This window comes from Cupressus sempervirens, chromosome 1 (genome assembly GCF_028749045.1).
Source record: "Cupressus sempervirens isolate cs-2001-9-10 chromosome 1, ASM2874904v1, whole genome shotgun sequence".
NCBI classification, from domain to species: domain Eukaryota; kingdom Viridiplantae; phylum Streptophyta; class Pinopsida; order Cupressales; family Cupressaceae; genus Cupressus; species Cupressus sempervirens.
This window is the reverse complement of record NC_143118.1, coordinates 679,259,494-679,331,582: the sequence shown is the minus strand read 5'-3', so window position 1 is coordinate 679,331,582 and position 72,089 is coordinate 679,259,494. Positions and strand designations below refer to the sequence as shown.

At 34.5% G+C, this 72,089-nt stretch overlaps 1 protein-coding gene across 1 annotated transcript; it reads right to left on the bottom strand.

Annotated features, from left to right (window-relative positions):
* Positions 1 to 39,913: 39,913 nt before the first annotated feature.
* On the bottom strand, positions 39,914 to 42,602 carry LOC149579722 (uncharacterized). The gene is made up of 4 exons (XM_089802463.1): positions 42,419 to 42,602; positions 40,512 to 40,731; positions 40,255 to 40,382; positions 39,914 to 40,164 (listed from the first exon to the last, which is right to left on the bottom strand). The coding sequence occupies exons 1-4, from the start codon at positions 42,600 to 42,602 to the stop codon at positions 39,914 to 39,916; spliced, it is 783 nt and encodes a 260-aa protein (XP_089658589.1).
* Between the last annotated feature and the right edge of the window lie 29,487 nt (positions 42,603 to 72,089).

Sequence of the window (72,089 nt, the reverse complement as noted above, 5' to 3'; positions counted from 1 at the left end):
GTATGTATGTATAGTTGAATAGTATTTTTGACATAAAATTCTAAAATAATACAATGCAATAATTGCACTTGTTACATGCAAAATCCAATATGCATGTGTTTGAGAATATAAATTAGTTAGCTACAAGAGCAATATTTTCAAACACAAATATATATATATATATATATATATATATATATATATATATATATATATATATATATATATTCTAAACTAATGCAATGCAATAATTGTACTTGTTACATGCAAAATACAATATGCATGTGTTGGGAATATAAATTAGTTAGAGTAATATTTTCAAATAAATAAATATATGTGTGTGTGTATCCATATATATATATATATATATATATATCCATTATTTGTTGACAAATTTCTTGCGCAATGTATATTAATTTTATCATTATGTATTGAGCTGTTTATTATTTTTAATTAAAAAATTATTAATTATTTGATACAAAAGAATATACTATAAACATTTTAAATGAATAATATTTATAATAATTATTTTATTATGTAATAATTATAGTTATATTAGTGAGCTTAAAAACTGTAACCCAAAAGTGATTAATAATAATATGATTTTTTACTTATTAAGTGAACTTATTTTAATAAATTAAATTTACTTAAAAAAATTAAAATTAATAAATAAATAAAAATTAATGATTACGGAGACAATAATTAATATTAATAGATTATCTTGACACATGTAAATAGATGTTAAAAAAACATTTATGAATTTTTAAAGTGTTGGACAACAAATTCCTACATACACCTAGGTTTCTAATAAAAATATGAAATAGAAAAATGATACAAAGTACAAGATTTTCTTTTAACAAAATTTTATTGAAAACTTACTTATATTACATTTGTTCAAATGATTCCAATTTATAATTACATATATTATTCGAACAAAATTTAAAGTGAAATTTCTTCTTGTTAATTGCTTTTGCAATGAAAAACTTGTCTTGTTGTTAATTGACTGACATTGTTACTTTAATGAAAAACTTACTCTTTTTTACAAGAGAGTAGATCCATGTAGTAAATGGGGCTCAAAATATGAAAATAGAGAGAGGACATTACAAAATTTTAATAACAATTAGATGATAAGCCCAATCTCAAATGAATTCACAAATTTTCAATTTAAATAAAATCATATATTTATAATGTTTACCATTTAATGTAATAACCTCAAAGAATGGTGTGCTAAATTATTTGAAAACATTAAAATATAAAGTTATTAAAAATAACATGAAACTTAATAAAAAAATTATATTTTGATAGGTTCCTATAGCCTTGTACCATTTTGGGACAGTTTTTCAAAAATCAGCTCTACATTTGTCATTCACATTATCTTCAATGTTTTTAAAATCTCTTGAATGGAATCTAAGTTTATGCATTACACTTTTCATGTGTGTGTTTCTAATATTTTACACGTATCTACCAACATGCAAATGTAAGCCATGCGGATAAATTGAATGTTGTGTGCAGAAATGGATGTTGTGTGCAAAAAATAGAAACTACCTAAGTGATTAAAAAGAGTTCTATTTCCCTTGTGAAAGTTTGGTTTCGAGAAAATGGGTTTGAAAGAATTAAATTTAACTACTGGAGGCTTTAAAAACATTTTTCATGTAGCATCTTCTTCAACATAGTGTTGAGAAGCTTTCATTTGATAACAATTTTTGTTGGCAACAATGTTTTGTTGAGAAAACTTGACTTTTTCAATTGATCATTAAAAACAAAAGAAAAATAGTTTTTGCAGATGAAGCTATTAGGGGACTTTGACAACTACATTACGATGCATTAAATGTTTCACATGTTTGAATCTATAGTTTCATTAAATAGTAATTGTGTTGCCATATTACCAGAGTGAAACTCCGTGAATATGAACATGCTTGTACAATTGAAAATTCAGAGTGAAATGTCATTTTCTATGATAGCCTAAGCCAAATTGAACTAAGTTCTACTCTACAATAAGTTTCTTTTAGTAGTATATTTTGAATGGGATTCTCTGGATAAACACTTGCTAATAGATTTGAGAATTTGTAATTTATCAGTGGGTCTTACCTTACCCTAAATCTTCAAATTATTTGTAGCATATTTACTTTCATTCTTTTTACCCTTGTTGTTAGTGCAAATGTACATTTATGGAGCATTCTTCCAATATAACTGGTTAGGGTAGATCTTGGTAATATAATTTTATGCCCGTTGGTGATTTTTGACCCATCCTTCATTTTATTGTTTGGGGAACAATTCCGTGGATACAATTATGTGGTTTGAAGCTTGATTTTACCTTAGTTAATTTTATTGAATGGAGACCAGTGTGTGATGAGAGCTTTTATTTGTAATTTTTTCCCAATATTTGCAGGGTGATAGAGAAAATTTAGATTATTTTTTTTGCTTCAATATAAATGTGGTATTTATGTTTTACTCTACACACAAATTTTATAACAATCTTGCCTAAAACATGATAGAATTGTGGGAGAAAGGTCGTAGTAGGCAAGCAATTCTTTGGTTTGATTGGTTGTCAAAATTTTACACTAATTGCCAGAGAATGTGTTTGAATTCGCCTCTTAGAGTGGGTACATGAGAAATTGGCTGACATTGTGGTAGTAGTTGAATATGTAGTCTTTGAATGTTTTTAGCAATTTTTTCAATAGTAAATTTTTTTAAACCTTGTCTAATGTAATGGTTTTGTTCTCAAAGCATCTACTATTGTCCATGTGCTCTATGTCAGAGGGTCTACTATTATTTGTGTGCTCCATGTCGTACAAATCTTTTTATTTGTATGAGAAACTTATAAGTGAACCAAACCTAGTATGTAAAATTTCACATTTTTTTGGGTGTTTGGGCTAAATTAAGAATGAAAATGATGATTATGTTGCATCTACTATACTCTTTTTTATTTCTTTGATGATTAATCTTCTTCTTCTACCCATTTGGAAAAGTTTGTCAACTTTCTAGATCCATGGATCCCTTAGTGATTGGTCTCCCAATCACACCTTTACAAATAGATGATTTGGGTAATGGAGAAGTCCCATGTCAGAATACTTCTAATTTTTATTATTTTTGGTTAATAAAATTGATTTTCTCCCTTGTCTTTTTTCTCCACAGCCAATAGAAAATCAGATAATTGATTTTTTTAAAATTTAAAAAATACTAACAAATGTAAAAACTATAAAACAACTCATATATTTGAAAAATACTCTAAAACTATTGGTCAAAGTAATTGGTCCTATTGCACAAGAGTATTCTGCCGTAGGCAGAAACTAATAAACACCGTTGGTAAAAGAAAGTAATGACTCTACTTCTGAACAATACATCAGACGCTTACATCATATCCATCCCCAATCCTATTCTCAGCCTTACAATCCATGAGCTTATGCATCTCACTCGCAAGAGTTTTTAAATTCTGGGTCGAAGATCCTCCTCCTCCGACAGATTGTTTCGCCATTCTCTGAAATTTGACAGCACGATTTCTCATCTCTTTACCTTCGTCGCTACCGATGACAAGTCTTACACATTTCTCCACCTTCTCTTCACAAGGAATCGTATCCTTCAATATTATTCAAAAAATGTATCCCGATTGCTCTCACAGCGACATAGCTGTGTTATGGGCACTTCATGCAACGTGAAATGTGCGAAATTTAAAAAGTTTCGCACATATGCTTTTCCTAGAGTTTAAAAACACATAGTAGAATATTCATAAAGAGTTCCAGTGCAAATTAGGAATCAAGTGATACGTTACCATAAAATACGGTTGCTAAAAGGAAGTTGATTGAATCAATGACGTAACTTCTGAATAATACATCAGATGCTTACATCATATCCATCCTCAGCCAGCTTATGCATCGCATTCGCAAAAGTTTCTAAATTCAGGGTCGAAGATCCTCCTACTCCGACAGATTGTTTAGCCATTCTCTGAAATTTGACAGCACGATTTCTCATCTCTTTTCCTTCGTCGCTACCAAGGACATGTCTTACACACTTCTCCACCTTCTCTTCACAAGGAATTGTATCCCTCTCTTGGCAAAATTGGACGCCAAGGCCGAGTTCGTTAGTGACCAGCTTAGAGTTGAAATGCTGCTATGCGAACATCGGCCATGTGACCATCGGTACGCCCATCAAAATGCTTTCTAGAGTCGAATTCCACCCGCAGTGGCTCATGAACGCACCCACAGATGGGTGGGACAAGATGACAAGCTGCGGTGCCCATCCCCATATGACCAACCCCTTAACTCTCTCCATAAATCCCTCTGGAAGGTAGGAGGCGCATAAGATCCATACTTTCGCATCCTTCGGGCAGACCTTCAATGGCGTGGAGAGGACTTAGGCCGACCAGCTGAATATCGAGATGAGCAGAGAGCTGGTGGGATTCGTCCACGAGACCTCGTAGATGGTGCTCTATTATGCTAGTGGTGACAAAGCTGACGGTGAGAGAGTGTGAAGCGAACATTTTTGCAAAGTCTAGAGATGGAATGCAGTGATGCATTGCAAGAAACGTCAGGATTACGACGTGGGGTTTTTGCAGGGTATTCATGGCTGTGCTGAGCTTCCTTGTGCCTGGTATTCTACACGGGAGTGTTTTTTTTAATATATATTGTTGATAAGGTGCCGTGTGAGAAGAGAATACCGTGGAAACATCCAAAAATGTGATTAGAATTGAAGGTCGACAATGCACGAGGAGCGTGCAGACAAGGGCACGTTCATCGCTAGGATAAAAAAACAAAAGGAAAAGTAGTATACTAAAAGCAAACCCGTTTTGCCCTACCCATGGTTTAGAAGTACATAGCTTACTAGAAAAATGAAGGTTTGTTCGTATACAGACTTCACAAATTAGAAACAATGTAAATCAAATTTCAAATAGAACAAATTCGTTGTACTAGGACATGTATATGTTGTGCTTGCCAAATATCTTATCATTGTCTAACATGAGGGCAAAATATATTATATAACACTTGTAGACATTATCACAGTCATCTATGATGTTAAAAGTGATACGGTAGATGGAAAAACAAAAAACATGCCCAACAAGTCTGGAATTTGATGGTCACCCCTATCTTCATATGATTTTTTAATAACGGATAATTTATTTTAATACCTTTTATTTTAGAAAATTTGGTTGTCAATTTTTTTCATTTAATAAAATTTTATCAAATCTTTACAAATTTAAATACTTTATAACTTAGAAAATAATAAATATAAATTAGTAACATATAAAAAGTCTTTATGAACTTATAGTTTTAAACTAGTAATATTTAAAACATCTCAGATAAAATAAGCAAGTTTCTAACTTTAGAACTTCAAATTAATATAAATATATAAGAGATAATATAAAAATAAATATAGGCAAGAACCTACAACACAACGGTAACTTGTGAGCTTCTAATTCAAGAGGTCTTGGGTTCAAATTTGCTTAACACATAAATAAAATTAATTCAAATAAATAACAATAATTGATCTAGGCTTTGGTCATTTACCGATATGTATTCAATTTTAACAAGATCCTAAATGATTATAAATGTATAATAATCGAAATAGAAACATATATAAATAAAGATATTGAAATAATTTTATCATAGAAACATATATAATATATAATATAAAATAAGATAGAATTTTTTATTATTATATTATACATATTATAAAATCACATTATGTATATTATTATATAAAATCTTGAGTGTCCTATAATAAATATTGATGGTTTAGTAATAAATTTATATGTCATATCAACTAATATGGTCTAACAAATTTTCAATCTGTTATATATGGTACAAAAGTGCTAACACGACCATCATTTTCTAGGCCTAATGCCCATACATACAATGCAAATTATATATGTTGGAATAGCTTGGAGGGACCAGTTTAATCTATCATCTTCCCATTTGTTAATCCCATTTACTTGACCTACAAATTATTATTATATTTGTGAAGAATCAAATCGATTTGACAAGTATGCGAAAGTGAAGTCTTGTTTAAGTTTTCAAAATTATTTCTCCCGCTTTCATTTTTTTAAATTGTTACTTCAACTTGGAGTAATTGAGGAGTGCATTTTTTTCTTAATATAGATTTGATTTCTATTTAGAATGATAAAATATTTCATAAAATGTTATTATCATATTATTTTTATAAAATTTATTTGTTCAGATTTGTTATATATATATTTTATTAAAAATCAATTCAAGATTTTTTTTTTTTTAATTCAAAAGAATAACATAATTTGTGCCTTTTAATTTTTTTTATTACACTAATATGTTAAAAAAATGATATAAATATGGTAAGACTTATGATCTAATAATTTAAAAGAAAGTGAACAATATTAGAAATATTGATATAATAATATAAAAGAAATTGAATAAACAGTCTATTTTCTAAATTTTTAAGATACATAAGCAAAACTAATTTATTTTTCATTTAAAATTTTATAAAGATTTAATAAAACTATTGATAAAATGAGTTAATGAAGTACTATCTAATAATATGTCAATATATTATACATTATAATACCTAAAAGTTAGACATATAATATTAAAAAGACTAAACAACTTAAAAAATTTATTTTAATCTATATATATATATATTATATAAAATATTAGAAGTTTAAGATTTTTAAAATAAATAAATTTATAATATCAATTTTAAAAAATATAATTGTTAAAAAGTTTAATTATATTTTTTGATATGTTAATGAGTTTAATTTGAAAAAATGATTCATTATTAAAGATCCTAAAATTATGAATAAGAAAAGTTAATATAGTTCAAAAAGTATATACGTTGAGTTAAAAACAAGTACATTCAACTTTATATATGTGAAAACTAAATAATATCTCACACTAAATATGAATAATATAATAAATTTAATATATGAGAATATTGAGAATACATGTAAATACCACTTTTTAAAAAATAGTAGAACTACACATTGAATAATATTTATTTCAGTTAATATATGCTTCAAAAAATTATCTTAAATTATATAACCATTATATATGTTGTATAATATTTTTAAAAAAAATTAAAACGATAATTTGAGGAGAAAAAAGTAAGATGGTTTAGATAATTATTCCTTTACTCTTAAAATATATAATTATAAAATTTCACACAAGGAAAAATGTTCATTTACTAAACCATACTCTATATTTTTCCTAAAAAGTAGGAAAATTTCCTCATGTGTATACAGTTGAGTGGAGGATTCTAGGTAAGAAGAAGACTAAAAATGACCTAAAAGATTGAATGGGGCATCTAATCATATATCAAACACAACAAATCAACATAAGATTAAAATGAGTTAGAGATCCAAAAGAATATAATTAAAATTAGGTTTAAGTTTATTATTAGAATTAGGATTATCATTTGACTAAATTTAATATTGTTATTCAATTAGAAATATGATTAGGTTTTAGTTATGATTATAATTTATGAATTCATTTCACATGTTTTTTTATTAATTTTCATTGTACTAATTTATTGTATATTAATAAGTGGCTTGAGTTGATTTGTATTTTAGCCTTATGTGGGAAGTGTGATTTTATTCCCCAAGTATTTTTCCGATTGAAGGTATTTTAATCATAATTTTTTGTGTTGTATTAATATTGATAGTTGTTGTTGGCATTACATCTTAACACTAATTCTCCCAAGTTAAATCTTAACACTATTAAACTTGACAAATTTATAATACTAACTCAATTCTTTCTTCAGTTCTCACATTAACTTTGATTGAACCCTCACTCTAAAGATTTATCTTAAAATAGTACCTCTATTTATAACCTCACATTATCCCTTACCATAATCCTAACCTTGAACCCTAATTCTAACCCGACTCCAACTCCTAACAATATAAATCCTAATCCTAATCCTAAAACCTAACCTAAAACTTAAACCCTAAGCCTAACCATAATATGAATCCCAAATAAAATCATAACCCAAACCCAAAACTAAGTCTAACCATCACATAAATATAAAAAACTCTCCTATCCCTATCCCTAACCCCTAACCCTGATAAAAACCCCAATCTTAACTATAATAATTATCACAAACCATAGTCCTTAATCATCACCCATTATATTATCCATCATATAAACCTAACCCAAATTTAAATACTAACTATATTCCTAAACAATAACCCTAAATGATAATCCTAACAATAACCTTAAGCTTTAACCCTTATATATTCATTATTATAAACATAATAGATAACAATGATGTAAACCCTTACTCTCACAATAATCATAATCCTAAACCCTAAATGATAATATTAAATGATAATCCTAGTCATAATATTAATTATAATACAAATTTTTATCCTCGGTACTAACCTTAAACCCTAGCCCTAACACGGTGTTAAACACTAACCCTGATCCTAACCCTAAATGCTAACCCTAACCATAATCCTAATACAATATAACTTTGTAATAAAATATGAACAATATATTTCATGTTGTGACACAACTACTACTAGCTTATAAAATATTTATAATACATATAAATGTGTAGTGGAGAAGTGGTTACCAATAGTAGGCTCCCACTTACCCAAAAAACCTTTTGTGAGACTAAATGTAATCATCACAAAACCAAGTAAGTGTAGGTATATGCTAATGTTGTTGGAATAAATACCAACATTCCCATTCAAGATTCATGACATGGCCTAACTAATGTCATAAGCTCTATAATTCTAGTGGTTGTATCTAGCATTGACAGGTTGAACTTTTAGTTCAATGACAACACTAGCTTATAACAAGTGGTATCGGAGCATCAATCCTCTTTGAGAAAGAAAATTTAATAGCTTAAGGAGATAGATGGATTATAGGAATGAAAGTCCAAATTTTGATGGTAAAAACTATGATAGTTGAAAGGATAAGATGTGCACACACTTGATCTGCATGAGAATTGACTACTACTTGACTACAAAGATAGAATTTGAGGTTAAGAAAGAAAGAAATCTAGATATTTATGCACATATAAAGAAAAGAATATTTTTTGATGTAACATAACTACAAGGGAAGCTCTAATAAACACAATTTCACAAGTTGAATTCATTGAGGTAAAAGGTCATGATCTCACATTTAATATTTGGACTAGGTTAGAAAGAAAAAATGAAGCTGATGAATATACAAAGAAAGAGAAGTTTCATAATTAAAAGTCTATGTTAGAGAATGCAAGAAGATGAAACTATTAGGTCATATGTTTAGAGAATTACTAAGACTACTATAGGCATCAAAATATCTGGAGGAACTATATTAGAGATGAAGAATGTTAAGAGATAATGAGATAATCATAAATTCTAATTCTAATTGTAAACCTAATCTAATTGTAAACCCTAAATTCTAATCATAAACATATCCTTCAATCCTAAATGAAATACTAAACCCAAACCTAACATAATACATAAAACATCCACACAATAATAACACCAAATATTTCTTGTAGAAACCCAGTTAATGTGAAAACCAGGATGTTAGAATGATGTCCACAAATATTTGTACTCTTCTAGAATATGCTCTACTAGGAGCCTATCCAATTAAGGGTTACAAAAGCAATATTAAATGCTACCAAAGAAATATTAAATGCTACCTAATTAAGGGATTTCACTTGAGACCTATTAAAGTCTTATACCAAGCTATTAGGAGAAACCTGGTTAGAAGATTTTAAACACTCTTTTGATAATGTCACATTGTTAGAGAATTTATAATAGACCTTTTAGGGTCACCCGTTTAAGGAATTTTATTGTCATAATTATTAGAGAGAACCAACTAACAAATGATATGTAGTTTACACTATCCTACTTAATCAGATCAAATATATTTGCCAAACATAATAAAACATAATTTTTGATCCTTTCTTGATTATATGTCTTCCTTTATGATCGCAACTTCCTTCATTCAATCTTTGCAACAACACTTAGCCAACACAATTTAATTCTACAATACTAGTCTTGTTCATTGTCTTCTTCTTACATAAAGATTATTTGATTAAAAACCTAAGCCTAAATTCAACACTCTAGATTAAATATTACAATTCTTTGATCATTTCATCCTTTTATTTCATAAGCCATGTCTCCCTATTTGAAATCTCTCTCTCCCTCTTCTTCATCACTCTCTCCCTATCTTCCTTTCTCCAACCTCTCTCCATATCCCCCATTATCCTGCCATACACTCTATGTTTCCTCCAAAATCCCTTTCCCCTCTTTCTTTACTCCTATCTCACTCTCCCCCTCTCTTCATCCCCCCAACCTCTCTACCCCATCACCCTAACACACACTCACTCCTTCCTCCAATATTCTCCCTCTCTCTCTCTCTCTCTCTCTCTCTCTCTCTCTCTCTCTCTCTCTCTCTCTCTCACACACACACACACACACACACACACACACACACACACACACACACACACACACACACACACACACACAAATTGCTAACCCCTAACCCCTTTCTCTCTATCTCCAACTCCTAACCTCCAACTCCTCTTTCTTTCTCACTAAACCCTAACCTCCCCCTCCTGCCTCTCTATCGTGCAATTTCCCCCCATCTTTTAGACCCTCAATGGAGTTCTTAGCTTTTTTTTCTCTAAAGGCTAAGTGGAAAAATAAGGAGAAATAAATTAAATTAGAGCCAATATTTATAAATAAATATAAAGGTGACTTTATATTTAATTAATTTCATTCTCTAGAAGCACAATTGATTATTGCATTGGAAAGGGGGAAGCTTATAGAGAGTGTATTTTCTAGAGGCACAAATAATTATTGTATTGGAAAGGGGGAAGCTTCTAGAGAGTGTAATTAAATAATATTTTATTTGCTTCTAGAAGGGTAAAGGAAAAAAATAAATAGAGGCAACAACTTCATTGGTCGGCATCTGATTGTTGTCAATTGCATTTGATATGGACTTGGGAGAAGAAACTAAGGGTCTTTTATTTTAGTTAACCATTGGAGAGCGTCAATTCTTCCATGTTGCAACCATTTGAGGTGGTGAAATATCCATTGAATTTGGCATTCATGAGAGCTTCATTCTAGAGTTCTATTTGTGCTTAAAGTTGAGGAATAACTGAAAGGTTTGAAGAATATTGAAGCATTGTTGAGTGCAGACCTGAAGATTCATCTTTGGCAACCATTAGCAATCATTTTTTTTTTGCAACTATAGTACATGTGAACAATGATGCACTACAATATTTATGCTTGATTTCGATTGTAACTTTCATCTCCATCCTTGGGCATCAATATTATCAGGTTCCTCTTGCAACTATTAGTAGTTAGCATTGTAAGCTTAAGAATATAATTTTGATGTTGTAAGTGATAATTCAAAACCAGATTTGGCATTGGTGTAGTCATTTTTGTAAGCCTATTTGTCTTGAAAAATTCATAGCAACATTGTACATGGGAATGAATTCAATAAAGGTGATATATGTTGCATACCATATGTTTGACAAAATGTCCATCTAATTGCATATATGATCAGCATAATAGTTGTATGGTAAATTTTTTTCAAAATGTCGATTGGTTATAGGTATGCATTCCATATCTTGTTTCCATGTATATGCATTGAAAATACTAAAAATAACTACACTTGCATGTTAGTTCATTTTAAGAGGTATTGTAATATCATTTACGAACATTTTGAACTTCCTAGCATCATTCAAACTATATCAAACAATCTAAAACACAAAAAAAAATTAGAAAAGAGAGAAAGGCAGTATACAAGTGTTTGATAATATTCCTTGAGCTAAAATCAGTTAGTTTGGGCAAGCGATATTACATATTGGTAACCCCTAACCCCTATCTTTCTCTCGATCTAGTTCTGTCTAGATCTATCTAGATCCTAACCCCTAACCCTTATCTCTCTCTATATCTCCTAATCTCTAACTTTTCTCTATCCCCTAACCCCTAGCCCTCTCTAGATCCTAACCCTTATAATCTCTCTCATTTACCCCTAACTTCTCTCTCTTTAGCTCCCATCCCCTAACCTCTCTCTCTCTCTCTCTCTCTCTCTCTCTCTCTCTCTCTCTCTCTCTCTCTCTCTCTCTAGCTCCTATCCCCTAACCTCCACTCCCTCCCCCTCTATCTCTCACACGGACACACACAATCACTAACTCATGACCCCTCTCTCTCTCTCATACACAAAAATTTCTCCCATCCCCTAACCCCTCTACTCTCTCTCTCTCTCTCTCTCTCTCTCTCTCTCTCTCTCTCTCCCCCCTATAATCATACTAATTACTCCTTCTTTCCTTAAACATATTTTTTTGTTATCATTGGGTTGTTCAAATCTTGTTAAATCAAGAACCAACACCTAGACTCCACAACATGATGGTAAAATGGTAGCACATGTGATTCCATATTAGAACATTGCATTTTTTATTATTGGAAGGGAATTGAGAATCATTTTATATCTTTATTTTCTCTAGAAATATTAAAGAAGGAAAATCTTATAACTTCCCTAGTCAAACAACCTTAAGAAAATAGATGAAATCTTAAGCAATGGGCAAGCTCAAATAATAAGTAACTCAATTACCCAATCACATATGCCAAAGTATGACTAAAATCAATGCTCATCAACCATATATAAACCCTTGTTAATCGAGTAAACAATGAATGTAAACCGTTAGAGCACGCGAGTGTTCTTTGGATTAACATTTTTATAATGGTAGATTTTTTAGGTCTTACATGCCATAATAACCAAATGTGATAATAGATCTATGTATGATATCTATATGAATTTCTATAAAATATTTTTCAATGGTTAGATTTGAAAATTTAAATATCTCTATACTATACTCCTTATGTCAATTGTAACTAAAAATGTACAACTCACCACTGACTTGAACTGTTGTGCTAAAAGGTGCAACAAGGCAGGACTTAGCCAACACACTCAAAGTATTGACTACTTTGGTGGCTTGAGGTTGGCCCCAACTATAACACATCCCTATTCCCTTCATCGTGAGTAATTTTTTTGGTGTGAGTGAGGTAAATTTAAAGTTTTGAATTTTATTTTTACACCCAATGACACATAGTTCGAAGCTACCTCACTGTAGAGATAAACTTCTATGGCCAAACATGACATGGGTAGTCTCATAAGATTGTCTGACAACAAAAATAGGTCTCCAACTAGCATAGTCCCAATCTGTGCAAAAATAAGCATAAAGAATATATTAATTTTATTAGATATTACAATTTGAAATTATTTGATAAACAGATGTGCAGACTAGAGATGCTGAGACAAGGCGCGTGAAGTATTTCATCGAATGCCTCAAGAAATCTATTCTCATTTATTCCATAATTTGCAAGGCATTCGAAATATCAATTTGTTGAGAAAGCTTTAGGAACTTTCAATAAAATGTAATTGAAAGGTATAAAAACTCTAAATAAGTACGTAGGCTCTGCACAACTTGGAACCTTTTTTATTTTCTAAGGTCTAGATGCTTGGAAGCTAATACAATTCGCAGGTCTAAAGACAAACTCTCCTTCTAGCACCCTCCTTCCTTGGGAAGAAATAGGAGATTTGAAATAGGTTGGCACACCCATTATAAACATCCTCCTTGCCTCTGCAAAAATTGGAGATTTTGAACAAACTATGCATACCCATTGTAATATTTTGTAGTTACAACTATCATGATAGACATCTCTACAAAATGTGGAAGAAAATACAAGGCACATATTGTTTGCTAGATTGCTACCAATAAATCTATTCTTATGGATGAGAAACTTCAGTTGTTTCATCCCTATGAAATCAAACTCTTATCTAGATAGTTAATGAATCATTTTCCTATACTAGTAGGAAATGCATAATTCTTTGTACAAGATTTATTTATTTATTTTTGACTCTTTTACTCAAAAGTAATGAAACCAACTTGTAGAAATCAATGGAATGTTCTTTCCAGTGGCCTTATTAATTTATAAATATTACCATGGAACTCTACATTTATAATTAAAATAGGTAGTGTTTCATAAGGAATAATTTACAACATAGGATTTGTACTATCAAATTTGACAGAACCATTCAACACTCAATGATAGTTTCTTCAAATGCTTGATTTAGTTGGATAAGTAGGCCTTTTGTTCCATAACTTTTTTCATTACAAATTTTATTGTATAAAATTTTTAATTGTGTGTGTGTGTGTGTGTGTGTGTGTGTGTGTACATACATACATACATACATACATACATATATATATATACATACATACATATACACATATACATATACATATACATATACATATACATACATATATATATATATATATATATATATATATATATATATATATATATATATATATATATATATATATATATATATATATATGTTTGTATATGTATAGTTTTAATTTCTATAATTTTTCATAATTATTTAGAAAATTGGATTATATTATCAAGATATATAAGGATGTAATTTTTATAAAGTAAGATAGGGCATCCTTGTCTTTGATCCCTTGATACAATTATAAAGTAAGCACCCCATGATAACTATAGGAAAGTTGAGTGACCCTATTCCTAGCTACAAAATCATGTTTTAACCTTTGTATGTATGAGCTAGAATATTGACGTTCCAACTATATGTCTTTATTGACTATGACATCTCACTTATACAATAATTGTCTTGATTCCTTATTTCCTATGTGGTAAGTGGGGAGGATACTCAAGATGACTCGCAAATGGTAGAAATGGTCATATCCTTGATTTCTATGTGATTGTTCCCCCATTTCTTGAAACCATGTCATTAAGGTTGCTCCTCCACTTCCCAAAACCCCAAAGTGAGATCATATTTATAGGGCTAATCCTTAAAAGTAAGAACACTTATCAAATTTTTACAACCTCTTGGCTCACTAGGGACTAGATTATATTATACAATATTTACTTTCCTTGTACATAGGGAATATATAATGTGACTTAGTTGGGAATCCAATAACTACAAATTACATTTAACAATATATTTAATGATAACACTAATGGTATCCTCATAAGCCATTCCAACATTATCATCACTAAGAATAACTAATCTATATATGTAAGCCTATACAAATTATTATATTTTACCTTTACTTCATTTATTAAAATCAAATATATCTACTCTATATTAAGTTAAAATGAATCTTTGCAATCTCTTAATGCCAATAAGTTTATGAATTCTCATCAAAATACTTATCCTTTTAGTTCTCATTTCCTAAAATTATTTTTTTGGAAAGGTCGTAATTTAAAAACCATTCTCAACTCTCTCACAACTAAAAGGATATGATTATTTTAGTCATTTATAAGTGCCAACAAGTTTACAATTTTTCACTAAAACTTATCATTTTTCACTCATTTTGTGAATTAATTTTTGAAATCCAATGATCTTAGTGCCAACACGTTTACAAATTTTCACTAAATCTTATCATTTTCACTCATTTTGTGAATTATTTTTTGAAATTCAATGATCTTAGAACTATTCTCAACACTCTCACAATTGACAATATGATTATTAAGTCATTATAGTGACTTCATAGGCACCAAAGTAACTTTTAAAATGCTAGGGTGGTTGTGAAATTAATTTCTTGTGTCAAGTTGAAGATTTTGATGTATTCTAACTTAAAAGTAAAAATATATATTTATATAAAAAAACTAAAATAATTTTGAAATTTGAAAACATCTACATGATTAGTGTGACATAACACACATTTTGGTTTGAGTTTTTGTCTTGATTTAGTAACCTATCAATCTAGATCTTATTAATCCTACATTAAAAATGTAAAGATGCTTTTGTACATGTAACTAACCTATTTAAATCTCACTTCATCTTCTAGTGCTACTCTACAAGTGTAATCTTATGCTTATTCATTTGGCCATAATTTTGTGTATTACCTTTTCAATAAAATAGTGTTAGCCATATTCAAGTTTTCAAGGGTTAAAATGAATAGTATTTTTTCTATTTTTAGTATATTTACCATAAGGGATGCCAACACACCCTTTTTTGTAGGTTTTAATTATTATCAATTTAAGTATGCATGAAATACTTGAATAAATTGTAATTCATTTTTGTAATTATTTTTTCTACAACTTTTCTATCTTTGTAAAATATCATATTTCTTTTAGTTTTTTATTTGTAGGGTGGTGGTTAAGGGGGATGTCCTAAGCTTCACCAATATAAAACTAAGTTAAAAAGATGACAATTGATTCAACAAAAATGTGTATAACTTAAGGGGGGAATATGTAAGCAATAAATATTATGACCTTGTGAATGTTGAATTCGATACCAATACCAATTGTCAACATTCATACCAATGAATGGATTGACTATCATTAATATAAGACAAGAATTTTATTTAAAAGATGATGACTTAGGATATGATTTGTTAGAGATGATAATTAAACTTCATAAATGATTATTAATGATATATTATGGTTCTAAGACGATCAACATACAATAATTAGATTATACGAAAACCTATTAGGTATGATTACCTATAATGATGGAGACAAAGAAAGACTTTTTCCAAGGATTAGACATCTTTAGAGAGACTAAAGGACATAAATCTTAATGAGGGACAAAGGCAGAAAGAGAATGTAGAAGGGGAAAATATCAAATCACTAAGAATAATAGATCAAGATATGATTTTAGTTACTATAGTTATATTATCTATCATTTTTATGTTTAATAGTGGTATGATGGATAGTATTATGAATTGTATTGATAATTATTAACTTGGGTATGATGAAAAATATTACACCTTGTTTTTTGAAGTATTAGATAGTAGCCAAAAGAGATGGGGGGACGATCCCAAGAAACAAAAATGGACTAAAGAATTAGCTAGAGGTAACCTCCTAGTTATCTATCCTATGTCATCTTTAAACTTCAAAAAATAGAATATGTCCATAGCATAATTGACTATACTATCAGTCCTTAATCTAATGTGCATAAAAATCTATAAAATAAACCAACAACTTCTAAAAAAAATGCTTCTATTAATAAGCATAGACATAGAAATTAAACCCCTAGGGTACCAAATTTATAGTATTGAGCATAAAAAACTCAGAGAAAATACACTAGAACTAGGGATAGTTGTCCTCTTCTTGCCCCTGCTTGTACTCCTTCTTTTCCTTAGGAACATCCTTGTCTTCATCCTCCCCCTCCATCTTAACTAGTTTATCCAGGATGGTCTTTAGCCAATCTTCTACTAGGAACCCATAGATGGACTAAGTGGTCTCAGTAGCTTTGCCCAAGTCCTTCTCCTCCTTGTTAGCATGCAAGAAGTATAATTTCGTGGCCACAAAGTACATGACCTTGTTGGAAAACTCCACCAAAGTATCAAATCTCTAGAATATATTAGTTTGATTGTCAACCAGGTCCTTCATAGACTACTCTAGCCTTTCTAGTCTTGCCTTACTATGACTGTACCTTCCCTTTCATCCTAGTGTCTTTGTTGGTTTCTTTCCTAGGGGAAGTGATATCCCCCACCCCCCCCCCCCCCCCCCCCCCCAACTCCTAGTCAAGGTAGCCTCTAGGGTTTCAAAGATGTGGGAAGTGCTAAGAGGGTTGGGGGCTAGCTTGTTGACTTGAGGCAATCTCTTCTTTTTTCCAGGTTTGACATCATTGTTAGAAGACTTAGAGGTGAAATACTACATGGGGGGACTTAAATTTTTCTAATTGGAGACATTTACTTGTCCTCCTTGTGCTCTATGAACACTTCCTAATATTCAAATGTAACTCTATGAGGCTAATTTTTACCTTAGGGTCCATTTTGACTTATAGGTCAGGTGTTTTCTTGAACTTCTTGTGGCTAGGGCTAGGGCCTTGGTCCCAGGAGACTTGAGCGGTGATTGATGCTAGAGGATTAACCAAAAGAGGCATATTTTGGGCTAGGTGATGGGTATATAGTTTGTTCATAAGCCCCTGGTGGATCAAGTAGAAAGTTTTACCCTCCTCTTATTTTCTTCTGGCCTTAAAAATACAATATTCCAATGAATGCAATAACAAATACAGGAAGGAAATGTGGTCAAGATTCTTGAAGTGATTCAAAATATGGAAGTGGTAATAATAGATTACTTGAAAGTGGTCCTCTAGGGTGATATACCACATGATCACGTAGCAGATGGCATCCCAAGGCTTAGGAAGGACTTTCCATGAGCATTCACATTCGTTCCTCCTTGAGTTTGAAAAACTTCTACAAACTAGCTTCTTCATTAACCTTAGCTTGTTGCTAGCATTTCTTTCCTTCCATGTAAATTATCTGACCCTTGTTATACTTTCCTTAGAGATCTCAAACCCCATTCCATTAAGAGTCACCTTTCTGTCCTTCCAAGTTTGGAAGAACTGCATTGAGACAATCTCGTTATGCTTTCCCATACCCTCCATATATGGTAAAAGACTGCTTGTAATGCCCCACAAAGGGATCCAAAATAACTAGCCTAAAGTTTACTAAGTTTACCAAACATTTTTTTTAAGATAACATATAAAAACAATTATAAAATAGCAGAAGTGATAACATACAGTCATACATAAGAAACACATAATAAATTACATTCCTTGAGGATCCCAAGATAGGGAATCACATTTAAATTTAAATAATAATAAATCCAATAAATAACACATCCACATGAAAGAATAACTACAAGTTCAATCCATTTAAATAATATACATTTGTTTTACCTCAAATGCTAACAACATTGTTATACAATATGAAATGAGTGTATTGCAAAAGGAAAGTACATATATACTAGAGCTCTTGCACAAATTAATGCTATTTGTCTACTACAGTACAATTTAGGAGCTCCAATTTATAATCTCATGCATATCTTTCTTATAAGAGGTGAGCACACCATTTAGAGGCAGATCAGCTTCTACTACTAGAGCTCCAAGTTATAATCTCATGCACCTATTTCTTATAATAAGAATGAATCACATATTAAAAGGTTGATATATTTCTTGCCCTTTATTGTACAAGGCCTTCATGATATACTTTTGATCATTAGAGTTTGCAGCACTATCCTGCTATATGATATAAACATTTTCTTAAAGATTGAAAGCTACTAAATTTTTTATTCACTTGTATAACATATTGATTTATGGGAGGTATGGCAAAATACTAGAAAATGCTATGATAGATCATTCATTCTTGTAATAATCCACTTGAGGAGGTTGATTTACTCTTTATTTTCTAATACCATTGGGGTCTTAATAATTTACTATTTTCTAGGACATGGTGATGCCACTTCTGCTAGATTATCTGTGCCATTGTATTTAAAAGCTGTGGAGCTACAAAGTTTTGCTATGGGACTCTCGTGGCCATTGTGTAGCTGGTATATGTACCAAGTTGTGCTGCCAAAAACATGACACATAAAGATTTTTTTTTAATTTTCAAAAGTGTGTATGCGCTATAGCATGCATATGCTTATGGAGCCCAAGCCAAAGTGCGTGCACGCTATAACGCGTACACACTTTTGAAAAGTAAGAAATTTTTAAAATGGCCTACAAACCTATGACCCATTTTATTCATTTTTCATTTCTCCTCACAACGCACATGTGGATTGAATAAATTCAATAATTTTCTCACCCACCTCCTCAAAATGCCTCGTCACCAAATTTCAAGATCAAGATCACACCGTATGTTTTCTACTCCTTTTTTTTACATTGTTTTGTAAGTTTTTTACATTGTTTTATAGGTTTTTTTCAATTTTGCTTTAAATTTGTTTACTTATTTAGATTGCAATTGGTCTCTTATTAGGAAACGTGAATAATGAACTGCCAAATCCCCAGCCAGATCAACAAAATCAAAACAAAAGCCCTCCACAAGATGAAAATCAAAACCCTCCACAACAAGAGCAAGAAATTACACAACCTACACCAATTGGAAGACCTCCTCTTGGCACCCAAGACAACATAAATAATGAAATAGAAAGAGGGAAAATGAATTAGAAGCACTCGTTGGTAGTTTGAAGGCTTGTGGACAAACCAATCCGATGAGAACACAATTGGCATCCTCCCTTGAGTCCATTATGACCTATGTAGCTTCCGTTAGTGATCAGTTGGATATATGGCATGTTAAGAGGGATGAACAAAGAAGATATTATGGAAACAAATTATTATATCAAGATGTAAAAAAAAAAATTTAAATACCAAAAGGTAGCATTTGTGCATTTTTAAAAAATCCTAGAGCACAAGATACTGTTAAACATACAACTAAAAGCTTCCCCATCCATTGGTGCATACATGATGGTATTAGAAATAACTTCTAGGATAGATGGTGGATGGTCTTTGATGCCCCTCCCTGCAATAATCATTAGGTTCCAATGCATTTCTTAAAGAAATTGTATTGTGAATTTGTCCTTGGGGAGATCCCCAATTAATTTGATATATTAGAATCTCACGGTAGAGGTGGGGGGTCATCATTTGAGAGGCTGGGGGCACATCATGACCTTAATGTAGTTAGGGTACCTGTTGTCAAGCCACAGAGTGAGCATATGATTATTCCTTTAGTTGTGAAGGAATAGGTAGAGACTAGCACTCTAGGAAATATTAGTGCTTTGACATAGACTCTCATTCATTGCATGAGTCCATTAGTTGAGGAGGATCCTTCTATGCATCACAGTCACATGTGCACATCATGCGGAACATTATGCACATTTGGCAATCATGCTGGAGATAATATGGATGATGAGCTAGTCACTTATGAGTTCCTGAGTGACACATTTGGCATTGTCACACAGGTAAATTATAATTATAATAAACTAATTTGATCACATTTCATTTGTATAGTGAATGACTAATTAATTAGCATATATTGACATTGTTCAAAATTCAGGGTAAGAGTGTTGGCAACCTTAGTATAGATTTCTCGGCCCCATTTTTCATCCTGTTGACAAGTCAAGAGGTATGTATCAATTTAATCATTTAAATTAATACATATATTTATTAAGTAATCATATGAAGGATTTATAAAAAAGATTTATTCATGTGCACTAGTTCTCTACTGGACCATCAACATTCACAAGGGACTCTGAGCCTAGGTGTGATATGAGCTTCATAGAGTTACATTTGTTTCATGTTAATTTAATTTATTTGATTATACTTGTTTCATGTTTCATGTTACATATAAATTGTATTATATGACATGTAGATGTTGACGTCTGAAACTCCTCCTCTTCTTCTCTAGTCCATCAATCATAGAGTTTTTGCAACGATGGCTAGTTCAGAGCCATTGACTGAGGTATGAAAGAATTTTCTTGATTTTAGTTATTGTTTATAATAGTTAGTATTTAAATTTCTAATGTTATTTATAAGTTATTATATTGATTGAATTGTTGTAGGGTCTTATTACACCTGATCATCCACGAGCCTTGGAGGTGGACGTACAGAGTGACTATTTGATGGCGATAAGAAAATAATTAATTTTGTCTATACATATATTTGATTTCAAGGTGTAATAATTATTGATTCATATCTACTTTATTTGTATCAACTCGATTTAGAGAAGAGCCTAAACAAGAGGACGAGCAAGCATGTGAGGAAGACACCATCATCCCCATTATCTAACTCCACACAATGACCAAAGAGCTTTAGGGATTTGTTTCCTTCCCCTCATGGGAAGGAGAAGATATGGTTGATAGAAAAACATGTATAGGCATTAGTGGACATATATATTGAATTTTATGTCAGTGGACATATTCAATATACATTTGATATATGTATGACATTTTATATTTGATGCATGACATTATTAGACTTATGAAATTATTGGTTAATATATGATATGTTTGTTCATGTATGAAATTATTGGTTATCATAATATATTATATGTTAGTTAATATAAGACATTATTGGCTATCATAATATATTATATGTTTGTTCATGTATGACATTATAGGTTATCATAATATATTATATGTTCATTCATGTATGGCATTATTGGTTATCATAATATATTATATGTTTTTTCATCTATGACATTATTGGTTATCATAATATAGATCTTGTTTTTCTTGTTTAAGTTTTAAGTGCATTTCATATATTTCATTTTAATGTAAATTGCATCCAAAATAATGCAGAGTGCTCACACCAAAAGCTAGTGAATTCCCAGCAAGAACACTTTTAAGAAAAACTATGTTTTCCAACTTCGTAAGTGTCTTCAAAGACTCTTTCCAACTTGGTTACAACATTGAACAAACTTCTACCCAACTTCACAAAACTACTTGATCACTTTCCTTATTTAAGACTTGGGAAGCAATAAGAAAAAAATGAGCAAATTTAAGAAATGGATCATAATCAACTTTTTGCTTCAAACTAACATCTTAGACACTTCAAGGAACACTTAACAACTATCTCACAAACTTTAGTCTATCATCTATTACATCCTTCCAATAGATTCTTCAACATCCTATGAGTGAAAACAATCTTCCAACATCCTATGACTGTATTTTCTTTGCAACAACATGTAATTTGTTGATTTTTGGACAATTCTTCACAAAGGGAGTGATTATGTTTCAAACCCATGAAATGGCTATTAAGACAACCAAGAAGATCGTTAGCATCTTTTATTAGTTTGTGGTGACTAATCGAGGAAGTACTATACATACTTCATAAATTCTTTGGGGTTTGGGCCAGCACCCTAAAAAAAATAATTGGGCCATAGCTGACGTTGTGGCCAATTTATGGCCAACACATGGCTGACATTTTGTAACCCTAAAGAAACATAAAAATAATTGTATAAAAGAGCTTAGGGTTAGGGATTTTTTTCATAGTGTTGATGGAAAAATTAGTTCTTGTAGCAGTATTGAGCTGAAGGGATTATAGATTGTAATCACTGGATCGTAATAATATCAAACTTAATGTTTGATGGACATAGCCCAGGGATTGGGTGAACCACATTAAATCTTGGTGCCTTGTGTTCTTTTCTATGTGATCTATTATTTTTTGTTATTGGTTATATTTGCATGTAATTTTTATTTTTATCTTTGGTTTAATCCTAACAAGTGGTATCAGAGAAAGGTTTTTTTTTTTTTTTCAGTTATCCTCTGCAGAAAAGACTCATGGTTGAGTGAGAGCCTCACAGTTGAGTGGGAGTGATGAAAAATGAGGGTAAACTGAGGATTGATAGGTTTAATGGGCAGAACTTCCAGTTATGGAAAATGCAAATGGAAGATTATCTTTATCAGAAGGATTTATGGAAGTTGTTAGAAGGCAAAGCCAACAATCAGGGATCTATGTCAAATGATGAATGGGATCTTTTGGACAGAAAGGCACTTAGAAGCATTCGATTATGCCTAGCACCATCGATGGCATTTAATATTACAAAATTAAAGACAATAGAAGAGTTGATGAAAACCCTAGCAACACTATATGAAAAGCCCTCCATTTCAAACAAGGTATTTCTCATGAAGCATTTATTTAATATGAAAATGGCAGAAGGTGGATCTATTGCAGATCATTTAAATAAGTTTAATACTATTACTAGTTAGTTATCTTCTATGGGTATCAATTTTGAAGTAGAAATTAGGGCTCTCTTGATTTTGTGCTCTTTTCCTACAAGATGGAATAGCTTGGTAATGGCCGTGAGTAATTCTATTCCTGGATCTACTACCCTAAAATTGTTGGAATATTCAAATATGGAAAGAGTACTTATGAGATGGGGGGTGAATCATAAGTGTCACACTTTAGCCAATAAAACTTTTAACTGAAAGTAAATTGCATGCATGTAAATACATCAAATAAACATGTAACTAAACACATGCATCAATAACTCATAACACTAGAATTTGGTAACCCAGAAACCTTCTAGGAATAAGAAGGTAAAACTATGGTGTGGATGATACCCACAAAAATTACTGCAGCAATATTGTTCAACCACTTCTGATGGTTTGCCCTATTAAAGGCCTACCCTGTTAAAGGCTTTACAATGTGTCAATAGTGACTTGGTTAGAGAATTTCAAACAATTAACATGAAGTGTCACCCTGTTAAAGGATTTAATCACCTAATTAAAGGATTTACAAAATAGCTGTTAAGCTAACCTATCGCCATAGGATTTTCATTCTAATACAATTGCTAGAGAGTATTAGGTACAATGAACCTGACTGATTACAATCCCTGATTGCTGAATGCAGGCACCTATTCTACTTTTTCTAATCTTGATCCTTTTTGTGATCTGATAATCCTCGCTTCTGAAAATAGAATTCCTTGTGCACCCTTGTATGTATTTTCTCCTCTCTTATCATCTTTACAAAGAAACTTTGTCTTCCTTATAAAGACATTTGATATTTTAGGGTTAGGTATGGATCTACGATCCATATTTAATCTCCATTTTTTGCTCATTATTTGCATTTATTCTATTGGTTGCATGCCTTCATCATTTTTCTTATTGGCTACATGTAAATTGCATAGGAAAAATAAAAGATTCAATCTCATCATTAAATCCTTCGAGATTTACCTTATGTCGACTGTAAAAATTGTTTGCATCATAGTTTGTGCAATTACAAACTCTTATGCTCATATACTGAGTTACTCAGCTCCTGAAGTATTGTTAATACTCGGCACATGCTGTTTCCTAGATAGCTCGGCACCTTAACAAAATTGTATCACTCGACACCTTATATTACTCGGCACTTGTTAACACTCGACACCTTGTGTTGCTTGGCACTAATACTTCACTCGGTATCTAATCTTCACTTGATATCTGATCTTCACTCGGCATGCATGATGTACTCGGCTCCAATGTGGAATATGTTTAAGTGTGTTGGCACTCAAGTGTCAAAAACCATTATGAGGTTAACAATCTCCCCCTTTGACATGAGTGACAAAAACACTTAACAGACCTTATTTGTACATTTACTAATCTGATTGGTATATACAGAGTTTAAAGAAAACTTGATCAAAATTTTTAACTTACAATATATACCTCAAAAATTTTGTAACTCCCCCTGAGTTGATTGTGTCTTATCTGTATATCAAGCTCCTTCTTCGTATCTATTCTCCTTTTATAACTCCCCCATTAATTTATCTCATAATATCTATATCTCCCCCTATTAATCTGTATCTCCCCCTTTTTGACACTTATGTCAAAGAATGTTTAAGGGTTAAGACCATATTTAGCCAAAAATGTGTTGTTTACCTCCATGATCATCTTGAGAGCTGTATCCCAATTGTTCAAAGCAATTTCCAGTGACTTATGCTGGATGGCAGTCTCGGAAGCAAGATGAATAAGTCCATCTAATGTAGAAAGATTTTAGTCTTTCTTGAGAACAATTTTAGCATAGACTTGTTCTTTATGGAGTATCTCTAAATGTGGGGTAATGGAGGACTAGAGTTGTATTAATTTGGCCTTGATATTAGCCTCATCTTCTATTAAGACAACTATTTCTTTATGAGTGTGAAGCGATTGAGCAAAATGCTTCTCACTTTGAGCTAGATCATTTGGTAGCTGCATGCTTGAAATGCTTAAATTTCTTTCCAAGCTTAGTATCTTTTGGCTTGTTTCTTGTGTGAAGTATGAAAAATCACACAATTTTTTGTATAGTGAGAATATATTCTCAAGTACCTTCTTCACCTTGTCAATAAGTTTTGCCAATTCAACTTGTGAAAGTGTAATTTTTCTTGATATTTTCTCATTCACTTTCCCCTAAAATTTTCTTTCTGACCATTCCATAAGTTTTGCATTGGTTTCTAGGTCTTCATTTGTCACCTGGTCAAGAATATCTGTTAGTTGCTCTGTGATATGCTTTGACTCATCTGGTGATTGCAAATTGAAGGCATCCATAAAGATTTCCTTAATCTCATAAAGTGTTTGCTTATGTTTATACTCCTTCCTGAGTATCTCCTTTCTTTTCCTTCTATTCAGTGCATCTTGCACCTCATTGATTTGATCAATGGTTATTGATTTTGAGTCATAGCTCAGTATGACTATCTCCTCATCTAATTTAGGGTCTCCATAGTGAAGTACCCTTGCAACTCTGGTAGTACTAGATGATGGTACAAATATTTGCAATGGCTGGTGTGAAGGAGTTCCCGAGGTAGGCAAATTTATTAATGTTTGTATTGCCTCCTGTTCTTTAGGGTTTTTCACTGTTTCCTCCTCCTTCTGTCTACCATGATCAATTATTGTAATTTTTGGAAGTGCACCTTGTGTTTGTGCTGTAGGATTAGATGTAATAGTTTGTCCTATTTGTTCTATTCCTTTTTCTACAGCTGCACTTTGCTTCTATCTTGCAGCATCAATTATGCTTGTTGGTATTTGGAATTGACTACTAGTCATTGTAATAGAAGGTGGTTCTTGTGGATTCACCTTATCTTTGACTATATTTTCTACTAGTTTTTGTAATTCATCTATACTGACCAATACTGGATCTGTACACAATATTGCTTGTTGTGTAGATTAGTCAAGAATTCTTTTAAGATCTTCTACAGTTAATGGATTGATATTCTGACCAGAAGTATCAGGAACATCAGTAATAGTTATAGTGTCTATAGGTGAGATGGATGCTTGAGGAGGGCTAGGGGGTGGCAATTGTGTGTCTTGCACACTCTGATTTGGTTGCTGCTCTTGCTTAGCTGTTGCCATTTCATCCTATTTTTGTGCCTCTTCCTCCTCTCCATCTTTCTTTTCTTCATCTCTTTTCTTTTGTTCTTCTTCTTTCCTCTCTTCTTTTCTTTTCTTTTCTTCTTCTTCTTTCCTTTTTCTCCTCTCTTCTATTGGTATAGAAACTTCTTCCTTGTATTCTTCCTCAAGAAAATCTTCAATCCTTTTGTACAAATTCTTCCATGATTTCATCGTTCTTTGAACAATCTCTTCCATTCTGTTTTGAAGTATGAAGAATGCCTTGTATTTAGGTGTAAACCTGTTATTATGCCTTTTGACTGCCTTCATAACTTGTTCTCTAGTCAAATCCGGAAATACACTTGCTAGGGTTGATTCCCTCATCTCCTTCTCCATTTTTAAGCAACAATGCCATCTGTCTTCTACAATTTTTGACAGTTCTTTTGGCAATTGTCCATCTAATTCAAGTGGAGTATACTTGAACTATGCCATCATTCCATAAATTGTTTCTTCTATTTTATTTTGTTCTTCTTTAGTAAATTTACTAAAATCAACTTTATTTAAATTATTTAAGTCACCACTTCCAATATTTTTACATAAGGTATCAACTGATGAATTTCTTACCTTTTCAGATTGATCTTCTTTATCAGTGTCAGGTTGAGCCACATACCTTCTTCTTTTCCTTGGCTCTTCCTGTGTTTCCTTGACTTGTTTCTTCCTGGTAACTTTCTCTTTAGCCTTTTGAGTGGAGGCCCTTGTTGATGCTCGTGTTGTTGGCTTTTGAGGTGATGGCGTGGCAGCTTTCTTTGATCTGGGCTTAGCTAAAGGTTGTTCTGTTGCCTTTCTCTTCTTTGGCTCAGCTTCCATTGGTGCTTCCTTAGCTTCTTTTTCCTCTGCACCTTCCTCCTTGTCTTCTCCAAGACCTTGAGTTAGTTCCATTGGACCTTGTTCTTGCTCATCTTCATCATCACTATCATCTTCTTCTTCTTCTACCTCGGCCTCAATTTCCTTGCCAAACTTCTTCTTAATCTTCTTGATTAATTTTTCTTTCTTCTTCAATGTGGAAGCAGTTTTTAATTCCATATTTATCTTTGATCTTACCACATCATAAGTGCCAAAATGTGGAGCACTTTTATTTGTTTCTTCTACCAATAATGCAGTTGTTGCTGTAGATGCCTCATCAATATTGATTTCGTATCCAAATGGCCTTAGCCATCTTACCCTTCGTATTACTACTTGAATATAGGTAAAATCTATGTCAACTAAGAAACATATATCATTAGTATGTTTTTCCACTAAAGAAGTTGGTATCCTTGATCTTTGCTTCATGGAAATTTATTGAAATCCTCAAAATAGCTTGTCATCAACGTATCAAAATTTTCTCCCATTTGTTCTATATATTCATTAATTTGACCAATGATGGTTCTGTTGTTCCTCCATGCTACTTTTCCAAAAGAAGGAAATTCATTCTAAACATAAAAGAATATGCAAACTAGTGTGCCCTTTGCTCTTCTTATGGCAGCTAGGTTTTCATTGATCTGTTGCAATTGCAGTTCTGCAAGATCATAAGTATGATCCTTCTTCACCAATTTGTAGCCTACATCTACTGCAATGCATGGCATACTGTTGAGTCTACTGGATTGATAGAATTTATGGGTGATGACTCTAACAGCAAACTCAACTAGAGGATCCTGTATGGTATGAATTGTCATTCCTCTTTTATTCCATTGTGCACTAGTATTCTTTTCAATGACCTCCTTTGATTCACTTCTTAGGGTTTTGTACCAATCTAGGGTTGGGTACCCTGTTACTCTATGTATAATTTCCTTTTTCAATTTAATGGGAATATCTTCTAACCACAAGTTTCCACCATGAATTCTTCTCAATACAAGTCTAACCCATTCTATTTTGAATACAGTGGGAAAACTTAAAACTCGGGTCAAACCCTTTCTTTCAACGATTTTAAATTCTTCTTTCAAGACTCCATCTACACACAGTTTATCATATGCTTGTCTAATTTCCATGTCTCCTAGAGCTCCTATCTTCCAATTGTAACATTTCCTCACATCTTGAACCATTACAACTTTTGGGGGAATGTGGGAGAGAGCTCTGACTAGGTCATTTTTGTAGGCAACTTCAGGAATAGGATTGAAATCAGGTTGCTTGACCTCATTTTAAACTAACTGAACTTCAAATGACTCTTTTCCTCATTTTTCTTTGAACTTGACACCATTTATGCAAGCTAGGGTTTTCTCAACAAAAGGATATGAAACTACGTAGCTCGGCACAAATGAAAATACCTTAATATCGATGAAAAATGTGTTGAATGAGGCTACAATCTGCTTGAAATGCTAGATTCTTGTTATGAAGTCACTCAATTCTCTTTCTTCTCCTTTGCTTCTTGATCGCGATGAGAAAAACTTATTGAAATCACAATAATATACCCTAATTTCAGTGCATTAAATGCTCAACTGCCAACTCGTCTTCTGAATAAATTTTAATCTAACTCAGCTTCCACTATATTTCACTTTACTGAGCTTCCATTGGAGGTATCTAACTTAGCATCGGTTATCAGCTCGGTCATTGTTGGGAGCTCAACATCTATTTTAACTTGGCATCCAAAGATAGCTCGGCAACAACATTTAGTTTTTGTCTTGACATCTTGTTTCATGTAGATTTATACCTTGTTTAGCTTCTTTGTCTTGGGACTGATGTGTGATATAGCTTTGTATATCAGTCTTGTGTACTTCTCATGCTTAGTTTGATGAAGTGTGATCACTTGACCCATTGGGTGAAGTGATCCCTCCACTTGATGTGTTGCACTCATCTTTCTTTTTCCAAGTTTTATTCATTTGCCCCCTTATCTTTTCAACATCAATCTTTTGTTTTCCTTTTTTTTCTTTAGTCTTGGGTGCCTTTGATCTTGTAGGATAGTTTTCGCTAATATGACCAATTTTCAAACAGCTGAAACATGTAGTTTGATTCAACCATCTTTTGTAGTTCCCTTTGAAATGTGTTCTTATGTAGTTCTATGGTATATGTCCATATTCTTGGCAATAGTGACAACTGTACCTGGTGTTGTAATCCCAATGATAATGACTTTCATTTCCTTCTATTTTTGCTGGTTGATTTGATGTCCACATAGGTTTTGATCTGCATTCAAATACCCTATGTCCATACTTTTTGCAATTATAACAATGTCCATCAAATCTCTAAGTCCTTGTGACATTGGATCTACAATTTTGTGTCATATGTCCTTGCATGTTGCACTTGTGACAGAAACTTTTGGGTATGTTTGATTGATTGAATCTTCTACTCCTGCACACATTAGCTATATGCCCCTTCTTATTACAGTAATGACAAGTGGGTTTTGAATTCTTACATTTATCACTTCTTTATTCAACACTTTTTTATGATTCCCCAACTTCAGTGCTATTGTACCTTAGTCCTGATGTATCATGGGAAGATTTTGGGGATTTCAGCAACTGTTCAAAATACTTGATGGCTTCACTTGATTTATTGAGATTCTCTGCTACCTCTTTTTTTCTGTTCAATTCATTTTGCATTTGTTCATTCTGCATCTTCAAAGTAGCGATCTCAATATCTTTTACATTGAGTTCATGATGAAGGTTCATCATTTGGGCAAGTGTATCCATCTGCATGTTTGAGATCCTTGTCAATTCAGTACATTTTTCTTCAAGTCTGTTTGCAAGATTTCTTTTGTCATTTTCCAACATGACCTTGTCATCAACTACTCTTTTCTTTTAGTCAGTAATTTCACATATCATTATGGCCTGTGATTCATGTTCCATTTTGAGAGATCTTATCTCCTCTACTTGAATTTTGTTTTTCTCCATCAGTTCTTCTATTGCTGCATCAAACTCTTTAGTGTCTCCATTGGAAAATATGTTGGTGGTATCAATCTCCTTGCAGTGTATATCATTTTCAGCTATGGCTAGATCCTTCCTTTTTTTTAATGAGTTTCTCAACTTGTTTCTGAATTCCTCCAATCTATGCAAAGCAAGTTGCACATCTATCACCTGATTTTCAATGATCTTTCCAAGTTTGAAGGCTTCCATCTTTAGATCTTTTCCTCCAAGTTGTTAGGCTTTTCCTTGTGAGAACCTGGACACGCTCTGATACCAATTGTTGGAATATTCAAATATGGAAAGAGTACATATGAGAGGGGGGGTGAATCATAAGTTTCACACTTTAGCCAATAAAACTTTTAACTAAAAGTAAATTGCATGCATGTAAATACATCAAATAAACATGTAACTAAACACATGCATCAATAACTCATAACACTGGAATTTGGTAACATAGAAACCCTCCAAGAATAAGAAGGTAAAACTGGGGTGGGGATGATACCCACAAAAATTACTATAGCAATATTGTTCAACCACTTCTGATGGTCTACCCTATTAAAGGCCTGCCCTGTTAAAGGCTTTACACTATGTCAATAGTGACCTAGTTAGAGGATTTCAAACACTTAACATGAAGTGTCACCCTATTAAAGGATTTAATCACCTAATTAAATGATTTACAAAATAGATGTTAAGCTAACCTATCACCATAGGATTTTCATTCTAATACAATTACTAGAGAGTATTAGGTACAATGAACCTGACTGATTACAATCCCTGATTGCTGAATGCAGGCACCTGTTCTGCTTTTTCTGATCTTGATCCTTTTTGTGATCTGATAATCTTCGCTTTTGAAAATAGAATTCCTTGTGCATCCTTGTATGTATTTTCTCCTCTCTTATCATCTTTACAAAGAAACTTCGTCTTCCTTATAAAGACATTTGAGATTTTAGGGTTAGGTATGGATCTACGATCCATATTTAATCTCCATTTTCCGCTCATTATTTGCATTTATTCTATTGGTTTCATGCCTTCATTATTTTTCTTATTGGCTACATGTAAATTGAATAGGAAAAATAAAAGATTCGATCTCATCATTAAATCCTTCGAGATTTACCTTATGTCAGCTGTAAAAACTGTTTGCATCATAGTTTGTGCAATTACAAACTCTTATGCTGATATACTGAGTTACTCGGCTCCTGAAGTATTGCTGATACTCGGCACATGCTATTTCCTGGATAGCTCGGCACCTTATATTACTCGGCACTTGTTAACACTCAGCACCTTGTGTTGCTCGACACTAATACTTCACTCAGTATACGATCTTCACTCTGTATCTGATCTTCACTCGGTATCTGATCTTCACTCGGCATGCATGATGTACTCGGCTCCAATGTGGAATATGTTTAAGTTTGTTGGCACTCAAGTGTCAAAACCCATTATGAGGTTAACAAAAATATGATGATATGATCGGTGTTATTTTGAGTGAAAAAACTCGTAGAAAATCCTCAGGTGGATCTACATCAGGAAGTGCTTTGAGTGAACAAAGCAAGGGTAGAACGACAGAGAGAGGAAGTAATTCTAGAAATTGTGGGAAATCAAGAGGAAAGTCAATGGGGAAGAGGTCTCAATCTAGAGGACCAAATGACTATTAGTACTGTGGGAAACCAGGTCATAAAAATAAAGATTGCTGGAATTGAAAGAAAAATGAAGGAGATAAACCATATGGAGACAAGGAGCCAAATGTGGTAAGTAAAAAATCCAAAGAGGATGCTTTGCTTCTGTGTTTAGAAAGTGTTGATGATTCATGGGTTTTAGATTCTAGTGCTTCATTTCATGCTACACCTCATAGAGGTTGTATCATTGATTATGTCTAGGGAGATTTTGGACTTATTTATTTGGGGGATAATGAACCCTATTAGATTGTTGGAAAGGGAAAAATTAAGATTAAGTTGTAGATTGGGAATCATTGGCTACTACATGAGATAAGACATGTTCCAAGGCTGAGTAAGAATTTAATTTTAGTAGGGAAACTCAGTGATGAGGGTTGTGTAGTTACTTTTAATGATAAAAATTGGAAGGTTTCAAAAGCTTCCCTTGTAGTAGCAAAAGGTGTGAAAGTAGGCACCTTATATCTTTGCACAAGTCATATTGTTCCTTCTACTTTAATTGTTTCAGAGAAAAATGAATGTTTAGGAACAATTGCTATAGTTGAGTAGGGAGAACAAATAGTTGTTGTAGATTCTGATACAACATTGTGGCACAACAGACTTGGGCACATGAGTGAGAAAGGTATGAAAGTACTTCATTCAAATAATATTTTACCAAGTCTGAAATGTGTTAATATGGATTTTTGTAAAAGTTATGTGTGTGGAAAACAAAAGGGAGTGAGCTTTGTAAAGACTAGGAAGGAAAACAAAAAGGAGAAATTAGAGCTTGTGCATATAGAGTATATGGGGACTTGCTCAAGTATATTCCCTTGGTGGCTCTCATTATTATGTTACATTTATTGATGACACAACTAGAAAAGTATGAGTTTATTTCCTTAGATAGAAATCTATTGTATTTCAAACTTTTAAGAAATGGAAATGCTTGGTTGAAAATGAGACTATTAAGAAATTAAAATGTCTCAGATTTGATGATTGTGGTGAGTATTGTAGTCATGAATTTGAAGATTATTTCTCTACTAATGGTATTCATAGATAGAAAACTATTCCAAGGACTCCATAGGAAAATGGAGTGGTTGAATGCATGAATAGGACTATAATGGAGCGTGCAAGGAGCATGAGGTTACATGTTGGGTTGCCCTTACACATGTGGGTGGAGGCTGTCAATATTTCTATGTATTTGATTAATAGAGGTCCTTCTACTCCTTTGGGCTATGGTATTCCAGAGGAAGCATGGACTGGTAAGAAGGTGAGTTATTCTTTTCTCAAAACTTTCGGCTATGAAGCATTTGCTCACATAGATTCTAAAAATAGAACCAAGTTGGAAGCTAAGTGAAAGAAATGTGTATTTGTTCGATATGGAATTAATGAATTTGGTTATAAGCTTTGGGATTTTGAAAATCATAAAATTTTAAGAAGCAAGGATGTCATATTCATGAGAAAGTGTTGTATAAAGATCTATTGCAACAAAATGAGAAGAAAGAAGATGATTGTGTAGTGTTGGATGATATTCCAATATTTGATGTTCCAGCCATTCCTCATGATGTGCAACAATTGCAACAACAAATACCACACACACTAGTGAATGTTAGATGGTCAACAAGGAAAATTAGACCTCCTAAAAGATTCTCTCCCTCTTTGTATTCAATTTTACTTACTGATTTTGGTGAACCTGAATGTTATGATGAAGTTATATAGGTGGATACTAAGATTCAGTGGGAGTCTGCAATGAAAGATGAAATGAACTCTTTTCTGAAGAATAAGACATGGGATTTATGCAAGTTGCCTATAGGTAAAAGAGTTTTACAAAATAAGTGGGTTTACACATTGAAAGAAGAGGGAGGAGGTAAGAAAATATTTAAAGCTAGGTTAGTTGTGAAAGGATTTGCATAGAAAAAGGGCATTGATTTTGATGAGATATTTTCTCCTATTGTTAAGATGACTTTTATCTGTACTATTTTAAGTCTTGTGACTACTAAAGATTTGCATTTAGAGCAGCTTCATGTTAAAATAGCTTTCCTTCATGGTGATTTTGATAAAGAGATATATATGGCTCAGCCATAGAGATTTGCAGTCAACGGTAAGGAGAACTTAGTGTGGAAATTGAAGAAAAGTTTATATGGCTTGAAGCAAACACCTCGACAATGGTATCCAAAATTTGACAATTTTATGCATGAGCATGGTTATAGTAGGTGTCATTTAGATCACTGTGTCTACTTTAAGAGGTTGGATGATGACAACTACATTATTTTATGTTTATATGTTGATGATATGCTTGTAGCTGGGTCTAACATGGATCACATTAAGGGGCTGAAATGCCAATTAGCACATGTATTTGCTATGAAGGATTTGGGGGCAGCAAAGCAAATCCTTGGTATGAAGATTTGTAGAGATAGGAAGAACAAGAAATTGACGCTATCTCAGACTAATTATGTTGAGAAGGTGACATTTCTCTATGGAGAATGCTAAAGCTGTCAGCACACTTTTACCTGGTCATTTGAAGTCGACTAAGGAGATGTGTCCCAAGAAACAAGAATATGAGGATAAGATTTCCATGGTACCCTCTTCTTTAGCTATAGGAAGGTTGATGTATGCTATGGTATGTACCATGCCAGATATTGCACATGCAGTGGGAGTTGTTATTACGTATATGAGTCATCTAGGAACTAAGCATTGGAATATAGTCAAATGGATTCTTAGATATTTGAGAGGAACATCTAATAAGTGTTTATACTTTGGGGGCTCTACTACTAATTTATAGGGATATGTTGACTTAGATTTGGTAGGTGATATTGATACCTGCTGGAGTACTGCAAGTTATGTCTTTATTATTGGTGGGGTAGATGTGAGCTGGGTTTCTAATTTACAAAAGTTTAATGCTTTATCCACTACAGAGGCAGGGTATGTAGCTACTACATGTTGGGTAAAACTAAGGTTCACTGGGATAGCCTTTTATGGATATAATTGAATCAAAATTATGCTTACAAATGTCAATTCAGGATTCCTAAACTCGTGAGAGATATAACAATTGTTTGCTCAAGGTGTGAAAGTAATAAATAAAGGGTTTTATGAATGCAAATTACTGCTTACTAATAAATTAAACTACCACACATTCATTGTAAATGAACACAAATAAATTAAGAATCAAATTACTACAAATGAACTTTAAACACAAAACAATTGAAAGTCAAACACACCACACATCTACTGCAAAATGAGTTTTAAGATTCAAACAATACTTTTTATAAATGGATTAAATTCATCTAAAGTTCACACCTTTTAACAATTAAACAATGTATTAATTAACACACCTCTAAGTAATTAATCACACTCTTTTAGATAATTAATCTCAATGAATGCTTATTGCGAAAGTTGTTGTCTAATTGGAGGTTGGTTTAATTAAGGATTATAATCTGCTCAACTGCGATAGGAAGTATGGTAGTGACAGGAGGTTTTTAACTGACTGGTTTTAATACAGTGCAACAGAGAGTGTGATGAGTGTGGTAGGAAGTATGATAAAGAAGGCATAGAATGCTCTGGATGGTGACAAGAGGCTATGAATATTAGGAGTATTTTAGCTCAATGACTGAAGGGATATGGTAAGGGGAATAGAACAAATGATATTGCGAGTATTAAGGATGAGTGCAGGCAGTAGGAGGAATGTGGCAAACAGTAATAGATTTATGTAATGATAGGATAATATCAAACAATTTCTTTATAACTTATCACAACCAATTACTTCATTAGACAAATGAAGCGATAATCAATCGACAAGCTCTATATAGATTCAATCAAATATATAACAAACTTCTTGAAAATGCATACAATTAAAACTTGAAAGGAACACACGAAATAAACAATATGAAAATACTTACAAAATAAACTGCACTAATCTCACCAAGTTTCCCAAGAGGGGGCCCTCCTCTGGTACGCAGGGTGAGAACTAACTTAAAACTAGCTGCTATAAGAGTTTTGCATTCTCAATTCAGTATTTTAGGGATGATGCAAAAATAGGGAATTTCATATATTATCGATCATAGGTCTTTTGATTCACATTTGCTTATATAATCTAAAGTGTTTAACCATATTGACAACTAACTCGAATGGTTGCTAGCTTGTTTCCCAAACATAGACAATAGTTTGTTTTGGTTGCACGCCATATATAACAATTTATAAAATAGTCTAACTATAATAACATATGGCCAAAGGTGAGCCATTCGAAACTAATTTCTTAGTGTAACAAAACAACAATCTTTAAAATGGATCTTCTAGCTAAATACTCGATTACGCATCCTTAGCTTTCTCAGCTCCTGTAGTAGCATAAGTCACAATATGTTATTTTTAGAAAATAAATAGCTTTTAGGAACTATTCTTCCCTCTTTTAGAGAAGTACTGAAATATTCTAATTTCCTATCAATAGTTTAGCAAAAAGGGAATTTTATGCCATAGAAGTGGGAAATGTATGAGGCAAAAGATTAACAAAATTAGGGCACTATCAGGACTCATCATCTCCCCCCAACTGAAGGATTTGCATGTCCTCATGCAAACAAAAGATACAAACCAGGTGGAACATTGCTATCATGGTGCTCCATGGACTCTTTTGAAACTATAGTTGGACTGTTAATGTTATCTTATTCTATGACCCTGGATTTGAATTGTTGAAGCTCCTGCCAAAGTTGCATAAAAGTATGTAGAAATTCATTGACAGTAACCATAGGAATGCCTGGTATTGTTGCTGTCAATGGAATAGGATCAAGAAGAGGAATAAAGGCACCCAATAGATCCCTTGGAGTCATCTCAGGAACAATCAAAGACTGTGATGTCATCAGGTGACAAGAACTCTCTGTATTTCCTGTAGCACTTCCCGGAAGGGGTTCTTTCTGAGGTGTTTTAGAGTTGTCTTGCACATTTTTCTTTAAATGATCCTCAACCTGTTCATCTCTGGATGGTATTTTTCACTATATCATCTTGCCATATAGTACCTGGTTCAGATTCACCTCCTACATCAAGTGTCTGTTGACTTATGTCTTGATCAAGATAGTTCTTTGGAGATTTTGTGGCTTTATCAGGGCTCATTTGTACTATGGGTTCACATTCAGGTTCCTTATTGGCTTGACTTTCAAGGATTTATCCTTCCTTGTTTGTGTTAGGATTTTCTAATTCATCTTGAGGGTCACACTAGTCTGCAGTAGTATCACCTTTGTGAGAATTATCTTCTTCATTAGTAGGGTTTAACAAACTTTCTATGAATGGTGCATTCCTCTTTTTCTTCGTATGTCTGATTTGATGGCGGTGTTCCCTACCCATTTTTTCTTTTCATTTCTTATTAGAGCTACTGGTCAAAACCTCAACTTCGGCATCTGTAGCAGATTGAGCAACATTGGCTAGGTTTTCTAAGTGGCTAGCAGAGCATGGTAGATTATGGCATATTGGAGAGGGGCTAGGTTTTTTTGTACTAGAGGAAATGCGTAGGCCCTTTTTGGGTGTATGCAAAGATTCAGCAATAGGGTTTTTTTCTAGGTCATGGTCTAGAGAGGGTTGTTCCACAATCATAGTTTCTGTTTCTTTTTGCTGGGTTTGAAGGGCATTATATGCAGGGTCAATAAATGCATCCCATGCTATGGGGGTTTCCTGGAGCTGAAGACCATGTATGACCAATAGCTTGATTAAACCTTGATGTGCTAGGGAATTTTCATGACCTTCTCTAAATTGAGTGCAAGCTCTCTTCAAGGAGTAATACATATAATACAGAAGATTAACCAGTTGCCCTATCCTCAAATGAAGCATGAGTCATAAATGATGTGCATGAACAAAATTAAAGCGGCCTTCATAGGTAATGTACTAACCTATAAATTGGGTTACCGAATCCCATGGCAAAGGAAAGGTTTTGCGTCTAGCTCCTTGTCCCTTAATAACCTCCATGGACTCATTGCGCTGCAAGAAATTGGTTCTGTTGGTCTTTAATTTTGTAACCCGTGTACTAGTAGTGGGAAAATATAATTCACCAATTTGGGGAAGATCTGTTACAGTGGCCACTATCTGCACCGTCACAGGAAAGGTGATGCCTCATATTGTCATAGAGTCTTGATCAAAGGCATGGGCAAATTCTTCAGCAATGGTAAGATCATAACCCTGTAGCCGACAAAAAAATTGATGCCATCCTACATGGCAAAAAATCTTGTAGGCCTCATTGTCTACCAGTAGCTTGTCCATGGAGTCTAGTTCAAATCACTTACATTTTCCACCCATAATAGCAGAAAAGTTTGAATTCAAAAGGACAAACAGAGAGGAACAGAGGGTTGATTAGAATTTGTCGTTTTAATGGAAAATGCAGAGGTAAAATAATGGTAATCGGGATTCAACCTATGTGAATAAATTATGAGGAGAAAGTGGCAAGAATGGCAATAATTAATGGAAATTCGGAGGTACAACACCCCAACACCCCCCCCCCCCCCAACTTTGGCAAGAAAATGTCCCATTTTCGCTAAAACTAGAAATAGAAAAATAGAAAATGAAGTACAACTAAAAAGAAGGGTAAGAAAACTCCTTGAAAAGTAGTAGAATGATGGATTGGCAATGTTGAAACAATGATTGAGAAATATCCATGCCGCATGAGCCAAATATGGAGTAATTATGCCAGAAAAATGAAGGAGCATCGTGGAAAATGAAGGAAGCATGTGAAACCTGCAACGGAAAGATTTGAGAAAAAGAAAACTATCATTAAGAGAGAAGATCACAAACAGAGACACGTGCAAGGAGAGTGATGGTAGGTATTTGAAAAGGCCAGAGTGACAGGATCGAAGAAACCTCCTACCACATCCAAGCAAGAAGGATGGGCGTGAAAAGAAAAAGGGCGACAGGAGCAAGGAAACCTCCTATCACAACCATCAAGGTTGGTTTTTTTAAAAAAAAATTTATTACGACACAAGACTAGCGAAAAATCAATTTTCAACCCAGTGTCACCTGGAAGCATTGGCGAACCAATTTTCATGTCTAGGAAGTCTAACAACTACAAGTCACTGGACTACCCAGTTCTCAACAAGTAGTTGGCCAACAACACCAGAGATCTGGTTTTCATTGTTGGATCTTCTCTTCCCTTTTTTTTTTTAATAATTTTTTTTAAAAATATAAAAATATATATATATATATATATATATATATATATATAATCAATGCTGAATGAGATCAAAGGGAACCATGATGAGTTCTTTGGCAATCTCCAAAAAGAAAGTTTCCTTTGAGAGAGGCCTCCTATATAGCTTTAATCGATGACCATTAACAAGAAGCTTGCAACGTTCAAAATCCACAGTGCAGAGTTGGACTGCACCATTGTCATAGACATGTTCAATTTCATAAGGTTAAAGCCACCTTGTATGAAAGTTACCTTTGAAATCCTGGAATCGGGAGTCGTATAAAAGCACCCAATCGCCAGGCTGAAAAGAACGCTAACAAATGTGTTTTTCATGCCACAATGTTCGTTGATTTTGAACAAGTTTGGTATGAAGAAGTGCCTCTTGATGAAACTCATAAAGGGAGTGGAGTTGGGTTAGTTGTTCCTTTTGAGCATCAGAGAGACTCAATCTGAGTTCAAGTGCAGTTCGAAGAGTCTTAATCTCAAACTTAATAGGAAGTACAACCTTCTTACCATAAACCAATGCATAAGGGGTCAGACCAGTGGTGGTCTTCCATGTAGTACGATAGGTCCACACAGCTTCAGGAAGTCATGTGGCCCAATCACGTTTATGAAGTGTAACAGTTTTGGTAAGGATGTTCTCCAGTTCCCGATTAGTCACCTCAACTTGTTCATTCTCTTGAGGATGATAAGGTGATGATTTTTTGTGGTTGATCTCATATTCCTTGATTAATGCAGAAATGAGGTATGAAGTGAACTAAGGTCCTTGATTAATAGTGATTTCACGTGGAACACCAAAGCGAGTGAAGATTTCAGAATATAAGAATTTAGCAACTTTGGTATCCCTGGCGTGTTTTGGTGCGACTACTTCAACCCACTTTGTGACATAATCTGTGAGAACAAGAATATATTCCTTGTTTGTGGATGGTGGGTTAATAGGTCCAACAAAATTAAGGCCCCATTTTTCAAAAGGCTCAATAGAAAGCTGAGGGTGAAGTGGCATCTCATCTGATCGTGTAGGACAACCCATGCATTTGCATTGGTCACAATGTTGAACATAGCATCTACAATCCTTATGAAGCATAGGCTAGTAATAACCTATAGTCAAAATCTTGTGAGCAATTCGTTGAGAAACAAAGTGTCCTCTGCAAGGTTCAGTATGGCAACCACGGAGAATGTCAAAGACATCTTCCTCAGGAATGCAGCAGCGCATGATATTGTCAATGCTAGTTCGGAATAGAAGACCATTAATCCAAGTATACTATCCACTGAGGCCCACCATCTTATGATGCTCATGAGGGGAGAAGTGCGGTGTAAATTTGCATGTAACCAAATAGTTGGCAATGTCGGCATACCACAGACTTTTGGCATAGATTGCAAAGAGGTGTTCGTCAGGGAACAAGTCATCAACAGGAACAACTTCATTATTTGATTGAGGTATCCCAGACGAGAAATCTGCAACCACATTTTCTTGACCAAGCTTATCAAGTATAGTGACATCAAATTCTTGTAATAAAAGAAACCATCGAATAACCCTACCGGTTACCATAGGTTTATTCATCAAAAATCGAATTGCTGAATGATCAATATGAACAAACACTTTATAACCAGTAATGTAATGCCAAAATTTATTAATAGCATAAACAACTGCTAAAAATTATTTTTCAGTTACTGTATAGTTTACCTCAGCATCAGTGAAATTCTTGCTAATGTAGTAGATTGAATAGAAGAGATTGTCCTCCTTTTGTCCAAGTACTGCTCCCATTGACAAGTCAGAAGCATCAGTGTGGATATGGAATGGTAATCCCCAATTAGGACCTCTAAGAATAGGAGTAGTTACTAACTTGTTCTTAATGGTTTCAAAGGCCTCTTGACATTCGGGGGTCCAAGTGAAAACAACAACTTTAGCTAACAAGCCAAACAAAGGAGAAGCAATTTTACTAAAGTTCTGACTAAATCTCCTATAGTATCCGGCATGACCAAGGAAACTCTGAACATCTTTTTGTGTTGAAGGTGTGGGTAGATCTTGAATTATTTGGATCTTTTTGGGATCAACCTCTATACCTTTTGATGATATTAAATGACCTAAGATAATTCCTTCTGTCATCAACATATGACATTTCTCATGGCTTAAAGACAAATTAGTATCAATACATTGCTTAAGCACTTTCTCTAAGTTATCTTTGGCTTCTTCAAAGGTATTTTCATGAACTGTAAAGTCATCCATATAGACTTCTACACAATCATTAACTAGATCAGCAAAGATACTTAATACTTGATGTTGAAATGTTGTGGGAGCATTACATAACCCAAAAGGAAGAGCATTGTATGCAAAGGTTCCCCATGGACAAGTAAAAGTAGTTTTGTCCTAATCTTTTGGGGCAATGTAGACCTAGTTGTAACCACTAAATCTATCCAAAAAGGAAAAGAATCACTTCCCTGCAAGAGTATCCAAGACTTGATCAATAAAAGGTAATGGAAAATGATATTTCTTAATAGCGTTATTTAAAGCTCGATAATCAACACAAATATGCCACTTACCATTTTTCTTTGGAACGACAACCAAGGGAGATACCCACCTACTATTCGAAACTAGATAAATAAATCAAACATTGAAAAGTTTTTGGAGTTCCTCTTTGACAATATCATGCAAGGCAGGATTGAGTTGGAGCTATGGTTGTCGAACTGGGCGACTCCCCTCCTCTATATAAATGTGATGGGTACAAGTGTCAGGATGAATACCGCGCATGTCTTGATATTCCCATGCAAAAGCATCTTTATGCTCTTGAAGCATACTTATGAGATCCTTAAGTGAGTTGGTGTTAATTGTGGATTAGCATTAAGGGTATGCCCAGGGAAGATTTCCATAGGTTTTGATGATGTTTCCAGCTTTTCTAAAGATAATAATGGACTATATAAACATGAATGTGGGAGAAGTTGATGTAACGTGAGGAAGTGCTGAATGGATCTAGGATTGCCAACTAAAGGAACATTCCCAAAAGGATAGTCAACAGTCGCATGAGAAGGAAAAACCATAGTTTCCAGGATATCATTAGACTCATACCTATTTTGAAGAAATTTACTAAAATGGCCTCATCAATTGGGTCTTCAAAATACTATACTTGCTCAATGGTAAGGACTGGAACATAGTCATTTGAATCATTGCCGACCCAGGTTGGATCCTCGGTATCTAATAATGGTTGAGCAGGAGGATATAAGGTTAATTCTTTTGTTTTCTCACCATTAGAAATAACCATGTTACCTGACCGACAATTAATGTGGGCATTGGCTACTGCTAACCAGGGTCTTCCAAGGATGAGAGGATATCCCCCCAACTTAGCTTTGGGCTTTAGGATCATGAAGTCGGTTGGATAATCCCAACTATTAATGGAAAGAATGACATCTTCTATAACCCCTTCTGGTCTGACTAAGGAGCGATCAGCCATTTGAAGCACTATAGGAGTAGGTCTAAGTCCCTCTAAAGATAATTTTATTTTTGTTTCATTTGTCATTACATTTATAGCAGCACCTAAATCCACAAGTGTATTAGGAATAACAATAGTATCGATACTTACCTGGATGACAAGACTGCCAGGATCTGCATATTTTGGAATACTGATATTCCCTAACATTAATTTTGCATGTTGTCCAATAACTTGAATAGTCTTTGGATCCTTCTTTTTTTGATGTTCGGTACATAATTCTCGTATTGTCTTGTTGTATATCGGTACATCCTTAAGAGCCTACAAAAGAGGAATTTTGATGTTAATATTGCATAATTCATTTAAAATATCAACTCATGATGTGCTGGCTCTTTAGGCTCTGGCTTATGAATGAATCGATCAGGAAAGGGTGGTTCTTTTTCTGGTTCCTCTTCAGGTTCATCTGGGATCTCTGTGATAGTAGGTCCTTTAAGAGCTTTCCCAGATCTAAGGTGTACACCATCCAACTCAATTGAGTTATAGGATAGGTGGGAAAATTAGTCACTTCAGTGTGATAGATTGGTTGAGGAGGTTTATTATTGGGATTTGTATTTGGTTGAGTTGGCATGGATGTGGGTTTAGGAGGTTGCGATGGATTTGAAGGTGGGTTCGAAGAAGATGAAGGTATGGGAGGAAGGAATTGTTGAGGTTTTTGGTAGGGGCTTATTAATGGTGGTGGAGGAAAGGACTGTTGTGGAAGATAAGGTTGCATATACGGTTGTGAAGGTTGATATGATGATTGAGGAGGTTGATATGCAGGTTGCGGCCTCCATGTTTGATGCCATGGTTTTGTACTAGGCTAAAACCTTTGGGGCCATTGCTGATAAGGTTGAGGTTGTTGATAACGTCCATACCATGGGCCTTGGTTAGAGAATTGCTGAGGTGGTTCGGAAAAATATTCATTGGAGAACCCTTGAGGTAAAAAGTGGCATTGTGAAGCCATATAATAAACTAGTTCTTTGGTATATTCCATAGGAATCATCCCTTCAGGAAGAGGTCATAGCGTTGAAGTCTTACTAGCTTCCTCAAGTGATGCTACATTAGTCCGATTATAAGGGCAATCCTCCGGTCCATGCTTCTTATGACAAGTTGGACAATATACGGCTAAGGCCTTTTCAGCTTCCTCGTGTTTCCTACGAGAATACAATGTGTCAATTTGTTTGCCCATATGATTTAATAAGTCAGTTTCAATATCTTCAAGTAAATTACCAATTTCATGCTTGGAAATACCTAATGCATTACCCATAGTGGAAAACTTACTTGAATTCCCGTGAATAGATCGATGAGACCATGAATAATTCCTGCATATATTGCAAATATCTTCAAAGGACATTTTAGAAATATCACCTTTTCCAATCAAATTTAAGGCATCCATGGTTTCATCGTGAATTCCTCTTAGGAAAAGCATCTTGATGGTTTCTAAATTTAAATCAGGATGTCGTGAGCATTGTAAGCTAAAGGAAAAATGTTCCAAGAAATCTTCAACTAAATCTTCTTCTCATTGAGTCATGCAAAAGATTTCATCCCATACTTCCTTGGTCTTGCAGTACTCTTGATACTTTGATAGAAAAGCATCTTTCATTTGGTTCCATGTCCTAATGTCCCTAAGACTCATAAACCATTGTAATGCAGCATCTTTCAAAGTAGTTGGAAAGAGCTTTAATTTTTGTGCATCACTTTGATAATCATAGCTATTACAAAGGACATCAAATTTGAATAGGAACATATCAGGATCCTCAGAGGTTGGCCCTTGAAATATGGGAAGTGCTGAGTGAGGGATATTTTTCATAGGGGCATCATCAATGGGAGGCTGAATAGGAAATTCAAAGGTTGTATTATGTTGAACAATTTCATTCATATTGTTTTCATCATTATTTCCCCCTACATTGTTGTTTTTGACATTGTCATCCATGAATTTTTCTAGAACTTTGGTTGCCCAAGGTGTAAAATATGTTTTAAAGGGTTGTTCCTGGGGCTTTGGAGGCTTACTACACCTAATTTCGTATGATTTTGCAAACTGTTCAATAGTTTAGAAGGGTGTAGTATGAGAGGTGAATTGAGAGAATGACTGGATTTTAACTTCACCACTTGGCTTGGTTTCAATGGTTGATGGATTTTTCTCTTTTTGTGACTTTTGATTATTTGAGCTACCTACGGATTCATTCTTAACAAATCTACCTTGACTATCTCTAGGCCTATTCATGCACCTAAATGATTTATTGCAGTGGAAACCAAAGGTACTATCCTAATCAAGGTCGACAATTACTCAAGATTTCTCAAGGGCTCACTATTCCTATCTTGACTTATTATAATTTCACGTCTTTAATATCTCTCCTTGGCAATGGCGCCAAAAATGTTGGGTAAAACTGAGGTTCACTAGGATAGCCTTTTATGGATATAATTGAATCGAAATTACCCTTACAAATGTCAATCTAGGATTTGTAAACTTGTGAGAGATATAACGGTTGTTTGCTCAAGGGGTGAAAGTAATAAATCAAGGGTTTTATGAATGCAAATTACTACTTACTAATAAATTAAACTACCACACATTCACTACAAATGAATACAGAGAAATTAAGAATCAAATTACTACAAATGAACTTTAAACACAAAACAATTAAAAGTCAAACACACCACACATCTGCTGCAAAATGAGTTTTAAGATTCAAACAATACTTTTTATAAATGGATTAAATTCATCTAAAGTTCACACCTTTTAACAATTAAAGAATGTATTTATTAACACACCTCTAAGTAATTAATCACACTCTTTTAGATAATTAATCTCAATGAATGCTTATTGTGAAAGTTGTTGTCTGATTGGAGGTTGGTTTAATTAAGGATTATAATCTACTCAACTCAGACAGGAAGTATGGTAGTGACAGGAGGTTTTTAACTGACTGGTTTTAATATAGTGCAACAAAGAGTGTGAAGAGTGTGGTAGGAAGTATGATAAAGAAGGCATAGAATACTATGGATGGCAATAGGAGGTTATGAATATTGGGAGTATTTTAGCTCAATGACTGAAGGGATATGGTAAGGGGAATTGAACAAATGATATTGTGAGTATTAAGGATGAATGCAGGCGGTAGGAGGAATGTGGCAAACAGTAATAGATTTATGTAATGATAGGATAATATCAAACAATTTCTTTATAACTTATCACAACCAATTACTTCATCAGACAACTGAATCGATAATCAATCGACAAGCTCTATATAGATTCAATCAAATATATAGTAGACTTCTTGAAAATTCATACAATTAAAACTTGAAAGGAATAGATGAAATCAACAATATGAAAATACTTACAAAATAAACTACACTAATCTCACCAAGTTTCCCAAGAGGGGGTCCTCCTCTAGTACACAGGGTGAGAACTAACTTAAAACTGGCTGCTACAGGAGTTATGTGTTCTCAATCCAGTATTTCAGGGATGATGCAAAAATAGGGAATTTCATATATTATCGATCATAGGTCTTTTGATTCACATTTTCTTATATAATCTAAAGTGTTTAATCATATTGACAACTAACTCGAATGGCCGCTGGCTTGTTTCCCACACATAGACAATAGTTTGTTTTGGCCGCAGGCCATATATAACAATTTATACAACAGTCTAACTATAATAACATATGGCCAAAGGTGAGCCATTTGAAACTAATTTCTTAGTGTAACAAAACAATAATCTTCAAAATGGATCTTCCAGCTAAATACCCGATTATGCATCCTTAGCTTTCTCAGCTCCTGTAGCAGCATCAGTCACAATATGTTATTTTTAGAAAATAAATAGCTTTTAGGAACTATTCTTCCCTCTTTTAGAGAAGTACTTAAATATTCTAATTTCCTATCAATAGTTTAGCAAAAAGGGAATTTTATGCCATAGAAGTGGGAAATGTATGAGGCAAAAGATTAACAAAAATAGGGCACTATCAGGACTCATCACTACAGAGGCAACTAAGGAGATGATATGGCTTCAGTTCTTCTTAGAAGAATTGGGACATCCTCAAAAAGATAATTATTTGTTTATAGATAGTCAGAGTGCCATTCATCTTGCCAAAAATTCAGCTCTGCATTCAAAGACCAAACACGTACAGTTGCAATACCATTTCTGTTAGTGTAGTTTTCTATTTTTCCTATTTTGCTAGGTTTTTTTTACACTTTTAATAATCTTGCTTAGGTTAATAAAGCATGTCTTATTAGGTGAATGGTTGTGAGGTGTCACCTTCCTACATGTGAGCATCCATTAGCTATCTTGGGAAGATACTTTGCTATCTTTAGTCCAATAGATGGTTGCTCCTCATTGGTTGGTGTTGCCACCTCCTCCCTCTTCCTAGCCTATATAAGCATGCTACCTGGCTTGTATTTGCATATCTTGTTTTTGCACCCTCTTAATGCTATTTTGCTTCCAACATTTGCATTACTCTCTTGGAGACTAACTCTATGATGCTATTTTGATTTTGTATCATTTGCATTCATAGTTTAGACATTTACTCTTTGCACTAGTTTTCTAGGTTATTAATCTTTTCAGATTCTAACATGGTATCAGAGCTTTTCTATGTGCAAGAGTAGATTTTAGTTTCCTTATTTGAGAGATTCGGAGGGGGGGGTGGGGCTAATAAACTTTATTGTATTTTTTTGAAAAATGAAGTATCCTCTTCTCTTGCATCTTTGGATGATCCTGAGAATTAGAAAAGTTTTGACAAAAACAGTTTTTCTCTGGGGTTTCAATCTCAAATCTGACAACCAACTTGCATATTTGGAGTTTTCAATCAGTATTGTAGGTTCCACCATGCCATTGATGGACTTAGGAAGCTGATCCAGCATTTGCATGTCATATTCTGGTTGCTGGGGTAATTTTTTGATTTTTGGAGCCATTTTTTATTGTTAAAGGCGTCTGATTTACACTACAGCAACATCTTCTGTACATCAGCAAGAAAAACGCTTTTTGGATTTTGTTAACAGCCCTGAAAAACCATGTAGGTATCTTTTAGATTTTGCATGCAAGATGTATATTTTGCAGAATCAAGCATGCAAAGCTACAACCATACCCCTCTCCATTGGCAGTCGTAGATTTGAATGCAGTTTTCAAATGTCTCGTTCTTGCTCATATGGACTCCGATTTTGATGATTCTTGTTATGAACTTGGCTATTTTTTTGTGCTCTATCCACTAGTGGAGTTGTTTTTAGATTTGTATGCATGAATTCTTCAGAAATTGTAGATTCTCAGTCGTGACTGTGCACAGTTCTCGTTTTGGAAACTTTGGAGGATCATAACTTTCTCATACGACCTCGTATCGAGGCAATTCTTTTTTTGAAAGGGCATGATTTTTTGAGTAGATCACAGTGGTGCTATTTGTTTCCTTGATTATTGTGCCCAAGTTTCACTTCTAGCATATGCTCTTCATGAGGGTTTGTAATGCATTAAAATCAAGACCACTAAGTATTTCTTTCTAATGGTAGTTTTAAACACACTAGAATAAAGTGCCAAATCATATTTCTTTGGAGGGGGGTTCTTTGATTGAGTAAAAAGGGGGGGGCATTGTCGTGGTTGGGTTCTCTTCTTTCTAGCATTTCTTCTCTGCATTTTTTCATCATGGATCAAACAAATATGCCCATCCTAACTCCATACAATTATTTTGAGTGGAAATCATGCATGACAATTCACTTAAGGAAAGCTGGATTAAATAGGATAATTATGGGACTTGAAACTGAACCTGCTAAAGATGAAGATAAGCCTAAGTGGTTTAACAAATGTGATGAGGCATTTGGAACATTGTGTTTGTCTGTTTCTCCTGACTTGCTATTTCACATTGAGTCTTTGAATATACCAAATGAAGTATGGACAAAGCTAGAAACACTATTTGGCACACAAGATTCAATGAGGGGTCATATGTTGGAAAATGAATTAATAAGTTTGAGTCCAAGAAATTTCAACACAATCCAAGATTTCTTCACCAAATTGAAATCATTAAGGCTGTAGTTAAAACAATGTGGAATTGAAAAGAAAGATGAACAACTGATTCTTAGTATTCTCTCTAAGTTAAGTTCAGAATATTTTGTGTTTGTCTCTACCTTCTATGCTACTAAGGGTGCACTTGGTACTCAATTCACCATGCCATCTTTAGATGATTTTGCTGTCAATCTCACTCGAGAATAGGACAAGCTAATCCAGATGGGCATTCTTAAGTCCTCTAAGTCACATGCCTTGGCTGCCAACCAAGGCACAAAAGAACAACAAGGACAAAGTAGTAACAACAATAGTAAGGGCAAGAAACAAAAGAATAGCGAGGAGAAGAAGGATCAAATGCCAATTTCTTCAAAAGAAACTATTTATACACCATCTTCCAAGGGCGATATGCCTAAGAAAGAAAAGGTCAAATGTGCTTATTGTAAAAGACCTGGTCATGATGAACACAAATGTTTGCAGAAACAACTTGATCACTTGACATACATTCTTGAGAAGAATAATATCAGTGTTCCTGAGTCTATCAAACAAAGTTCTACTGAAGGGTCTAACAAAGAAAAAGAAAATAGCAAGGGGAAAGGAAAGGGCAAGGCTCTTTTTGCAGTTGCTTCCTCACCATCCACTTGGGTTCTTGATTCAGGTACTTCACACCACATGGCTTCATCTAAGGAAGAAATTGCATCCTTAGAGCCATGTACTATGCCTTATATGTTGATGGGTGATAACACTCATGTTGAGGTGTGTGGGAGAGGGTCTGTTGATGTGGGGCATGGGACATTCCATGATGTTCCTTGTGTACCCTCAATGTCAACTAATCTCCTATCGGTATACTAGATCACTCACACAAGTTTAGGCAAACAGGTTGAGTTCACTCCTAGTTCAATGGAGATATGTGAGGTTCACAATGATTCTACAGTTGCAGTTGGGAGAGCAGATCATCAGTCACGACTCTATATGTTTTCTCACTTTGTTCCTGATCCTCCTTTGACTATTTCACTCACTCACTCTAATGATGTGAGCAGATTATGGCATGAGCGGTTTGGCCATCTTAACTTCCACTACTTGCATCAGCTTAACCAGAAGAGCATGGTCACAGGGTTGCCTTCTACTTTGACATTGGAGTCACTTGGAATACATGATAGATCTTCTGATGGGTCAGATTCACTTGAGCAGTCTTCTACCTCCACTTTTGATGCAGAGAGTGATTCAGAGGACTCACCTCCTTCCTCTCCTAGTCATCATTCACAGGTTGATGATTCTCCTCTAGATTCTCCATCTTCTGGTCCACTTTGGGCTAGATAGACCTTGCAGTTTGTAGGTGATTGGGTTGGGGATCCATTAGACACCAAGCAGTCTCGTTTACAATTCCAAGATGCTCTACATATCTTCATTGCTACTACCTCAAATCCACAGTCCTTTCATGAGGCTTTTGGTATTTTTGAGTGGGATACAGCTATGCAGGAAGAGTATAGTCCCTTGATGAGGAACCATACTTGGGATCTTGTCCCTTTTTCTAAGGGAAGAAAACTTGTTCGATGTAAGTGGATCAACCAGACAAAATTTGCAAGCTTTACTGGAGGTGCGGGATGCTTCATCTTTTGGGGGGGCCACTTCCTCTCACTTGGAGTCCTAAGTTTCTTTGGGGAGTCTCTTTTCTCTCTCTTTTGGGGGAACTTTATGTACATGGGTACCTCATCAGGCTTGGCTTGTCGGGACCCATTTCTACATCCACCTAAGCTTCGCTTATGGGGGGTGTTAGTGTAGTTTTTTATTTTTCCTATTTTTCTAAGTTTTTCCTACACTTTTAATAATCTTGCCTAGGTTAATAAAGCATGTCTTATTAGGTGAATGGTTGTGAGGTGTCACCTTCCTACATGTGAGCATCCATTAGCTATCTTGGGAAGATACTTTGCTATCTTTAGTCCAATAGATGGTTGCTCCTCATTGGTTGGTGTTGCCACCTCCTCCCTCTTCCTAGCCTATATAAGCATGCTACCTGGCTTGTATTTGCATATCTTGTTTTTATACCTTCTTAATGCTATTTTTCTTCCAGCATTTGCATTACTCTCTTGGAGACTAACTCTATGATGCTATTTTGATTTTGTATCATTTGCATTCATAGTTTAGATATTTACTCTTTGCACTAGTTTTCTGGGTTATTAATCTTTTCAGATTCTAACAATTTCATTCTATCAATTTTGGAGGATGGATAGTTAAAGCTGGAGAAGATACATACAAATGAAAATCTAGCAAATATGTTGACAAAGGTAGTAATAAGGGAGAAGTTGAACTCCTCTTCAGCTTTGGTTGGTCTTCTAGACTAAACATGATTAAAAGAACAACAAAGTCCAGGGTGGTTTGATCCAGTGGGAGCCTCATGTGGTAGTAGTATTTATATAGGATAAATCTCCAAGAGGGATATTGTTGTCTAGCGTGGAGTCTAATCAATCCCCAAGTGGGAGATTGTTAGTTTGTGGTGTCTAATTAGGGAAGTATTGTACGTACTTCATAAATTCTTTAGGGTTTAGGGTAGCACCTTGAAAAAAATTTGGGTCATGGCCAACTTTGTAGTCTGATGTATGGCTGACATATGGCCAACATGTTGTAACCCTAAAATGGCATAAAAATACTTGTATAAAAGGGCTTAGGGTTAGGGATTTTTTTCATAGTGGTGATGCGAAAATTGGTTCTTGCTACAGTATTGAGTTGTAAGGGATTATAGATTGTAATCACTGAATCATAATAATATCAGACTTGTTGTTTGGTGGACGTAGCCTAGGGATTTAGTGAACCATGTTAAACCTTGGTGCTTTGTGTTCTTTTCTGTGTGATCTATTATTTTCTGTTATTAGTTATATTTGCATGTAATTGTTATTTCTGTCTCTGGTTTAATCCTAACATCTTCCACTAACTCCATTAAATGATAACATGTAGGTAAAGTGGTGTTTCATTCTAACAAAGTATGAGTTTGTTGTTTCAAATAGGAATTAATGATATATGGCAATAACTCAATGATCTTAAATACAAGTTTAACATTAGCAATGATTCCTCGCCATAAAAAAAAATTTAATAATCACCAACACCTTATGCCTCCTCTAAATTCATAGAGGGTATTTTTATCATTTGACATCCATTCTAACCAATTACTAGTTAGTTTGATTGGTTACAAGGTTAATTTCAAGGTTTTCCAAAAAATTGCTAAAATTATCAAAAAGTTGTCAGCAACTTTTATTGCAAAATGTAATTTTTACACTAACTCTTCTTGGAACTTAACCAAGTGGTATTTGGTAACACGTATGACCTATATAAGGTGTAATGACTCTCAAAACACTTATTGATTCAATTTATTAACAAAAATAACAAAAAAAAGAAAAGTCATTAGGATTAAGGCAACTTAGATTTATAGGTGACCTTCAATTTCCTTGACCTTACAAATAAGGATTACCTTATTACGATAGAAAAATAACATGTTCAAAATGAGGTGTATGATCACCCCTTTAACTTTTATTATGAGTCTCCATCATTGGATGAGATGACATATATAGTTTCCACAGTCAAAGATCATTGCTCTATGGCATTTAGTGACTCTTAGGGACGATTCGATTTGGCGTGCCCAAGAACATTTGAGAACTCAAGGGGATGGGAGGAGCTTGAGACTAGTGTTTACCTAGCTACTCGAAGCAAATGGAATAGACATTTTGATCCCATGACAAAAGGTGAGAGAGATTTGATAGTTGGCACCTCTGTACTAGCCAATACTACAAGTTTAAGCATCACCCGGAATGGGATCGCAAAATCAAAAAGGAATAAGATCTCTAAAAAGTGAGAGAGGTTATTGTAGGTCTCTACGACATGGTCCTGTAGCACCTAGAATAACATCCATACCTCCCATGAGCTCCGAGATATGCTCTATCAAAGATTGCTACCCTATGGCATTTAGTGACTCTAAGGGATGTTTTGGTTTGGCATGCCCGAGAACGTTCAAGCACTCAACAGAATGGGAAAAGCTTGGGGCTAGGGTTTACTTGGCCACCTAGAGTTAACTGAAAAGATATTTTGATCCCACAACAAATGGTGAGGGATATTCGATAGTTGGGAAATTTGTACTAACCAACACTACAAGTTTCAGCATCACTCGAGATGGTGTCGTAAAATCAAAATGGAATAAGATCTCCAAAAATTGAGAGAGTTTATTGTAGGTCTCTACAACATATTCCTAGAGCACCTAGAATCACATCCATACCTTGCATGAGCTTTGAGATATGCCCCATCAAAAATTGTTTTCCTATGGCATTTAGTGACTCCTAGGGACAATTCAGTTTGACGTGCCCAAGAATGTTCAAGTGCTTAACAAGATGGGAGAAGATTAAGAATAGTGTTTAGCTTTCCACAGAGAGCTAGCAGAATAGATAGTTTGATCCCACGATGAAAGCTTAGAGAGATTTGGCAGTTGGCAACTTTGTACTAGCCAACACTACAAGTTTCAGGATCACCTGAGATGGCATCACAAAATCAAAATAGAATAAGAACTCCAAACAGAGAGAGAGGTTATTGTAGGTCTCTACTATATAGTCCTATAGCACCTAGAATCACATCCATACCTTGTACGAACTCTGAAATATGCCCCATAAAAGATCATTGCCCTATGGCATTTAGTGACTCTTAGGGACATTTTAGTTTGGTGTGCCTAATCTTGAACGTTCGAGTGTTCAATGGGATAGGATGACCTTGGGGATAGGGTTTACCTAGCTACCTAGAGCTAATGGAATAAACAATTTGATCCCATGATGAATGGTGAGGGAGATTTGACAGTTGGAAACTTTGTATTGGCCAACACTACAAGTTTTAGCATCACCCGAGATGGCATCACAAAATTAAAATAGAATAAGATCTCCAAAATGTGAGAGAGGTTATTGTAGGTCTCCAAAATATGGTCCTATAACACCTAGAATCACATGCATACCTCACGCAAGCTTCGAGATATGTTTTGTCAAAGATCACTGCCCTATGCCACTTAGGAACTCTTAGGGATGATTCGGTTGGGCATGCCAGAGAATGTTTGAGCACTCAACGAGATGGGAGGAGCTTGGGGCTAGTGTTTACCTAGCCACTTGGAGCTAAAAGAATAGACAGTTTGATCCCACAATGAAAGGTTAGAGAGAGATTTGGCAGTTGACAACTTTGTACTAGCCAATACTACAAGTTTTAGCATCAACCGAGATGGCATCACAAAATCAAAATGGAATAAGATCTCCAAAAAGAGAGAGAGTTTATTATAGGTCTTTGAAACATGGTCCATTAGCACCTAGAATCATATCCATACCTTGCATGAGCTTCGAGATATGCCCCATCAAAGATCACTTTCCTATGGCATTGACTCTTAGGGATGTTTCAGTTCAGTGTGCCCGAGAATGTTTGAGTGCTCAATGATATGGGAGGAGCTTTGGGCTAGGGTTTACCCAGCTACCTAGAGCTAATAGAATAGATAGTTAGATCCCACGATGAATGGTGAGGTAGATTCGGTATTTGGTAACTTTGTACTAGCCAACACAACAAGGTTCAGCATCACCTGAGATGGCATCACAAAATTAAAATAGAATAAGATCTCCAAAAAGGGAGAGAGATTATTGTAGTTCTTTGCAACATGGTCCTATAGAACTTAGAATAGCATCCATACCTTGCACAAGCTTCAAGATATGCCCTGTCAAAGATTGCTACCCTATGGCATTTAGTGACTCTTAGGGGTGTTTTGATTTGGCATGCCCAAGAACGTTCAAGTTCTCAACAAGATAGGACAAGCTTGGGGCTAAGGTTTACCTAGCCACCTAGAGCTCACAGAATAGAAAGTTTGATCCCATGATGAATGGTGAGGGAGATTTGGTAGTTGGCAGCTTTGTACTAGCCAACACTACAAGTTTCAGCATCACCTGAGATGGCATCGCAAAATAAAAATAGAATAAGATCTTTAAAAAGAAAGAGAGTTTATTGTTGGTCTCCACTACATGGCCCTATAACACTTGTAATTGTATCCATACCTTGCACGAGCTCCAAGATATGCCCTGTCAAAGATCATTGCCCTATGGAATTTACTGACTCTTAGGGACATTTTGGTTTGGTGTGCCCATGAACATTCAAGCACTCAAAGGGATGAGATAAGCTTAGGGTTTGGGTTTAACTGGCCACCTAGAGCTAATAGAATATATAGTTTGATCCCACAACAAATGATGAGGGAGATTCAACAGTTGGCAACTTTGTACTGGCCAACACTACAAGTTTTAGCATCACCCAAGATGGCATCACAAAATCAAAACAGAGTAAGATCTCAAAAATAAAGAGACGTTATTGTAGGTCTCTGCAACATGGTCCTATAGTACCTAGAATTGTATCCATACCTCGTAGGAGCTCTGAGATATGCCCCATCAAAGATTGTTGCCCTATGACATTTAGTGACTCTTAGGGATGTTTCAATTTGGTGTGCCTAAGAATGTTCAAGCCATCAATGGGATAGAATGAGCTTGGGGCTAGGGTTTACCTAGCCACTCAGAGCTAATGGAGTAGACAGTTCGATCCCACGATGAATGGTGAGAGAGATATGAGCAAGATATGTATGCCTAGGCCACTTTGTGCAAGATATGAGCAAAAGTTGCTAATTAGGAAAAATTGGGTCTTTTTGAATTTTTGGTCAAGATAGCCTAGGATTAGGTGTTTATAGTTTTTTTTTAATAGTTTAGAACCTTTTCCAAGTCCTAGATGTGAAATCTAGTGAATTTTGCAAAAGTTGCACTTTTTGTACAAAATTGCAAAAGTTGTAAAAGTTTCTTAAAAATGTAAATTTGACTGGAAACCTTCTAACCTTTGAAAAAATGTTTCCCATGCTCATATACCTGAGCATGGATAGTTGCAACTTCCCAAACTTCCATTTGCAACTTTTTTGCAAAATTCGCAACAACGCTACTTTTGAGCAATTTTTTCTCTTTACACATTTAGGTCAAATGAGTCCATGTAGGATTATTCTAGGACCCTAGTTAAGATTCCTAGGACCTATCAGGTAACCAAATACCTTAGTTTCCCATGAATAGTAAAAGGAAATGAATAAGCAATTGGGTACCACTTGCAAATATTTCAAAGACATTGAAAACAATATATATTATTCTTTCAAGAAAAATGAGGTATCGATTCTGAAAATAAAATTGAAATGATTCTCATTGGTGGCATGGCCAAGAACTACCATTTTAATACAGTGACCAATAGTTGGCCTCACTCCCCATGCCTTATCATTCCTATGGAGGAAAGCTTAATATACAGAGGAATTGTAGTTACATCTATTAAATATACAAAGAAACATATAGAAAACCTACTTAATAGAGAGATTAATTTGAGAGAAAAAAACATTTAAGAAGAAAATGGCTATCTTAGTGCCATCTAGGGTATGCCAGTTACTTAGAATGAAAAGACAAAACCTATAGCTACTAGGAAAGAGTGTACATGTACATAGACACAAAATTATCGAATAGAGAAGTAACAAGTGCTATAGAATTGTCCATGGAGAAATGTGAAGTGAAGCCTCAAATTAGCTCATTAGTAGGTAAAGAATATGGTCATGCACTTCATTCCAACATCAAAAATGTTTCAATTAGAAATGTCTATTCATCAATGGCCTTGCATTTACAAGACTTAGGAAGCTATGATACTCAAGCTAGGAATGATCCCTCAAATTTCTCATCGAAATATATTAATGATCTTAATAGAATAACAAAAAGCTCATTGCCAACTTTAAATGGAGACTTGAGTTTAAATGGAGATTGTCAATTCCCAAACATGTCCCAGTCAAGTAGATGACTAGTGCAAGAGCACCCATTCTAGACTCATCAAAGAAGGCACCTAAGGATCCTAGATAGTTCACTTAGGATAAGTTGTGATGTAGCAGTGCATGGTGTAAGCTTCTAAAAGACAAGCCACTAGGAAATTAGACAAGGTTGGAATCCTTCAAATTTCCCAAAAGGAGGGTTTAGTGCTGGGACACTTATCAAAAGCATCACTAATGAACTTATCATAGGTCATCACAACCCAAAAAAGGCTGGGAACCTAATCACTAGGTTTGCCTAAGTTCAAAAGCACCAAAACATAAGGATTCTCCAAAAGCTTAATAAGGGAACATACCCCCAAACATGAATGAAAAGAAAAAAATGACCATGGAATGAAATACAATGACACAAATGATAATTTGTCCCTTCTTCATTGCCTTCAGCAACAATAACAACAAAAACATCGCTTGCAGTGATAAATGTACAAAATGCAGTCATTAATTCAAAAAATACTTAGGTAAAAGTTATAAAGTTACATATTGAAATTAGAAAGATATATATATATATATATATATATATATGTATGTATGTATGTATGTATGTATGTATGTATGTATGTATGTATGTATGTATGTATGTATGTATGTATGTATGTATGTATGTATGTAAGTATGTATGTATGTATGTATGTATGTATGTATGTATGTATGTATGTGTATGTATGTATATATATATGTATATATATATGTATGTATATATATATTACTAGGTTGCACTAGATCAGAAAAAGTGGTAAAAGTCAATGGACAAATCCATCTCTACCATTTTCAAAGCTTGTGAGGGACAACAGTTGTCAATTGGGTCCAAAACTTGTATATCCCATTTGTCCACCCATTTAGTCAACTCACAGTCATCCCAATTTTTCTCTGCATGTGATGGACAATAGCATGCTATTTTTCATGTGTCGATACTCCATTAACCTGCATCAGAGCTTCTAAAAGAGTGCAACTCACTTGATCCTGTTAGTGTGCAAAAGTCCTCATATGGTGCAATGTTAGTATTATCTATCAACCAAAAAAATCTATGAACCGTAGACTCACCTTCCTTACCTAGACCCATTGTAGTGTTACACCACTAGACGATGAATTTTGCATCTGTTAATATTACTTCATCTTTGTACTTTAGTTCTTCATGAGCTAAGGCTCTTTTGATGCATGCACTTGCACCATCAAACTCTCCCTTTCCATGACTAGCCTCTATGAAATTTCAAATATATTGAATTCTAGACAACTTGTGCATTCTGCTCAACCAATAGAACATCTATGCATTCTTGAATTGAGAGGCATAATTGTTTAACCAAATAATGTGCTAACGATATGGTATGCCCCTATTAGCCAAATCTCCATTAAATAGTTGAAAATAGTCATGTACAAACTCCATAGAATGTGATCGATCATCACTAGTGTAAAAAGGGTACTCCCTCAAAATCTTCCAATCATCCTCTGTACTTGTACATGAATGCATGAATGTTATGTGAACAAATATGGAAACTTGTTGAGAAGTATAATACTTTTCTTGCACCTCATTTTATGGTTGTAGCGTGTAGTTCTCTATGAAGTCTATAATCAAAAAAATGGTATCCAGTGGAAACATATCCTTGCACAACTTGAATTGCAAATCTAGCCATTGAGCTCTATGTATATGCCTTGCATACTTGTAAATAATCTTTTCACAAAAAATCTTCATGAACTCATACATTGGAATCTTTTCAATGACTAAATCACATCTTTTACCTTGTTTCCCATTTTTTAGAGCATATGTCACTATCTTATATTTTCCATAATTTATTATTTCATTTCCAATTGCATGTGTACTATCCAAATGTTCACAAGTTGATAAAAGTTGCAAAGAACCACAAAATAAGCATGTACCATCCAAGTATGATGTCTTCTAAAATTGTTGGTCATTCCCTATTTCACATAAAATGTTGGATACGAATTCTTGTGAAGATCTAGGTGGTTCATTCATGTCACAATCATGCAAAACAAACTTAGAATGCGAAAACACACATATATGCCTAAAAACATCAAAATGGTTAGAAAACTCAATATTTATCCTACAAAAAGAAGTTGGCTTCCAATCCTCCTTCTTACAACATCTCTTTGAATAGGGGAAACATGTGTGTTATTTGTCCAAAAATCTTTGATCAATGATTTCAAAGCTTCACTAATTTCTTTATCATTTTGTGGTACTCTACCACTAAATGTCCATAACCCATTTCTTGTTGAATCTTCCAATCTCTCATGCTTAAACATGGATCTCCTTAGAGTACCTCTATCAATTTTCAATGTTTTGCTTGTCTTTCTCATGAGTCAAGCTTTCTTCATTTGGGTACTTACTATTGTCGATGCAAGTACTCATCTTGTTATATTACTATCTTTGGTGCGTGATTTAGAATCCACTTTGTCATAAGCACTCATTAGATTCTTTACAACATTTTTTTCATTTGAATCATACATAATTCTTAGCCCAAGAATCTTCATGATAGGCCTAAATTTCAAATTCCTCATCATTTCAACAAATAATTGACATTAACTTGTAATATTTAATTCTTCAAAAAATAATCTCCACAAAAGATTAACTTTTCTTTGACAAGTACACTTGCTAATCTTTTCAGGGATTGATTTCAAAATGTTAGTATAAATATCAATCAAATATTTTGGTCTTCTAAAATGAATTCTGAAAGGTGTTATAATCTCTTCCATTCCCTCAACATTTTGAATATCAACATAAGGTTGAGTGCTTTGCGTACCTTGAACCAAAGATGATGTGCCTTTGCAATAAGATGCAAAAGATGGAATATCACCTAATTGATATGTTGATGTTTTTCCTTCGACATGACATGATGGAGTGTGTACATCATTGGATCTACAAATTAGTGTCTCCTAAACATGAGATGATGATATGACTCCAACATTGGAAGATGGTGTAGCTACACAATTCAATTGTCTTCTTGAGTGTAACAATCTCATTCCTTCTCTTTGTCTTTCCAATTCTTCCTCTTTGTTTCTTTGTATCAATGGTTGTTGTTCCTCTTCAAAAGTCAATTTTTCATTATTGCTTTGCAATTTTCTTTGTTCACGCAGTAGTTTCATTTTATCTCTTTTAATTGCCAAATCTCTCTCCCTCTCTTCTATTGTTTGACTTTTTGGTTTCTTCCTTGGCATGATGATGATTTCTATATGTCAAATTATTCAAACATCTGAATTACTTACAATTTGTAAATTACAAATCATTCAAATACATATACAAATTACAATTATTTCAATGAATCCACAATATATATTAAACACCTTGTCAAAATTCTAACCATTTCCAAATAACAATTCATTCAAACATACAAATTTCAATTAATTCACTATATATTAAAGAATATGTCAAATTATAATCAAATTTGTCTCTATATAACAACAAAGAATATTTAAAAAGGACTGCACTAACCTTTTCTATAGAAAGAATATTCAAAAATCCTTCAAATAGTGTATCCAATGATTGAATTTGGTGTTTGCTAACTTCAAATAGAATGAAAGAATGTTCAAAAAGGCTTCAAATAGTGTTTGCTAACTTCCAAGAGCTTGAAACCCATGTTTTCTGTCGGAATAACAAAATATAGAATAGACAAAAAGTAGAATATGGCTCAACAGGGACCCAAACTTGTGTTATGACCATTTTTTGGTGTTTTCATATAGTGCGTAAGCACTATAAAGTGTGTACACACTATACACACTATGTGAAAATCATCTTTCCCTATCCCACCACCCCCATCCCCTACTCTCTCTCACTCTCTTTCTCCCATCCCCTACTCTTTCTATCATTGTCTCTCCTCTCCCATCCTCTACTCTCTCACACTCTCTCTCCTCTCCCATCCCCTACTCTTTCTCTCTTTGGCTACTCTCTCTCTCTCTGTCTATCTCCTTCTCCCACTCCATCTCCCACATCCTCTCTCTCTCACTCTCTCTATCCCATCCCCTACTCTCTCTCATTCTCCCACCCACTACTCTCTCTCACAGATACACACTCCCATTCTCTCTCTTTGTCTCTTTATCTCTCTCTCTCTCTCTCCTTCTCCCACTCCCTCTCCCACTCCATCTCCCACTACCTTCTCTCTCTCTCTCTCTCTCTCTCTCTCTCCCCCCCCCCCCATCCCCTACTCTCTTTCTCTTACACACAATCCCATCCCCCTGCTCTCTCTCTCTCTCTCACTCTCCCTCTCACACTTCCTCTCCCACCACTACTCTCTCTATCTATCTCCCTCTCTCACTCCCTCTCCCATTACCTACTCTCTCTCCTATCCCCTACTCTCTCTCTCTCACTATCCCTCTCCCACTAACTCTCCCATCATCTACTCTCTCTGTCACTCTCTCTCCCATCCCCTACTCCCTCTCTCACAAAAACACATTCCCATCCTTCATCTTTCTCTCTCGCTCCTCCTCTCCCACTCCCTCTCCCATCCCCTTCTCTCTCTCTCTCTCTCTCTCTCTCTCTCTCTCTCTCTCTCTCTCTCTCTCTCTTAAACACACTCCCATTCCCCCTCTCTCTTGCTCTCCCTCTCCCTCTCCCTCTCCCTCTCCCACCACTACTCTCTCTTCCTATCTCCCTCTCCCATCGCCTACTCTCTCTTCCATCCCCTACTCTCTCTCTCTCACTCTCTCTCTCTCCCACTCCCTCTCCCACACCCTACTCTCTCTCTCTCTCTCGCTCTCTCTCTCCCATCCCCTACTCTCTCTCTCACTCTCCCTCTCCTACTCCCTCTCTCACTGCCTACTCTTTCTCTCTCTCACTCTCTCTCCCTCTCCCACTCTCTCTCCCACTACCTACTCTCTCTCTCACTCTCTCTCTCCCATCCCCTATTCTCTCTCACTCTCACTCTCTCCCTCTCTACTCTCGCTCCCATCCCCTACTCTCACTCTCTCTCTCCCATCTCGTACTCTCTCTCTACCACCCCTCTCTCTCACACTCTCACACTCTCTCCCATCCACTACTCTCTCTCTCGTACACACACTCCCATCCGTCTCTCTTTCTCTCCCCCTCCTACTCCCTCTCCCACTGCCTAGTCTCTCTCTCCCATCCCCTATTCTCTCTCTCTCTCTCTCTCTCTCTCTCTCTCTCTCTCTCTCTCTCTCTCTCTCTCAAGCTACTCTCTCTCTCTCTCCCCTCTGCCATCCCCTACTCTCTCTCATTCACACACACACACACACACACTCCCATCTCCTCCCTCTCTCTCACTCACACACTTTCCTACTCCTCCCTCTCCCTCTCTCTCTCCCTCTCTCTCCCATCCCCTACTCTCACTCTCTCTCTCTCTCTCCCATTTTTTACTCTCTCTCTACCACCCCCTAATCTCTCTCTGTCACTCTCACACTCTCTCCCATCCCCTATTCTCTCTCTTACACACACTCCCATTTCCCCTCTCTCTCTCCCTCTCCCACTCCCTCTCCCACCACTTACTCTCTCTCTCATCCCCTTCTCTCTCTCTCTCTCTCTCTCTCTCTCTCTCTCTCTCTCTCTCTCTCTCTCTCTCTCTCTCTCTCTCTCTCTCTCTCCCATCCCCTACTCTCTAGATCTCTCATACACACTCCCATCCCCCCCCTCTCTCTCTCACTCTCTCTCCCTCTCTATTCTCTCTCATCCCCTACTCTCTCTCTCATCCACTACTCTCTCTCTACCACCCCTACTCTCTGTCACACTCTCTCCCATCCCCTCCTCTCTCTCTTACACACACTTCCATCCCCCCTCTCTTTCTCTCTCCCCTCTCTCATCCCCTACTCTCTCTCTCACACACACTCCCATCCTCCTCCTCCTCTCTCTCTCCCTCTCCCTCTCCCATTGCCTACTCTCTCTCTCTCCCATTCCCTCTCCCACCGCCTACTCTCTCTCTCATCCCATGCTCTCAATATCTCTCTCCCATCTCGTACTCTCTTCACCACCACCTTCTCTCTCTTACACACTCTCACACTCTCTTCCATCCCCTACTCTCTATCTGCCTCTCTCTTGCTCTCCCACTCCCTCTCCCATTGCCTACTTTCTCTCTCACACTCTGTCTCCCATCCCCTACTCTCTCTCTCTCTCTGACTACTCTCTCTCCCCCCTCTCCCGTCCCCTACTCTTTCTCTTTCACACACACACACACACACACACACACTCCCATCCCCCCCCCCCTCTCTCTCTCTCTCTCTCTCTCTCCTCCCCCTCTCCCACTCCTCCCACTGCCTACTCTTTGTCACTCTCTACCATCCCCTACTCTCTGTCTCTATCTCCCATCCCCTACTCTCTCTCTCTCTACCACCCCCTACTCTCTCTCAGACTTGCTCTCTCTCCCATCCCCTAATCTCTCTCCCCTCTCCCATCCCCTACTCTCTCTCTCTCTCTCTCTCTCTCTCTCTCTCTCTCTCTCTCCTTCCCTCTCTATGGAAATTTAGGTATTAATAGTGCATGCTGAATTAACCACGTATTCACTAAAGTGTGTATGTGCTATATTCTACATGAGCTATTTAAAGCTTTGCATTCTACCAAGCCTAAGGTTTGGTTTTTCCTTTGGGATCCAACCCAAAGGTTTGGAGTCTCTAAACTAATCTGAGACATATTTTATTGCAAACATAGAAAAAATAATTGATTTTTCTTGTGTACTCTCCTTCAAGTTTCCTCGTGGTTGAGCATCAATAAAATTAGGTTACATGACATTGTAGGTCTCTATGTTAGCTATATAACCATATAATTTATTTTTTATTTGAACTATTTCAAGTCTTTCAACTATAATTTATTTTGAATGTATGTCCATTTTTTTTTCAAAAACTAACATGTACTAATTAGGCTATAGATTTTAGCTCATTCATTGAATTTTGCAATAACTTAGTTTTTTATAAAGTAGACTCCATTCTACACACTTTGAAAAAAAGAAGCTTTGATTTTATATTAGTTTCCAATCATTTCTAGGGGGAGCACATAGATATTTCACATTTTTGGGATGTGTCCAATTAAAAAATTTATAATAAAAAATACACATTGTAAAATTAACCAAAAAATTTAGGATAAACTATAGTGTTAGGTAACTTTTGACTAGAGCAATTAAAGAATTTCAAAAAAAAAAGTTAAAATTTTAGGGGGGCCACAGTTTGTACTATGTTATATTTTTTCTAAATAAGTAGTACCACTTTCTATGGCCCCCTTTTTGGAGGACCTAAAACTAAACCATTTTGAAAAAAAATAGTAGTTTAGAAACTAGATTCAAAGGAATACTACTTTTGTTTTTGTCATACCTTAAAATTTTGAGCATAACCATCTTCAAATTCTTGTTAAAGTTCAGAAATTGTTGATTTTGAAAAAGAGGTGTCCACTTATACCTTGCCTTTTGGCACCACAACTTGGTGCACTTACCCTAGCTTACATATCCATCCTCCACATTGAGTCTCTATCCCTCAAATTAAGCCAATTGGGCCATTTTGTAGTTTACAAACTCTAGGGATTTTGATTTTCATTGAATGTACCACATGTTGGGCTTAGAGAATATAACAAAGCATCTTTTCCTCCATCACATTTATTGTCAAAGATTAATATGATGTCTATTGATTCGTGTTCTTGGAATGATAATAGATGAGAGGATCTAGTTGAGCACCCTAATTGATGGTGTCAGGTGCTAATAGTATTGATGGTTCTTCCAATGTAGATGCTAATATCTATGAAGTATCATTTGGATCCTTACATTTTTGAATGTACTAAGGGCTTTTTTCCTTATTTATTAGTTACCTTTGTGACTTACACATCCATATGATATGTATCCTTCATAGTCTAATCCTCATGATCACTATCATCATTTATTGTTACCTCAATGTCCAATCTACCAACAAAAATATATTTTTCTTTAAAGGGTTCTTCACTTGACATATCTAATGTGATAGAAATTATGCCTATGAATACACTAGATAGATTCACTGTGATCACAAACTACTAAATATCTTTACCATCATTTTTTCAAAATGATAGGCTCACCAATTTGATTTACATCTCGTATAACCTTCACTACCTTAGGGTCTTCCAAAGATGGTTTAATACCTTCTTAGTTTCGTGAATGGTTAGAATGTAATTACATTCCATGATCTAAATTATTCTTATTTTCCTTCTCAATGGTGAATCCATCCTTTTTTAAATTCTCTTGATATGTTCTTGACTAAGAAATGGGAAAAACTTTCTCATTATATCTTCCCTTATCTTCTTATCGTCTTCTTCTTCCTTTAATATTTTCTCTTCTAATTTCTTGTATATTTCATTAGGTATACTTCCTTTTAATTCAATGACTAATATTTTGAATTCCAAAAGGTATCTCACCACTACAACTTCTCATTGAGTGCTTTTGTTTATTTGCATCATATATATCATAGAATATTTTTTGCTAATCAATGTTACCTTATTTCAATGTTTTGGTGTTTATTTCCAAGATCTGGTTTCCATGGCTTCTTCTTCCCAAATGATTATTTAATAGCCTCACTTGGTACTTCTTGCTGCTCACTTACTTGAATTTATTCATCTATTGATGTCTCTTCTTCTTCTTGATCTTTCTTTCCTTTACTCTTCATTATTGTCTTTCCCTTCTTGGGTCTAGGTCCATGTGCCATTTCTTTCACTCTCTTAGTTTTATGCAGAGTTTCTTCTTTCTTTTTAACTTTTACCTCTATCTTTATTTCAATATTGGTGGTGATGTTCTACTTTATCTTCTTGTACCCGAAGATTGAGGAGTCTCTTACACATGAGTAGTTTCTACTTCCTTCTATAATGAGACTCCTATTAATGATTATGCTACTATAGTATCAATGGCTAGTGGCTTAACCATTAGAATATTGGATTGTCCAACTAAAGATCATGCCAAAGGGATTGCTTGTGAGTTTTGTTCAGTTCAACATATTTCTACATTTGAAAGTGGGTATTTTATTTTGTTTGGCTCTGAGCATCGAGCTATGAAAGAAATCTCTTGGTATTTTGTCAAGTTTTTCTAAACTTTGAACTTTTAAGTAGTAGTTTTACTTTTATATGACATATCAAATGCACAATTTCTATGACCAGTAATTTGACACAAGATGATTGATCTAGATTAGGTTAACACATTGGTAGTGGCAAACTAGGCATGGGAGTGTGACAGAGAGCTTAGATGGCTAGATTGGGCAAGAAAGCAGTGACATGTGTCGATATCTAAAGATGGGTATAATTTCTAAAGATGGTTTGTTATGATACACTCATCCAAGAACAATGCAATCTATAATATATGCCAATCATTGTGGCATGTATGCTCAAAAAGTAAAAATAAAGGACTCAAACAATCAGGTGGCATGTATGCTTGAAGTATAGTGAAACTCTAAAATAAGGTGGTCATTAACATTAACACACATGGCATAATCATTTTTTAATTGTTTAGTAAAAACAAAAAAAAAAAACAATAGCATTGTGTTATAAAATTTTAATAAATTTGTCATCTCTTAATTGTCTACCCCAACTACCACATGCTGCCTTGTAATAGTGATAGATAGATATACATAGGCTGCCTATAGGGCAATTATTTCATAGGTGATATGCAACATTCTTGGTCTTGTATTTAGCAAGCTAAAACCATTGTACAAATTTCTCTATTAACAACAAGGAAATTATTGTAGAATTTGTGCTCAATTTAATATCATACATTTCAAAAGCATGTTGAAATCAATTAGAATTAGCTAGGAGGGTTTGAAAATCATATTTTGAAATCAATGTCTAATTATATTCGTCATTGAATTCTAATGTTAACTCTCACAAAGTTGTTGATTGTAGGATTTTTGTATTTTATAAATTCTATGGATCTAATGAACATGTCTCTACATTGGTTTTAGGTTGCTAATGGATCTAATGAAATATAAACACATTCTAGGACACATTAATAGGAAGAGAAGAGTCATTTGTGCTCTTGTTGTTGGTCTTGCAGCCTTTGTTGTATCTATAGTAGCAATCACACAAGAAGGTATAAGAGAAATATGTAAGCGCAAAAGAGGTGAGATTCCCTTTTATAAGAGTATTATCTATTAGAATGAAACTAACTATCATGATCAAATTTGAATGAGTAAATGAGCCTTCTTACATCTAAGGAACCATAAAAAATACACTGAACTTAACACTAGAAGAATAGATGGTGATGTTTCTCCATACTCTTGGCCATAATCTAAGAAATCATAAGATTTTTCATAGCTTTGGTCACTCGAGATAGACAATAAGCCAATATTTCAATAGGGTTTTGACATAAATCTTGGCACTCCATAGCAATTATCTCTTACCACCTAGTCCAAACACTCCTCCAAAAATTAGTGGGAAGGACCATTTTGACCTGCTGTTCACAGTACATATCCTATTGGTACACTTTTGTTTCCTTGACTATAAATTCTATAAGTCTATCTCATTGATTATAAGTTTTCTTACTGTAGGATTGTGTGGGAGTAATTGATGGAACTCATATTCTAGTCATAGTCGATATCAATACTCAAGCTCCATATCGTGATAGAAAAGGAAACTTGTCTCAAAGTGTTATGGGCGTGTCTTCATTTGATTATAAGTTTCAATATGTCCTTGCTAGATGGGAAGGGTCAGCTAGAGATTGCCTGGTCCTAACTTTTTAGCCCTATAAAGATCTGATCATTTGGTAGTTCCCCTTGTTATGTCAAGTATTTTTACATGCCACTACATACGACAATAGTTAAAAAGTTATATTAATCTATTTTTATTTTATGCAAGAAAATATTATTTGGTTGATGTTGGATATCCCAATGTACCTAGATTTTTCACACCTTATCACTGCACACATTATCACCTAAAATAGTTCTCAAGGGAAAACCCAATAAACAACCCACAAGAGTTGTTTAACCACTGCCACTCATCACTTAGGAATGAAATTGAATGTACATTTGGCATTTTGAAGCAACACTTTCCTATCCTAAGACATGCGACATCATATCAAATCATGACACAAATTAAGATTTTTTTGGCATGTTTCTTAATACACAACTTCATTACCATAGAGGATGGCATTCCTTCTAAAGTTGACATTGAAGAGGAAGATGATCATGAGGGGATAAATGTACCGATACTTGAGACATATGGGATGACTTAGCATGATAGAGATGATTAGGGGAAGTTTAGACATGATATAGCAAAAAGGATGTGGGATGATTATAAAACTTGATCTTAATATGCCATGTTTGTACTTAATGCACATGGAAAGCTCAAATATATTGTACTTAATGTTGTATGGAAAGCTCTACTTTTGTTGAATGCTAGGTAATGCTATTTTGGTCTACAATAGCAGTCTAAACTCTTCATGAAGAAATTTATCATTGTTTCTCCCTTTACCATCTTGACTTGATGAAATTGTTTCTTTAATGCAAATGACCTTCTTTTGTGTTTGATCTTACACATTACATTCATCTTTTTGAACATATCCCTACCAAAATACATCTTAGAGGTGATAGAAACAAGTTGCTCTTACACAAACTGAATTTGAATCTCTCTTATTATGATATGGTTATTTATTGCTTATTGATGCTAGTATGAGGTTATATTGATGATGCTATGAATTTATATAGTTTATAAAGTAAATGACCCTTTGGTTTTGGAGTTAATCATTCTAAAATATGAGCAACTAACCTCTCATTCACAGTGACAAATATGATACATGAAAAAATTAGATACATGAAATACTACAAGCACATAAGAAGGTGAAGGAGAGAGTATTAGACGTTTGACTGCTCTTCTACTTTTTGGACTGGGACTGCTATTTTTGGACTGTGAAATATTTGGAAGACAATTAGAGGAAACATAATTTTCACATTATAGAAGACACACATATATAATATTTACCTTTACAATGTAATGACCTTCTTTTTCTCTAAGAGCAGAGTTATATAATTCCTTTTCTAGATTTCCTTTCTTTTATAAACCTTCTCGTTGAATGGATAGTCTTTGCGAAGGTTGGGCTTCTCGAAAAAGAAATGTCTTGGAGTAGACATACAAAATAATGTTTAATTTTAGATTCAAATCCATATCTATTAGATGTAGACCTTTGTATTCAATCTAACTTGGTTGCTGAGTGAGTTTTGATAGAAAGTTTTTGGTTTACAAAATTATACGTGAGAGATTGACTAAAGTGAAAATCAGGATCTTTAAATGATTGAAAGGGAGCCTTTTGTCACTATAAGCCAAGATAGTGTTGAAGAGAATAGGAGACCATAAGTGATGCTTTCATGTAGTTTTCCATATTGGACAAACAATGGTTGGAAATTTTGTCTTATGTACTTCTAGGCAGATTGTGTGATGAAACTTGTTTATCATGACTTGTTGAAGTTATAATAATGTACGAAGCTCATTTGAAAAGCTCTTGGCCAATGGTTTTAATTTCATAAATATAATTATTCAAATAGAGAGTCACAGGCTAATATATAAAATTTTCATGGAGTTGCAGGCATGTTTTTAGTTATTGAACTCATGTTGGATTTTTCATAGTGAGCAAATGGAGGATTGTTTGATGGGCATAGCAAGGGAAGTTCAGAACATGATTTGGTGGGTATGAAGAAAAAGAAGTTGTGTAGATTGTGAGAAAGATAATCCATTGTTTGCTATTGTATCCTCCATTGATTTGTTTGATTCTTCTTGTATTCATTCTAGCCTTTTCCACTATTTTGTCTATTTATATCCTGCATGTCTACAATTGAAATTGTCTTTATACTACCACCTCTTTCTCCAAGCGAGCCCTTCTTCAAGAAAATTTGTATCATAAAATGTGACATAAATTCTTGGACTACTATCAATGTAGTGAAAATGCAAGCAAATGAAATTAGGTCTATAACAATGCCTATGTTGATTGCTAGGTGAAGTTCTTCTAGAGGAAGGGACATTTATATCTATGAGTTTCCATTGCAATTCAATGCAGGGCTCTTGAATCACTGTGAGACTTTGATTACATGGTTGAATCTTTTTCCTCCTTTCACCAATCAAATCCTATTTCCCTAATTGGTATCAAACATGCCATTATACCACAAATGTGACTGTACTAGGACTATTATTTTTGGATTGCGTGTTCTATTTTTGGACTACGTCTTCAATAGGGAATTGAACTATATAGGAAGCAACAGGATGTACCAAATATGATATTTTTGTAAGACAAGCCTAATAATGAGTAAAACATATTAATCTAAAGGTATTTCAATATATTCAAAGTGTTTGAATGTGAGAACCATTTCCAGCAAATTAGAAATGAAAATATGTGTGTGGACTAACTGGGCCATTTCTAATTTCTAGTTTGTTTGATATGTAGTTGTTTCTAACACTGCCCTCTTGATAAAAATGCCAATTACTAATTGATTAGTATATTAAAATGCTCTCACTCCTATATTAGATATTGTGAATGAAAGTTGTTTGTTTGATAGATTTTTTGTTTAAACAGAGTCTTGATGTATACACAATGCTCCTAATGAGCATGGACAATGATGTTCAAGTCATTGATACACCTTCTTCAAATAAGGTGTTTTGGAAGCCATGCATGGAGAGAAATTTTTTAGACTTGTTGCATGAACAAGTCATTCTAGGTAGGAAAGGTAAGGGAGGACTCATAAAAGAAGCATGGACAACCATTGGACAGAAGTTCAATGTAGAGATGAACATGAATTTGTCTAGAGAAAATTTCAAGAACAAGCTAAAAACGTAGAAAATAGGATATAGGATAATGAAAGAGCTGAAAAGTACAAGTGGATTTACATGGAATGAGTCAACACAATCAATGGATGCTCATGACAATGTGTGAGAAGAGCTACTTAAAGTAACGTGGCCATTTAAATGTATCATTTTCATTTAAAAAATTATTAAGATATTCAAATGATAGTCATGAGTAATCCAATTTTTATGAGAACATGCAGAGGAAAGAAATTAAATGTGCAAAATTTTTTAAGAGGCATTCATTTCAATACTATAGTGACTTAGCCCTGATTATGGGAAATCAGATGGCTGAGGGTACCACAGCTACAACAACACAAGACATAGAAGAAGGGCACCATATGGGTGAGAGTATTGGTCTTGATGATGATTACGAGGACATTCATACACCTATTTGTGTTGTTGCTGATTTGGATGATGAAGATATGAATATCCCTGTGTCTAATCAGTGTAGTGTGGCAAGTGGAAAACATGTTTGTTCAACATCATCAAGCAAGAGACCAAAGAGGAAGAAGGAAAGTATGGCTAGTTCCATGGATGGGATGTCTCATTCAACTAATAAGCTAAATAAGACCCTACTTAAGCCTCAATTTATTGAATTGGCTGAACAGCATAAGCTAAAAGATTTACAAGATGTCTATCCTGCACTAAAAGCCACTAATGAACCTAGTATTAGTGATTTGATTGTAGCATTTGACACCTTTGTGGCTGATCCTGATAAAGCCAAAGGGTTCTTGATAATGAACGAAGAGGAGAGAGTTGAATACATTAGAATAAAGTTTTTACGGATTTAGTATCTTTATTTTTGTCCATATACTATTAAGGTTGGTTTTATAACTGTTAAATGTTACTAAATTTTGTCAGTTCACATCCTGTTTGATGGATATGACCAAGGATTTTCAAAATTTTGGCATCTATTTATCAGAAAATTTGGATAGATCATATAGAACATAAATTTATGTTGACATTATTAAGTTATAATGATCTGAATATAATCTTATTCACTTGATATTACATTATTAAGTTTTTGATTTGTTATCTTGATGTGAATGCAATTAGTCAGATGTAGATTAGTCATAAATATATCATGAATTATATGATGACTAGTCTGAAGTTGTTTATCACTATTTATGACTGTTAACAACACCCACCATTCTCAGCACTGCCAAGAGCTTCAAGGCTATGCAAATGATTCAGGGCCTTTCTTGTATTGCGATCCATGTCTCCGCATGTACATGTGGCATTAAGTTTTCAGCCCATTAGATTTATTTCACAAGTTTATTTAAAAGATTGAATCTTGTGATAATATCTGAGATTCATTCAATCTTTTAATGTAAACAATAGCTCACAGTTTTGAATATAATCAAATCAAAATCATCTTCAAGTCATGTGGAAGGGTGGTACACTCACGGACTTCAACCTAATCTAATGCAATTTATCTAGAAATCATTTGGAAGAAAGGTTCCCTGTTTAAATTTTCTGTGTATTGAGCTTCCATGAAATATGTCACAGTTGGAGCTAGATTAATTTGATCTCAAGCTATTGTGCATCTATGTTCTCTATTTTCTAAAATTTCAATTTCTTCCTTCAAATTCTGAAATCTGTAGGCAAAATATAACCAGTAGTTGGTTCAACACAACCATAGATCAAATTCATCTTAAAATCACATGGAAGGGTGGTGATCTATTTGAATTTCACTATATTGGACTTCATGAAGTTTTCCATAGTTGAAGCTATTGTAACTTTCAGGGTATTGTGCATCTATGTTCTTTGTTTCCTAAAATTTCAATATCACTATTCAAGCTCAAAAAATGTATAATAAGTGGTTGGATCAACAAAACCATACAATGTTCTTTGGAGGTTTGGACTTTGTGTTAAAAAAGAATAAAATATAATTTGTTGAAT

Coding starts and splice junctions, on each gene's coding strand:
- LOC149579722 (XM_089802463.1), bottom strand. CDS start 42,602: ATGGCTGATCGCTCCTTAGTCAGACCAGAAGGGGTTATAGAAGATGTC. Junction 40,383..40,511: donor ATCTATGCCAAAAGTCTGTG/GTATGCCGACAT, acceptor ATTCCGAACTAG/CATTGACAATATCATGCGCT. Junction 40,165..40,254: donor TCACAAGATTTTGACTATAG/GTTATTACTAGC, acceptor CTACACGATCAG/ATGAGATGCCACTTCACCCT.